This window comes from Cervus elaphus, chromosome 1 (assembly GCF_910594005.1).
Source record: "Cervus elaphus chromosome 1, mCerEla1.1, whole genome shotgun sequence".
Lineage (NCBI taxonomy): Eukaryota > Metazoa > Chordata > Mammalia > Artiodactyla > Cervidae > Cervus > Cervus elaphus.
In genome coordinates, this window is record NC_057815.1 from 87,748,960 (window position 1) to 87,820,519 (window position 71,560).

Below are 71,560 nucleotides of genomic sequence, written 5' to 3' on the forward strand. Positions count from 1 at the left end.
TTAAAGGCTGCCAAACTGTTGTTACAAAGTGGCTGGAATATTGTATATTTAGCCTGCAATGTGCTATCAACTGCTTTTTAAAGAAGCAAAGAGAAAAATATTCCTTTCTGTTTATTCACTTATTTAGCTTTTATGGTGCTCCTTATTTCTTCCTATAGGTTTGAGTTTCTATTTACTATCATTTCTCTTCATCTTCTTTAAGCATTTCTTATTGTGTGGGTTTGACGGCAATGAGTTCTCTCAGTTTCTTTTTATCTGAAAATATCTTTATCTTACTTTTATCTTTGAGGAATAATTTCATTGATCACTTTTACCAGCACTTCAAAGATGTGTTCCATTGTTTGCTAACTTGCACTATTTCCAGTAAAAAGTCAGCCATCAATCTTATTATCGTGTCTCTCCAAGTAATGCATCTTTTTTGTTTTTTTGGATGCTCTTGAAATATTTCTCCTTATCACTGGTTTCTATCAACATTGTAATATGTCTAGCTGTGGTTTTCTTTGTGTTTTTGCAGCATTCATCTTTCCATCTGGGATTCCAACTATACGTCTGCAAACGCGTTTGATATTATACTGTAGGTTACTGATGCTACATTCATTGTTTTTCAATATTTTTTCCCTCTATGCTTCAGTTTGAATTTATTTTGACCACTTTCCAAGTTTGCTGCTTCTTTCTTCTGCTGTGTCAAATCCACTGTCTCTGCAATGTTTTGCAGTTCTGATATTTTAACTTTTATTTCCAGAATGGCCATTTGGTTATTTTTTTAGAATTTCCATTGATATCCTGAAAAAATCCCATCTCATCATCCATTCTATTTCTTTCCCTATAAATTTCTTCATATGTTTATATATACTTTTAAGGTCTTTTTTTGTTAATTCTAATAACATGTCTGGTTCTATTCCTTCTGCTTTCCCTTAATTATGGGTCACAATTTCCTATTTATTCTCTTGTCTAGTGTTCATTTTTATTATATCTTGCAAGTGTGTATAAAAGAACAATCGAGATTGCAGTTTGATTTTATGTTTTGTTTTATTTATTTCCTAGAAGGTCTAAACCCTTTTTTTCTGTCTAATGGCTGGATTGAGAGGCTGCTCATCCAGATTTTTCTTAGAGTATAATTGAGCTGGGACTGAGAAACAGCTTCAATTATTCTTAGTTACCTGTAATTAGCCCAACCACCAACATCCTCTGCCTTTTTCTCTTGTCAGGATTTGAGCTAGGAGGGGGTTGGCTGCAGTTTCAGATATTTTTGGTTTACCTGCATTCCAGTCACTGTGAGAATGCACAAAACTATGTGATTTTTCTCTCCTTATGTACCTTTCCTCGACCACTGTCTTTCAGAAAAGTTTAGGTAGGACAGGCGGGGAGGATGAATTGCTGGACCAGACGATCTTTTCTTTCATTGAGAAGGTGCCTCGCCCACCTTGCTGGGATGAGTGATGTCTTCTTTCACTCAGGATACATCCAGACCCAAACCTGACCTGCCGTCCCATGCTCTGGTCCAAGTCTAGGACGGTTTTTCTTTGTCCCTGTAGAGTTTCTCCATCTATGGCTGATGTCCCTCTCTCCACCTAGTCACAGACCGGAACCTCCGCCAGGTATGGAAGCCGTCACCACTCCTGCTCTCCCATGAAGAGCTGCTTTCTTTCTGGAATTCAGTTCTTTGGTTCTATTGTTCTTCCCTAGAACCACAGAAAGCTTTAGTTTTTTTTCCCCCCTGGGTTTTTCTTGTTGCTACCAGAGGAACAAAGGTCTTTAGATCTCTCTATATCCTTATTGGAAATAGGAATCTCTGTGTTATTATTACTAGTGGACACAATCATGAATAAAATAAGCACACAAGAAAGTATATAATTGCAATGAAGATTAGTGCTATGATGCGGAAGTACGTGGTTCTGTGAGAGTATTTTCTAGCAAGATGCCCATTTACAGATGAGGTGAAGAGACACTGAGTGCTTTGTGCAAGGTCTCATCTCTGGCAGAGAATAGGGTCAGGATTTAAAGTCAGGTCATCCAATTCCAGAATCCACATTTTTACTCATTCTGCAGTAAAATAAGTATTTACATTTAATTTACCTTGAAGTAAATTAGTAAACACTCAATGACTGGCAGAATGTAAAATGCCTGACTATAACTGGATCAGGGGCTGGAGACACAGTGCAGAGAGTCCTCTCCACAAATATTTATTGAATGAGTAAATAAATCTCCACTATAGCACACATACGCATGTACACACACACACACACGCACACACACACACACACACCCTCTCTTGACCTAGAAGAGCCTCATGCCTCAAAGGATCTGAGAATGTTCTTTCATAAACACTGAGTCTATTTTCATGTCTCTTTTGAGCTGCCTCCTCCTTCTCTTCTGATAGCCAGAGACTCTGGGGAATTGAGCAAGGGGACAGAGAGGACAAATCTCAGTTTCTGAATGGTCTCATATTCTCAGATTTGTCCCTGGAGCTTACTAGGTTCCTGGCTCCAAAGTGACCCAGTGGCATCTTCACTAGGGACTAGAGACTGCAGGGCTCGGCACCTTACCCGAGGTCCATCCACCCTGGGGTTGCTACTAAATCCCGGGGAGCGATGGCCCCAGCCAAGTCATCCCTGGGTGGGAACAAGTGTGTGAGCGGCCACCACTGCTAGAACCCGTGCTCAACTTCTAGACTGAGTACAACTTTTAGAGTATAGTTGCAAAGGTTGCTGCATAGGAACACCCAGTTCAAATCCCAGCTTTACTCACTCCCAAGTGTGCAAACTTGAGCAACATAATTAACCTTCCTGAGTCTTAGTTTCCCATTAAACTATGGGAGTTAAAATAGTGATTGATTAAATGTAGATCAATCACTACATAGAGTGAATGATCAACTGGGCCAATGTATGGTCAGGTTTGCTTGGTTCGTGATAAACATTCAACAAATATTACCCACTCTTAGTTATATCAACTTGGAGAAGGCAATGGCACCCCACTCCAGTATTCTTGCCTGGAAAATCCCATGGACAGAGAAGCCTGGTAGGCTACAGTCTATGGGGTCGCTAAGAGTCGGACAGGACTGAGCGACTTCACTTTCACTTTTCACTTTCATGCATTGGAGAAGGAAATGGCAACCCACTCCAGTGTTCTTGCCTGGAGAATCCCAGGGGTGGAGGAGCCTGGTGGGCTGCCGTCTATGGGGTCGCACAGAGTCGGACACGACTGAAGCGACTTAGCAGCAGCAGCAGTTATATCAGCTATTTGGATTGCATATTAGCGAAAAGCAGGACCGGGATTTGAATCAAGGTCAATGTCTGTGTGTTTTACCCGCTGTACTAGTTTTCACCTGGAGAGCTGGTTAATGGGGCAGATTCCAGACCCTATCCTCAATATGCTGATTCAGAAGATAGAGCCCAGGAACTCGCATATTGACAAGCACCCGAGGTGATCTGTATACAGATCTGGGGTCCTACCTCAAAGATCACTCTTAGGCTACTTCACCTCCCTGCTTGGAGCCAGGCACTGTGCAGAGATAGGGGTCTGGAGGGGGACCCTTATGACATCTGCCCACCAGGACATCTTCTCTCCAGACTCTGCAGACAAAGAATACCTTAGCCTGCATCACGGGTGCCTTTAGCTGGTTCTGGGAGCCCTGGGGGATCAAATCCACAGCTGTCCGTATGAGACTTAACACAGCAGGACTGGGACCCTCAAGTCCAGCCCCTCCCTCTTTCTATTCTCAGGAAGTGGCAGGTGGGGGCTGCTCTCACCCTCAAATAGAAGGCTCTTAAGTTGGCTCACAGAATTGCCAAATTAAACTGTTAACCTACTAGGCTCTGAACCTATGTGAGGTGGCGGCTCTGCTGGTCAAACAGGTTTCATTCCATGGGCCGACTCAGGTTGGCAGTGTCTGCTTGGAGTGCTGTGTCCACAAGGATGCTGTGGCTGAGCCTGGGTAGCGGCTCTTGTTGTTCCGTCACTCAGATGTGTCTGACTCTTTGTGACCCCATGGACTGCAGGCTTCCCTGTCCTTCACCTTCTGGAGTTTGCTCAAACTCAAGTCCATTCCATCCAACCATCTCATCCTCCATCACCCCCTTCTCCTCCTGCCCTCAATTTTCCCAGCATCAGGGTTTTTCCAATGAGTCAGCTCTTCGCATCAGGTGGCCAAAATACTGGAGCTTCAGCATCAGTCCTTCCAATGAATATTCAGGGTTGGTTCTCAACCAGGGGCAATTTTGTCCCCTAAGGGATATCTGATCATTTCCAGAGACATGTTAAGTTGTCACATCTGGGGTGCATGGGATAATGACAGCGTGGGTAGAACCCAGGGTGCTGCTGAATCCCTACAATGCATTGGACAGCCCCCACAACCAAGAATTATTGAGCCCAAATGGCAGTAACACCGAGGGGAGAAATTTTTCTCTAGGCTCAGTGGGAAAGGGTGTCGTGAGTGGTTAACCATGTCTGACGTAGTGGTGAGAGGAGGGTAGTGAGAGCACATGGGGTCTCCACTTGTAGATTCTAATCTTTGAGCTTTGATTTCAATCTGGACTTTAAGATTCCCATTAAATGAGAGAGGAGACGTTGTAACTCCTGTTGGCCAAACGGGGAAACAGAAACTCCGGAAAGTAACATGAAGTCCTGGGCTTGATGACCTTGCAGTGCCTTGAGATTTGGGGACTCACGGATGGGGCTCAAGGAGCCCTGTCCCAATTGACGTTGGAGCTCCCTCTCTGGCCTGATTCATTCTAAAAAGCCACTTCTTTTCCCCTTGGGGACCCAACCCAGGCCAGGCCTGGGGACATAGAGGAAATGCTCACATCCTCTTGGGCTCCTGGGCGGGGTGGGGGGAGACCAGGAGCCGGGGGTGTCCTGGGAGAGGAAAGAGCCCTGAGGGAAGCTGCTGAAGAAGCAGGAGAACACTCCCAGATCCTCTCCCCAGTTCCCTGCTGCAGGGTGACCGCCCCTCCCCACCCGACAGAGGACTCCAAGTTTATTCTCTGATGATTACGAAGCAGGCGTCTGTCCTGGAGAGCTCCAGGCGCAAGGGAGTGGGGGGTACCATATAAAAAACAGGGGAGGGACTTCCCTGTGGGCCAGTGGTTAAGACTCTGCACTTCCACTGCAGGAGGCACAGGTTCAATTCCTGGTCAGGGAAGTTTTGCGTGCTATGTGGTGCGGCCAAAACAACAATAACAAAAAAAAACCCAGGAGGGTTAAGTGAATGTGTGATAAACAACACTGGCAGCCAGACCTCTAATATCTAGAAGAGAGAATGGAAGGGTCTTCTTTGGGGAACTGACAGATCAGGAGGAAAGATCTAAGGGCCCCGACATTCCCCACAGATGCTCAACACGCCCACTCTCTGTGGCGTTTGGCTCTTTATCAAGAGTAGACAATGAAGGCTCACTGGGCATGGCTGAAAGTCGTTAATGTGAACTGGAAGACCTAAACAGACACACAGACTAAAGGAACCAGAACAGGAAAGATAGTAGGCATGGAGAAAATCATAAACAATATAATCATAATAAAATAAAAAAATCTCTAGATCGAAAGCTAAACAACAATGAATCCACGACAAAAGAACATGATGCCATAAAAATGAACCACAGGGGAAAAGAAGAGCTCTTGGGAAAAAATATGACAGCAGAAACGTAAAGCTCAGTTAAAGCTTTGGGAGACAAAGTGGAGGAAATTTCTCAAGAACATGTAGCAAAATCAGTCATTGAAGACAGGAGATACATGATGAGACAATAAGAAGACTGGTATCAAGATTGTAATATTCAAATCATAGAAAGAGAAGGAAAATGATGGGAAAATCAGTAAAATCGTTTCTGGAACATTTTCCCCAAGTGGAGGGTGTGAACCCCAAGATTAGAAAGACCCAACAAGTGCTGAGCACAGTGCATAAGCCAGACTTCCTTCAAGGAAGGTCAAGAGGAAATCTCAGGGAAGAGTTGACTGACTTCCAGAGAGGTGAAAATGGAGTCAGCATAACTTAAACCTTCTCGTGAGAAACTCTGGAAGGGAGATGATAAAGAAATGGAACCTTTACATTCTGAAAGAAAAGTATCTGCAACCTAAAATTCTAGGTCACACCAAAAATGTAAAGACATCCTTAGACAAACAAGGAGAAAGGTGTCTCCCACCAACTCTCCCTCAGGAAGCTGAGAGAGGAAGCTCTCCACTGACAGCAGAAGTGAGGCAAGAAACAGGAAGACGCGGAATCCAGGAAGCAGGAAATCCAGCTCGGGAGAGGAGAGAGGGGAGGAGGAACCCTCAGGCTGATGGGAGGCTGGGCCGTGGAGATGGGGGTGGGGTGTGGCGGGTGGGGGAGGGGAGATCCCAGCATGCTAGCAGCAGAGGGCAACACATCCAGTTTGGAAATGCCAGAAAGTTCCGGGAGAGGCTTCTCTCATGATGATGAAATGGATAACAAGTTAGATGTGAATCAAGATACTAAGAAAGCTTCAGACAACTGGCAAAGAAGTTGAAGAAAATTAGTGACGGGGTGCAGAAAACTAAGCCAAGGAAGAAATCTTAACAGTTGTAGCATCGAATGCCAATGTCATCGAAACTGTGGCACAGCTCTTCAGGAGGGTAGGAGGCATGAAAGAGTAGGGTAGGGCAGTGGAGGGCAGAGGCTGGATGAGTATCGCGTGTCCCGGGGCAGGGAAGCAGTGGAGAGTGTCTGACACTGAAAAATACACATAGCGATACAAATTTGTCATGGGGCCGTCGGGAGCTAAACACAGAAAGCTCAGCTGGAGGAAGTGAAGTGGCCGTTTCTAGAGAAGAAGCAGGGGAGGGGAGAAGGGCTGGAAATGACCACCTTGTCTTAAGTAACTTCCTAAACCAGCTTCATTCTCTGAACTAGGAGCCTGGTAACTGACAAAAAATGGAAATTAAAAACAATGCCATTGGCGTGCATGCAAAATGGTGAAATCTGAGTAAAGCCGGTATCCGAGCTACTAATGTTGTGCCAACATCCGTTCCCGGACTTTGACGATGTACTTTGGTGGCCTGCGTGTGTGTGCTAAGTCGCTTCAGTTGTGTCCAACTCTCTGTGACCCCACGGACTGTAGCCCACCAGGCTCCTCTATCCATGGGATTCTCCAGGCAAGAATACTGGAGTGGGTTGCCATGCCCTCCTCCAGGGGATCTTCCTGACGCAGAGATCGAACCTGCATCTCTTGAGTCTCCTGCATTGGCAGGCGGGTTCTTTACCGCTAGCTCCACTAGTTACTTTAGATGTTATCATGAGGGGAAACCAGGTGAAGGGTATGTGGGAATGCTAAGACATCTTTGCAACTTCTGTGCGTCAAATGATTTCAAATTAAATAGTTACATAAACAACAACCAACCTCAGTTTCAGTAGGAGACTATGCTGTCTCCAAAGCCAATCTTTGCAGAGGAAGGAAAATGAGGATTCATTACGCGGCCAGGCAGCGTCTGCAAAGAGCGGCGGTCTGTTCAGTTGGCTCTCTCCCCAGGCTGTGGCCCTGTGGCTGCAGGCAGTGAGAGAGCTGGGGTACTCCAGGGTCAAGGAGCTGAGTGGTGTCTGCCTGCCAAATTCTCTTGTCCAATCCTCGTGGGACAGATGAACAAATAGGGTAAGGGAGGCAGGAAGAATTGAAATTGTAGTTAGACAGATCTGAGTTTACACATGAGGACAGTTGGATCCTATGTATCTATCTATAGCCTAAAATCCTTGGGCAAGAGCCTTGTACTTCCTGATCATTGTTTTCTTCACCTGACTATGAAAGTCCAGTGTGAAGGCTGGAAACCAATGTCCGCCAGTCCCCAGGCACAGGGCTCTGGCACTTTGCCTTTTTACATTTGACGAACTGTGGCCCAGAGATGTTAAGCTGTTTGCCCAAGATCACACAGCAGAGAAGGGGCCCAGCCAGGAAAGGCACCCTGTTGGTGTGGGTTAAAGTATGCCTCCACCAGAAAGCAAACCCTTTGCAGTCTTTGCCACGGTTCCATGGCATGCGATCAGGTGTCCCCAGATCCTCATAGAGCACCTCCTACATGCCAGGCAGCATTCTAAGAGCTGATGGTGCTGCTGTGAATGAAATCAGTCCATGCCCTAAGGAAGACGGGAGGTGTCAGACACGAGAAAAGCCAGCTAGCTGACTGGCATGCAGAGCCCTTCACAAGCCTGTGTTGCCGGAGGGAGGTGCCTTCACTCTCCAGTCAGGTACCCAAGCAAGTTTCTCTACAGGGGAGAGGATCCTGGGGTTGGGGGACAGCGGGGTTTAGATTCTAGCATCCTGCCCCCCAGAAGGACTGAGCAGCAAGGCCACAGCCTTGGGGATTAGCTCAAGGGTGAGTAAGCTGGAGGCTTTTGCTATAGCTTGGATGTCCGTGTCCCCCTAAACTTTGCAACACTGAAAACTTAAGGAGATGGTATTAGGAGGTGGGGCCTTGGGAGATCCTTAGGTCATGAGGTTGGTGCCCCTGTGAGTGGAATTAGTGCCTTCATTAAACGGGCCCCAGAGGGATCCCCTGCCCTTCCCCCATGTGAGGATACAGCAAGAAGTCAGCGGTCTACAATCCAGAAGGGGATTCTCACCAGAGTCTGACCATACCCACACGCCTGTCTTGGACTCCAGCCTCCAGAACTGTGAGGAATGAATTTCCATCACTTACAAGCCCCTCAGTCTGTGATAGTTTGTTCCAGCAGCCTGAATGGACTAAGACAGATACAGTGGTCATGAGACTAATGCCCCCTTCTCTCCAGACCCCCAAGCAGATTACAGGGCACAGCTCCTGACATGCCATGGATAGCTACCCCTCTCTCCACTCCTTGATTTGTGGCCTAGTGGGGGTCACTGGACTAGGAGTCTAGCCCCCATTCTGCTGCTCACTTGCAGTGTGACCTCAGATGAGTTCCTGGCCCTCTCTGTGACTTAATCTCCTCACCTGGACAGTTTGGAGATTGGACTTCATGAGGTTTGAGTTGCCACTCTTTAAACTCTCAATATGTGGGGAAAACATCCATTTGTTCAGCAATCAGGGGAAGCTTTGTGATGTCTCTGTGCTGAGATGTGGCTGAGCCACAGATATGGATCCTCCCTTCTCAGAACCTATGGAGGGGCACGGGTTAAGCCGACAATGACCGAATGACCAGTTGGATGTGGCTGTGAAGGAAGAGGGGACGGGCCGCAGCAAGGTGACTTTTCTTATTGGTGGAGTTTATGAGGCTGGGGGACGGTAGGTTATAGCAGATGAATAGTGAATAGACCCAAGGAGGATGGCCTAGGACGCGTGGTCCACAAGTACCTCTATGGGTCTGCAGACAACACGGTGCTTGCAACCCAGGTCTCCAAACCAGAAGCAGGGGCCTAAAGAGTCGCCCTCTCAGAATGTCTCCCAGCTCAGTGAAATTAAAGGTGCGTGTGTTGGGGGAGCAAGAGACTCCCCCAACTCTTTAGTGGTATCTCTCTAGTGTTTAGTCCATGGACACTAAGAAAAGAGCTGAGTGACTTTGTGCTGCTCACTCAACGTCTCTGAGCCCTGCTAAGTTTGTAAAGCAAGGCTGACGGCATCTCCTTCACAGGCTGGTTGGAACAATTCAATGAGATAATACATCAGAATCATCTGCGCACACATGTTCAGTAAGTAGAAGCCGCTCTCAGTCAGCCCGACTTCACTTCCTACCTTCTTCCAATGTATTCTTGACAATGCACGAAGCGTGAACACTGAAAAACACAGACCTATCCTACCTCTCCCACGTTTAAAAGCTTGCCACTGTCACTAGGATAAAATCCACCTTCTTCACCATGGCCTACACAGTCACACTGGCTGCTGGGCTGTGTCTTGACTATGTCAGGCCCATGCCACAACCTCAGGGCCTTTGTACTTGCTCCCCCCTCCCCCCCACCTCTACCTACAGTCTTTATCTCATAAATTATTCCCTGTCAAGTCCCAAGGGCTGTTCCAACAAGAGGGAACAGGATACGCCAAGGCCCTGAGGAGAGACAGAGGTAGGTGAGACCCAGGAATCCAGAGGGTTTGCGAGGAGGAGAGGGGGTTCTCAAAGTGCTGGGAGGAGCAAAGTGCGGGAGCCTGTGCTAATAATGGGAGAAGCAGCCAGGGCTGCTTTGTTATTGTTGTCGTTGGTATTGACGTCAGCCCGGGTTCAGGGCCGGACCCAGAGCGAAGGCTCAGTTCATGCTGGGCAAGTGGTCCAGGCATATGCTGGGTAGTATTTCCATGGAAACCCATCATGCTCCCGGCTGACGACTCCAGAGGCTCCCCAAGGTCTCATATCCCCTGGCCCCGGCTGGCCCTGAGCTGATAACACTTCCTGAGCTCTTGGGGAGAGGTGGGGGGTCACTTCCTCTTCCTCTGCATCTCTCTGAGCCCCAGCTGTTAAGGAGTCCGCAGACTGGGGGCGGGAAGGCTCTTCCTCGGGAAGGCGATCCCCACGCACAGACAGCATGTGGGGCCCCGGCGGCCCCAGGCCAGGCCCTGCCGCCATCCAAGCCCGTGTCAGAGGCCCGGCCCGGATGCAGCTGGGCCCCACCTGGGCCTCCAGCAGGAAATGCGCACGCCAACAAGGCCTGGGGAGTGGCCAGCCACTGCCCAGACAAAGGAGCTGGACTCAGACTCCTTCCTCGCAAGACTGGGCTCGGCCACCAGGGCGGACCATCAACACATGTGCTTGTGTGACCCCGGGGGATGGAGATGCCGGGGCCCGCTGGACAGCCGAGGAAACGGGGCACTGAGGTGGGACCAGCCTGCCCTGGGAGGGACGTACTTCCCGCGCCAGACTGCACCCTCCGACGAGGCACATGCGTCTAGACACGTGATCACACACAGAGACGCACACACAATTGCATGTGGTGAGGATAGATCCAGACATAACGGGCTCTGTTACAGGAAGACAGGAAACACAAAGACACGGCCACACTCAGCAGACACGAGAACCACACAGAGATGCACACGGTTCAGAGGGGCATTCTCCTGTGAGGGCCTGGAGCACAATCATGCAATGCTACACGACAAGGCAGGCACAGACGCACCTCCATACAGACTCTCCTCAGCACCCACGCAAAGTCGCAGACACATCCACTGATGCCTCTGACCTCACTCCCCAGATAATTGTGCCAGAAAATAGAAACACTTGCTCCCCACCGAGCCGTCCCCCAGCAGTGGCAGGAGTGGACTAATTAAGCCTTCACAGGAGGCTGGCATTTTCCTGGCAGCCCCGCGGCCCTTCGCTGCCAGAGCAGCCACCAGCCCAAGTGGCCTTTGTGATGGGCCCCAGGGGGTGTTTGGCCCAGCCTCTGTCCCCCTTCTCCCTCTCTGGGCACTGGAATAGCCCCCAACCTTCCTGTCCCCAAGGATCCTTCTGAGGCTGATGGCCTACTGATGAGGGTACCAGGACAGAATTGGCCCAGGGAGGTTGAGACCCAGGTCAACAGATTCCCAAGAACTTGAAGATACTCAAGGGACTTAAATCAGCTGTAGACATGACAGTTGGATGCCCTCAGCTGCTCTCTGCCTAGTTCAAATGCTAACCCCTGTCCCTCTAGCCAGAGGGGAACTCAGTTTCCCGTATTTGTCATCCTGGACTCAGATCCTCAGCTGTTGCCTCTCAGACATGGCCGTCTCTGCCACCCTGGCCTTCCTGCTCTTTTTCTAACACACCTGAGGTTCACACTTGCCTCAGGACCTTTGCACCTGCCCTGTTCGCTGTATGAAACCCACCCCCTCTCCCAGTCTTCGGTCTCCTTCTCACCCTTCAGATCTCAGGTTAAATGCCACCTCCTCCAAGAGGCCTGCCTTGCCCTAGTTAAAATATCTCCTCTAAGTGGGCCCCTCAATTATTTCCCAATTCAGTGGTTCCCAATCCTGGCTGCTTGTTAGAATCTCCTGGGTTTTTTTTTGTTGTTGTTTTTTTTTAATCATTTGAGGCCAGGCCCTGTGTAGGCTTAACTAAGTAAGAATCTCTGGGGTCTGGGTCTTGAGTGCTGGCATTAAAAAAAAAAAAAAAAAAATCCCCATGTAGGCAGGATGGAGAATTCTTGGCCTGGAGGCTTTCCAGTGAGTAAGAGGAAAGACGGAACGTTGCAGCCTCCTTACCTCCTGCTCATCGTTGCTGTTGTTTATTGAGCACCTGTTCTGTGGCTGGCCTGTGTTGCACTATGTACATTAGGATCTCACCACACACTCGGGTAGCACTTACTGTGCATCCAGCACAGTTCAAAGGACACTGCATGGGACAGTTCATGTCATCCCTCTAACAGCCCTACAGGGTGGGAACTAGTATCATCCCCATCTTACAGATGAGAAAACTGAGGCCCGAAGAGAGAAAGTCTTTCACCCAAAGTCCTGCAGCTGGAAAACGGCAGAACTGAGGATGTAACCTGAGCAGCTGGTTCTTAACCCTGAAGACACAACATTGTAAAGATGTAGAAACTCTGGCTCAGAGAGTCAAGAGACTTGAGGATTCAAACCATCCCAGTTTGACTCTCTAGAGTAGAGAGTGCAGACACCTTCAGGATCCCTCATGTCTTTATCTTCCCTCCTCCCAGAAACCAGCTTTAGTGGCAGCGGGGCAGAGGGGAGATTGGAACCAGCATGGGTCAGCCCACTTGAGTTCCATGAATCAACAATAGCAACAACTGACATATATATGGCAGCCACTATTCAAGATACATTGACTTATGTCACCATCAGAGAGACCCTCGTTTTACAGAGGAAGAAGCAGGTACACAGGGGTTAAATAACTTGCCCAAGGCCACACAGCGGGTCGGTGCTAAGCTGAGACTTGAACTCAGGCAGGCTGGTTCCAGGGTCTCTGCTCTTAACTCCTACACCATACTGTCTCTCAGCTCCTGTGGTTACTTAAGCTGCTTGAAATTCACTTTTCTCCTCTATGAAAGCTGCATGTTAGTGCCTACCTCTTTTGGAAATGTAGAAGATGAAACAAGAGCACAAATGTATGGACAGGCCCTCGCACAGGGCCCGTGCGTAGTAGGCCTTTGATAGGAGAGGTCACTGCACAGAGGCGACGGAGCCACAGAGGCATCCTTCAGCAACTCGCCTTGACTTTCACACACAGTAGGGGCTGAGCTAACGTGGGATGTGGACGCAGGTGGTGACATTTGGAGGTCTCCAGCCTGCTGGTCCCCCAGAGTGATGCATGGGCCCAGTAGGCCCCTGGGACCCTGAGCTCCCCATGGACACCTGCAAATGCCTGGAAGCCGACTGCATGCGTCACCACTGACCCTCCAATAATGTGTAATTGCTATTGCAGGCGAGTAGCTGTGTTCTCTGGGGTGAGATTTACAATCAGAGCAGGAAACAGCCGAGCAACAGGCATGATGGAGATGGGAAGAGAGAAAAAGCTGGGGAACCAGGGGAAGAGGAGCCTTCCAAGGAGGAAAGCTGGGTCCTTGGGTGAATTTGCAACCTGGATTTTTGAATCCAGACTTTGTTTTATACAGTCTGCCCTGCTGTTCCCACCAAGCATGTCATGGAAATACAGCATTTGTGCTTCTAAGCTCTATCTCCCATAAAGGTATGGAAACATACCCATGCAGTGGGCAGTACTGGGATTAAAGCTTTTTGAGTTGTCCATGCATGGTATCACTGAAGTCCGCAAGCGTCATCAAAGATGATGTGTCCTGTGGGGTGTGAAAGCAAGCCTTTTGATCTCAGGCTTCAGCTGCCCATCCCGGGAACGGATCCTCACATACCTTCCTAGGTGTCTTCAAATGCACGCACAGGCTGCTAAGCGTGTCCCGTCAGCTCCACCGTGCTCTCCGAAGATGCCTCGGGAGTTAGGGAAAAGGAGCGCTGTGCCTCAAATGTGCTGTATTTTCTCCTGCTGCCTTACCTCTGCACCTGCTCTTCCCTCTGCTGGGGATGCTCCTTGTCCAGCCAGCCTGGCAAATTTCTCCTGGCTCTTCAAGTTCCACTCAAGTATTACTTCTTTTGTGAAACCTTCCCCAATTCCTCTTCCACCCGAACCCCCTGCAAAGGCGCTTCTCCCCCAGGTCTGAGTTACCCCGTAAGAAGCTTCGCTAGAGCTCTTCCAGCTCTCTACTTTTGCGTTCGCCTTCCCAGATCAACTCTGGGTCTGTCACTAAGCCACTAGTGCAGTAGAACAGTGGTTCTCTAAGTGTGATCCCCACCCCAGCAGCATCAGCACCCTCTGGGACCTTGTTGGAAATGCCGACTCCTGGTTCCAGTACAGACCTACTGAGTCAGCAGCTCTGGGGGTGGGCCCCTTCTTCAGCAAGCCTTCTAGGTGACTCTGATGCATGCTCAAGTTTGAGAACCAGTGTGGTAGGAAGATAAGGCAAGTTTGGGAACACCTAATTCAGAACAGAGGACATACGTATACCTGTGGCTGATTCATGTTGATATACGGCAGAAAGAACACAATGCCATCAAGCAATTATCCTCCAATAAAAAAGCAATAATTCCGAGCAAATAATACAAAAACAGCCACAGCGAATACCACCCGGGGGAACATGTGCCAGGTGTGTGCCAGGCACTTTACCTGTGTTACTTCTCCTCAGCAACATGTGAGGAAGATAGTGATGTACCCATTTTACGGATAAAGAAACTGAGGAAGCAGGGGTCCCGGTGACCACTTTCCCATCCAGCCTCTTGAGGCTGTCCCGGGTCTGGCATTCTCTGATTTGCACCTGACACTGCATTTTGGCTCAGGCCCTGCTGACCTCTACCCTCCAGGCCTCTCTCCATGGGCCATGGGCTCAGGTTCCTTGCATTTTGTTTTCCAGTTAGAGATCAAAGGAATAGAAATGGTGGATGGCAGGCTCACGGGCAAAACAAAACCAAAAAAGCCCATCCGAGGGGAGGGACTTTTATTAACTTCACAGCTGGCGCCAGAGCTCCCCATAGGAAGATATGTAACATTGTTTGGAAAAAATATTTTGACAAGTGTTGGGGAGAGAGGTAAGAACTTTGGGCCTGGTGCCCAAGCCTCAGAGTGAGGGAGGAGGCTGCCCTGCGAGAAGGGAGACTTCGCAAGCTCCCAGGGCATCCAGGATGGCGGGGGCGAGGAACAATGCAAACAATCGCTAGTATTTATCCAAACCCGGATCTGCACCAAGGAATGTGTACACTCTGTGCTCTGTGCATTGCAGGAACCAAGGTGCTCAATTACAGAGAAAGAGCAGAACGGAAAGAAAGAGGAAGAAAGAAAAAGAAAAGCACAGAGCAGAAAAAAACAAAAAAGAAAAGATATAGGAACCACCTCTGGTAGCTGAAGCCATGGAGGAAATCTATTAGAAGGTGTATTACAGATGGTTGGATGGCATCACCAAGTCAATGGACATGAGTTTGAGTCAACTCCGGGAGGTGGCAATGATCGGGGAGGCCTGGCGTGCTGCGGTCCACGGGGTCGCAAAGAGTCGGACACGACTGATAGACTGATCTGAACTGAACTGAACTAGCTACCTATAAGCAGGGAGCTCCAGAGAAAGGAGGCCGGGAATAACATGGCTTAGATGAGAGAAGTTTCTTTCTTTTTCAGGAAGTAGCCGAAATGTAATGGTGGTTCTGCTCCATGAATTTTTCAGGCCCTCAGCATATGCTCCAGGAAGGTTCACTGCTCCGCTAGCAGGAAGGGGAATAAGGAGGGGAGGGGATGGTCTGTCCCTGCAAGGCCCCCCCCGGAAGGTGTCCCCTTACTGCTGCTCACCCCACCCCATCTGCGGAGTTGTTCAGCTGTCTGCTGGAGCCTGTTCGACAGCCACACCCGTGGCGAGGGAGGCTGGGGAGTCTAGGTGTGTGCCTAGCAGCCGCTAGCCCAGTTAAATGAGTGGGGGAGAGGCTCCTGAGGGGGAGGGCAGAAGTCTCTGCCACAGATAGAGCTTGGGGAGCTTACAGAACGGGGTGAATCAGGCTCAGAGAACTGGCAGGAACCACGGGAGGCCACGGGGTAGGACCCACAGCCACAGTCACGTCAATAGCCAGGCTGGCTGGGGCACGTAGCCAGTGCTGCCGCTGGGAAGGACGTACCATCTGTTCCTGCATCTTGGCATCAGGTTCCAGAGGGGAGGTGTTCAGACAACAGAGGCAAGGTCACAGGTCTCAGCTTCAGCTGCCAAGGGCTTTGGTGCAACGGGAGGGGCTCCAGGTCCACCCACACCTCAGGGACTGAGGATTCTTCCCCAGATAAGCTGGGAGTTGGATTCCTGGCAGCAACGGCCCCACCAAAGAGAAAAAAAAAAAAAAAAAAAAAACGAAGTCCACAATGCTTTTAATGTCATTTCTTCCTCATAACCACTATGGTAAGTTCCAGTTTTCAAGTGAAAGGGGTTAAATTTACTAGTTGCTTCTAGAGCACCTCCTGAGTTAGGCATTTCTCTAAGCAGTTTACAATTATTAACTCGCTAATTTGCCTGCTTCCCTGGTGGCTCAGACAATTAAAAAAAATCTGCCTGCAATGTGGGAGACCTGGGTTCGATCCCTGGGTTGGGAAGATCCCCTGGAGAAGGAAATGGCCACCCACTCCACTATTCTTGCCTGGAAAACCCCATGGACAGAGGAGCCTGGGGGGCTACAGTTCATAGGGTCACAAAGAGTCAGACATGACTGAGCAACTTCACTTTCAGAGAAAGATTTTAGAGAGGCACAGAGAGGTAGGGAAGATGTCCAGGCTGGCACAGCTAGTAAACAGCAGCAAGGCTGGGCTTTGAACCCAGACAGTCTGGCTCCAAACCCCTAGCTGGTAATCACTATACGACACAGCCAGCAAGAGAAGCAGCAGCTGAAGTTATGAGAATGTGCATTTTGTGATAAGGCCCACCCTCCCCCCACCCCAGGTTTTCCAGTAGAAGATATTGCATTCATGAATATTTTATGCAAATGCTTGCTGTTTCCCTTCTGGAAATGAAGCCAATTTCACATCAGGATCAGTGAGGCACCGTTCAGAGGCAGCATGGCAGTGAGTCCGGGGAGCACGGGACCAGAAGGAAGACCATCCAGGGGAAGTGAGCCCCTCCCCTTTCTGCTGTCTTTAATTCTTGCTGGGAATTAGCAAAAGTGGAGGAGAAGGCTTTGAACTTCACTAGGTCTTGGGACAAAGGGCATAAAGACTATCTCACGGAGACCTCAGAGGCAAGGCTGGGCCAATAGCTGTCGTCTGAGTCACCCGAACTCTAAAGCCAGCAATGCAAGGGGCTTGACTTCCTGCCCCTACCTGCCAACAGCCGCCTGGGTCTTCAGTCCCTGTGTGCTGCCTGGGAACTGAATTTTTAAATCTGAATTTTACCTGACCCGCACCCCATGTTCCCACAGGAGTGCTCCAAGCAGGCTGTGACCACAAGGAAAAAGGTCGAGAAAAGAAAAAAAAGGGGTCTGTAACATTCATCAACCTGTGTCAGAATCCACCCAGCGTGTCCCGGGACTTACCCCATGCTGTGGGGCCCTGGATCTTGCAGGGGCCTGACTGACCTCGAGAGGAAGTAGAAAGGCCCTGAGCGAGCCCAGCTTCAGAGACCCTGCTGTAACCTGCTGCAGAGAAGCTCGAACCCCTGGCCGTGCAGGTTTAAGAACCGGGAAGTTGGGAGATGTGGGTCGTCAGACGCCTACCGTCCACACACACACACACACACACACACACACACACACACACGCGCGCGCGCGCGCGCACCTACACATCCCACGTACGCGCGCACACACATCTGCCCCAGGCATCAAGGAGACCCAAGGTGTCACTTAACAGTCACACCACACCTGCTGATTATGTCCCCAGGGCCAAGGCGGTCCTACTCTTCTGCAAGCAGTGAGAGATTCATCCCCTTAAAACTCACATGCTGGGACTTCCCTGGTGGTCCAGTGGTTAGGAATCTGCCTGCCAATGCAGGGGACACTGGTTCGATCTCTGGCCCGGGAAGATCCCACATGCCATGGAGCAAATCAGCCCTGTGCCACGGCTTGTGATCTAGAGCCTGTGAGCTGCAACTACCGGGCCCGACCGCTGCAACTACTGATGCCCATACACCTAGATTCCGTGCTCCCCAACAGGAGAAGCCACCGCGACTGAAAAGGAGCCCTGCCGCGATGAAAAGCCTGCACACCACAACTAAACAGGGGCCCCCATGGCTGCAACTAGAGAAAACCTGTGTGCAGCAACGAAGACCCACCACAGCCAATAAATGAATAAATCTAAAAAAAGAAAAAAAATAACAGGCCAAGGGAGTTTATTTCTTAGTAAGGTATGTTCATCATTATCAGTACCATTATTGTTACTCAGCCATCACTTTTTAGTATCTCCAATACCATCCACTACAGATCTTCCTCATCTTACAACTGGATTATATCCCAATAAACCCAATGTAAATTGAGAATGTCATAAATCCGAGAGGCAGTTTTGCAGATAACCTATCAAAGATCGTGGCTTAGCCCAGTCTACCTTAGACATGCTCAGAGCACTTACGTCAGCCCACAGTTGGACAAAATCATCTAACACAAAGCCTGTTTTATAATGAAATGTTGCCTCTCTTTTGTAACTGATTGAATGCTATATTGAAAGTGAAAACCAGAATGGTTGTCCGGGTACAGAACGGCTGTAAGCGTATCGACTATTCGCCTTCCCGGCCATGTGGCTGATCGGGAGCTGTGGCTGCGGCTGCCTAGTATCACGAGACAATGTGCCACATGTTACCAGCCTGGGAAAAGGTCAAAATTAAAAATTTGAGGTATGGTTTCGACTGAATGCTATTGCTTTCATACCGTCATAAAGTCGAAAAACCGTAAGTAGAACCGCACTGCCTGAGATATAGGGACTGCTTATCTATTAGACACTTAACATTTGCTACCTTCAGCCTTCCCAAGTCGGGGTTAGGGACCCTCCACTTGTCCTGCAGATGGAGAAACGGAAGCTCGGGAAGATGGACCAATGGTTACACAATTCATACAGTGCAGGACCAGCAAGCCCGTGGTTCCTGCTGGGCCTCGGGCACCTCCACAGCACAAGCAGGTACTGACTCACCCTTCTGGGAGCAAAAGAGCAATCCCCGGGGGGCCTGGAAGACAAGGTCCTCATGGGGAGGGCTGCTGGGTCAACCAGCGAAGCTGCATTTTACTGTGGTCCTGGGAGACACATTGAGGGTTCTCCCTGGATCCCAGCACCCCAGGGAAGTCACAGTTAAATTCTGACAGCCTGCTGCCCTCAAGAACAGCACACACACAGCCCAGGGGCACGGCTGTACCTGGGAAGCCATTTTTGTGCCACGTCTTCCTTGATGTTTGCAGCTGATGAGCCGATGGGACGAGGACTAGAAAACATAATCCCAGGGTGCCAGCCCACTGCAGGGCCAGGGAACCCTTTTTCCATAAAAATATGAACTCGGAGACAAGAAGTCTCTAGTTAACTGGGGTTCTGGGTCTATAACGGACTGTGGAATTGGGGCCAGTCTGGACATCACAAACTTGCCAGCTGTCTTTTGCATTCCCTCCTCCACAGACCAGCAGACTCTTGCTTGCATATCTGAGACCAAAATGACAGGGAAGGAAAGAAACCACAAGGATGCAGGGTATGTAGACAGAAGAAGGAGAATTGTAGAAGCAAGATCACATAGATAAAGAAGAGAGAGGAAACAAAGTAATCGAGAAAAAGGTACTTTCTTGGTTCCTATCAGCTCCAGGGTCTGCCAGGTCCAAATCCATTTCATTTCCAGGATATCTGTACTCTTCCCAGCTTCCTTGAGCTATTTTGAGTCATTTCTATTCCTTGCAACTAAAGAATCTCTGACTCGCAGAAAAATTGGAACCAAGAGTGGATTTGCAATAATGTCTCAAAGGAAACATGAAGCTGTCTGTGAGATTAAAGCAAAGTGAGAGACAAGAAGAGCCTGGTAAGTGGTTTAAGGGCCGCACCTTCCTCCCATCCCAGTACACTGGCCCCTTTGCAACGTGAGGCCCCAAATGCCCCAGCCAGAGGTAAAGCCTGCTTCTCGATCCCTTTGAATACAGACTGGCCTTGTGACTGCAAAGTGAGGTTGTGTGAGTTTTGGAGCCTAGGTCTCAAGAGGTCTTTCAGCTTCTGCCTTTGCCTTCTTGGACCATCAGCCCAGCATCCGAGCTGCCCACCGTGGACCATGTGGGCTCAGATCAAGGTCTCACTGAGAGGAGGCCTGGGGGAACTTGTGGCAGCTGAAAGGAAGGATATTGGAGCACGCTGATCACTCCTTCTGGTCTCATGTAAAAGGGAGAGAGACAAACTCCAATTCTAAGTTTTCCAGCTGGAACCAGACATTTTCTTAAATGGCACAATTTTATAGCTTTGTGCTTATATCCAGCCCTCTGAGATGATTGAGACCAAATCCAGAAAATAATTGTGCACCTTGCCAAGTTGCAGCAGCTGAATTTTCTGCCATTCTGGGTTTCTCTTATCAAAATTAATTCATTTAACGAAAAAGTCTAGAAGAGAAGGGCAAATTGGGCATTCTAGGCAGGGAAAAGTCTTTGAGCAAAAACTCAGAGACATAGTGTCAGTGAGATTTACTCTCAGATATAAGTAAACAAGTACCAGATCAATGAGGTGCTTAGGTCAATGGTTCCTAAACTTCAGTATGCAACAGAATCATCCAGAGGGCTTGTAAAAATTCAGTTTGCTCAGAGTTTCTGCTTTAGCAGGTCCGAATCATGGAAGGAGGGCAAAATTTTGCTTTTCTAATAAGTTCTTATGTAATGCCCATGCTGCTGTTCAAGCAAGTATCACACCTTGAGAACTACGGGCCTCAAGTTTAGCCCCTAAACAAAAAGGGGTTTGTCCTTCTCACCTTTTAGTAGGTGACTGGAGTGGTAGTTCAAGTCTCAGCAATGCCATCAGGAACCCAGAATTATCATCCTTCTTCTTGAACATTCGTAGCTTATTGGTTTTCATTTTTATGTTTGAAGTCTCATGGTCACAAGCTGGCTGCTGCCACCCCAGAAGTCATGTCTGTATTTAAGACAGAAAGAGAGAAGTTAGCCTATGTACTAATGTAGCTTTAATTCTTTACCAGGATTTCAAAGCTTTTTGAAATTTTTACCAGGATTCCTTGAAAGATCAATCCACCTCCCACTAGCGCTGGCCCTAACTCCCCCTGCCAGATTGTCAGACACATATATGAGCCATCTTTAGCTGTAAAAGAGACTGGGAAATTGAATCTCAACTCTATAGTAGAGGCACGCAGGAAGAAGGGGGTAGGGAATGAAGCTACAGATATGAAGGTCTCTGGAGTGACCCAAAGTCTCGAGACCAATCCTTGCTGGATCTAATAGGCACCCAATAAATGTTTGTTTATGAATGAATGTCAGGAGAGGATGCAGAAAGAACATTGAAATTAGACTTCTTCAGCTTATCGGCTGGGTGATCTTGAGTAAGTCACTTTAACTTTCTGAATCTCAGTCTCCCTTTCAATGAAAAAAATCAAATTATTCCCACTGAGTTGCTGTGAGCATTCAGTGAGATGTGAGTTGTGAAAGTGTCCAGCCTGAGGCCTTTGGGCCTGGTGGGTGGGTTGGAATCAGAAGTGTGAAGCTGTACCAGTAGCCTCAACAAAAGCATGTGTGCCCTGGGCTCGGTGTGAAACCCTTTATGTCCTTCTGTCCTTTCCTTCCTACTTTCCCATTCTTCAGATGGCAAAACTGAGGATCAGATGAAGATTTTAAAGCCAAAGCTGGTAAGCAGAGAGCAAGGATTCAACCCAGGTCTGTTGGGCTCCAAGCAAGCAACCCTAGACATTATCCAGATGGCTTTAACGGAGGAATAAACTACGCAGAGCCTCCAACACCATGAGCTCAGCCAACAGTCTTCCCCGTCCTGTGTCCTGCTCTCACCGGGAGCGGTAACTCAGGGGAAACCATCCTCACCTTTGCTGTCCCTACCCCTCAGCTGGAAGCAGCCTGCAGGAGCCAGGCAGAGCCGGCCTCCCACCCGGACTGCCTCCCCTAGCAGGAATAGTCCTGCCAGGACAATGGAGCGGCTCCAATTAGATACCAGCTCCTGCCCAGGCAGGGCCCAGTGGGGAGCAGGCAGTTAGAGGGTAATTAGATGTGACTATGGAACAGCTCCCTTAATAAGGAGGGTGCTCTGGGCAAGAGACACTTGGGAGGATCATCACTCCAAGCACCAGCCACCCACCAGCATCTTGCACTGGGCACAATGGGGAAGGAAGAAGCCACTAACATTCTGTGGGGCCCAGGCCCTGTTCTGGCCACAGGTCTCCTTCACCTTGTAACACCTGGCGTGCAGATGAGAACACAGTCTCAGGGAGAGAGAACAACCTCCCCAGGGTACACAGCTAGGGATGGCGGAGAGAGAGGTTGAAAGATCTGAAATCCCGAGTCTGTGCTCTTTCTCCTCTAGTATACCATTGTTCCTATGTTCTTCATCTGCTCATGTCTTCTGACATTAGAGCATCTGGTAGGTACTAACAGTGGACACCAAGGATGATATTATAGTTATATTGACTGGTATGGACCCTGGTGCTGGGAAGGGTAGAAGGCAGGAGGAGAAAGGGATGACAGAGGATAAAATGGTTGGATGGCATCACCGAGTCAATGGACACAGGTTTGAGTAAGATCCAGGAGATAGTGAAGGACAGGGAAGCCTGGCGTGCTGTAGTCCATGGGGTTGCAAAGAGTAGGACACGACTAGCAACTGGACAAACAAATAGAACATAAACATGGCAGAGCTGTGACCAGCTGGAATAGACCCAGGCCTGCTGGAGGCTGGGAGGGTCCCAGGGGGCCCCAGGCTGCACCAAGCATTAACCCCTTGGCTGCCAGATCATGGGAAGGTGCAGAGGGTCCCACAAGAGAGGCTGTAGTGGCTGGAACAGAAGTGGGGGTGAGGGAACTCGAGGGCTCAGAGCAGCAGCTTTTAACTAATAGGTATGGAGGAATTTCCACTTTACTAACCAGCATAGCTGTAATAAACAAGGCAACATGGCAGAACCTTAGCCACCGTTGGGCCTGGCCTTGGAGGCGGCATGCATTTTCTAGGACACAGAGAGCCCTTGCCTTCCCGCTGAGCATGCCCTTCCTGCACCCCAGCACTGGCACCCAAAGCCCAAGACGGGCGATTCACACTTTCTCCCAAGAGTAGGGAACAGACTCCCCAGGCGGGAGCAGCCGGATCAGGGAAACCCCCATCTGGTTTCCGTAATCTGTCCTTCTGGAAGAGGGTAGAGTGTGCCAAACTCTACAGCAGCTGTGCCCAAAGCTAGTTCGGCAAATCTGAAAGGTCATCTTCAGGAAAGAGGGTTCCTCGGGTAACTCTTTGGGAAGCACGTAGGCTGCAGTCCCCTTTGGAGAGTCCCAGCCCACGCTGACATGTTAAAGGTCCTCAGACATCCTGGGTGGGAAAGGAGCCAGGAGGTCTTTTGACTTTATTTAACCCAAGATTTTCTAGATGTTTTAAACCCCAGAGCTGTTCTTGGTTTAACTCCACTGGGCCTCCGAAGGCGTAAGTTTTCCTTGGAAGGCAATCTTGGAAATACCGTTATGAACAAAATCCTTTCTCTGATCCCAGCAGCCCAGACATCACCACACAGTTACAGCTGATACTGGGGGACAAAGATTGAATCAGGAGAAAAGGGAACAAGGTTTCGAGGTGTGGGGGCTGGTTGGTACCCCCAGGGCCTCCGGAAACCCTTTATTCCTCCTGGATGGTCTCCCTCCATTAAATAATCAAAGCCCATCCAATGGCAGGGAGCAGTCCTCCCCTCAAGGTGGAAGAAAGGTTCAACGCTGCAGCTTAGCCCCAGAGCACCAGGAAAACAGCCTCTGGGTGCCAAGGACTCTGGACTGGGGCAGACGGAGTTCAAGTGCCAGCTCCACCTCTGAGCAGCTGCGTGACTGGGCACATTGGCATCACTTAACCTCTCTGAACTCCAGCTTTCCATCTGAACAGTTAGGTGATAATGTTTAGATCACAGGGCTGGGATGAGAATAAAGACTTAACAGTTATAATAACCACCCTTGCATAGCACTGTCGGGGTGTCTGTGTGGCTCTAAGCATGTATGTGCGTATTCATATATTAATGTTGCTTCCATAACAGTTCTATGGGGGAGATGCTCTGCTTTCCAAATAAGGATGCTGGATCACAGATTGCCCAAAGTTGCACAGGTGATACAGGTGGTGGAGCCAGGACGCAAACCCGAGGAGTCTTGTTCCCAAATCCACTCTGTCAACCATTATTCACAGAGGCTGGCTGAAGGAAAGGCTCGGTAGCTGGTAACAATCTGTGATGGGACACAGAGGTTCTGGGGGATCTATAGATAGCTGGGTTTGGGGGGAGTGGGACTGAGAGGTGCCCATCTAACGCAGGAAGAATGAACAAGTCTAAGAGAAGACGGACACAGGAGAGGAACTCTCCTTTCCCAGAAAGCATGGGTGTGATTTTGTATCACTGTCATTTCACGTCTAAGGCAAGGAAGGAGGCCTCCTGGAGGTGTCCTACCTCCCCAGTCCCATGATACACTGGTTATTAGGGCCCTTGGAGGGCAGGGGTTGTCCTGTTCAGGGTGTAACCTCCGTCCTAGAGTCTAGCCTTGTAGGATGTGAATATCTCCTGGCTGAATGTGGATAGATAAAGGGCACGTCTTAGTCTGGGGTCTCCAGAAAGCAGAGCCTACGACAAAGCCTTATTTAGTGTGATTACTTAGAAAGTATGATCCTGGGACTTGGCCAAGGTGCTGGGATCGGGGCTGCAAGCCGAGCTGCTGTGTCCCATGGGGCTTCCAGGAGCACCCAGCCCAGGAAGAATGTAGAACATATTTATTTTCAGGCTCTGGCCCCCATTGGCCAGGATCACTCCCACTTATGGGCTGGTTGGGGCCACAACGCCCAGGTCCCAGGAAGGATCAGAAGGGGACAGGCGGGATTGAGGAGAGGCAGATTACTCCTGCACAAAGTGGGTAAAAAACTGTATGAAAAACAAATAAACAAAATCCGCATGGAGCAGAGCATCACAGCTCTGTAGCTAGCTGGAGTGAGTGACGAGACCAAAAGGATTTGAAGGGATGCCCAAAGTTATCTGATTCCAGACGCTATTGAAGATCTGGGGCAGCAAAGTGTAGTGATTGTAGGTGGATTGTGTATTTTAGAACAATTCAGCTGATTTGGAGAGAAGAATGCGCAAAGAAGGCCAGCCCAGAGTTTCTGGATGTCAAACTTTGGCAGCCCCAGAATCATTTGGCGGGCGTGGTGGAGCACAGATTGCCGGGCCCCAGGCCCAGGGACCGCATTCCTGCCACGCTTGAGTGGTTCTGACGCTGCTGCCCTGGGGAAACTCACTCTGAGCTGCACCAGTGTCAGTTCTGAGACAGCGAAAGAGAAGAACGGCTGCCAGACCATGTGATTCAGAAGAGGCCTTATAGTCCAGACTCACCTTTCTGGCCTCAGTCTTCCCGTCCCCACGCGAGTGAGTGCGTGGTTCCGGCCTTGCCTGCTCTGAGGTCCTGTGAGTCTCCAGATTCAGAACAGGAAGAGGGAACAGAGAGGAAGGGAAAAAAGACTCCTGGGAAAGAGATGTCTCCTGGAACAACAGAGCTGACCTGGAATTGCAATGCTGCCCCGGCTCACTGGGCTTCCCAGGTGGCTCAGTGGATAAAGAATCCACCTGCAATGCAGGAGACGCAGGAGACTCAGGTTTGATCCCTGGGTTGGGAAGAGCCGCTGGAGGAGGGCATGGTAACCCACTCCAGTATTCTTGCTTGGAGAATTCCGTGGACAGAGGAGCCTGGCGGGCTACAGTCCATAGGGTTGCGCCCTGCTCACTGCTGGAGGAGCTGGCAGGTTCGTCTACCATAGCCGTGCTGGCCTCCCTTCCCCTCAGGGCCCCAACTGTGCCCCTATCTCAGGGCCTTTGCACTTGCTGTTTCCTCTACCATGAACAGTTGTCCTCCAGATTTCTACAGGAAGCATTCCCTCACAGCTCTCATATTTGCTCAAATATCTCCTTCTTTCTAAAAAAATGTATCACTTTGCCCCTGTCTCCCCTCTTCCTCTGCTTCACTTGCCATCACTCTCTCTGAGGTCATGTGGCCTATTAGTCTCTAGAAGTGTTGTCCAGTAACTTCCTGCTGGGTAGACATGTGCTGTAATCCACTCTGCTCATTACATAGCCACGGGCCTCCTATGGCGACTGAGCACTGGAAATGTGATCATGATGACAGAGGAATGGAATTGGCCATTTTCTTTGATTCTAATTACTCCGCACTTAAATAGCCACACACGCTCGTGGCTTCACAGTGGGCAGTGCAGGTCCATAATCTCTGTCTCCCCCTGAAGAATACAAGTCCTTGGGAGTTGGAGGGGGGAGGGCGGGAAAGCTTGTCCCTTTCATCTGTAGATAGATCCCAGGGCCTAAAACATTTTCTAGCCCATGTGGGATATGCACAAAAACACCTCATCAGTGAGTTCCTCTATTACCATAGGATTATGTGCTCTCTCTCCAGTTTACATGAATGAGGCTCAGAGACGGCAGGCGACACAAGTCACACACAGCAAGCCCCTGTCCACTGAAGCAGACTTCCTTCCCCTGCCCAACACCACTCTGCTCCCTGGTGGATTGTTGGCAACGGGGAACTGATTAAAAACTCATCAGCCTGATTAATCCCAGAGAATTCAAGAGGTTCAGCTCTAGGTGGCATTTAGCAGAGGCCAAGACAGCGTGTGAGCTAAGGCAGAGACCCCTAGGCTGCTGCCATGGGCTGGGGAGGGCGGGCTGAGTTCTCCCCGCACCCCACTCGGCATGCCGGGCGTGTGAGTCACAGGCTAAGCATCATGAAATCGCTCTCTATGACAACAGAAGAAAGACGAAGGCTAGGGAGATGGCCGACTTGCTATTTTGTTCAGTCAGGAATTCTTCATGGATTCCTGCTCGTCCAGCTTCAGGAATCAGGGGTCAAAGAAAAATCTAGCTGGGTTTTAAAAAGGAAACAGGAAACCTGGCTTCCTGCTGGTTTGAGCAGGAAGCGGGTTTATAACTGGAAAGAGAAAGGTGGGGAGGGCAACCAGGGGTCTCTGTGGCCAGCAAATGCTGCTGTCCTAAACAGCCCCTGCTACTGAAGTTCGTGGTGTCCTGGTTCCCTGGGAGTTGGGGGGGCGGTCCCCAGACCTCACAGCCCAGGTTTGTCTCTTGTTATCTCACTTCTCTGAGCCTCAGTTTTCACGTCTGTGTAGTAAAGGGGGAAGGAGCCTGCCCGCCAGGAGACACGAGAATAACACGTGAAGGTCCAGCATGGTCAGTACTGGGCAAGTGGTAATTGACCTTACCATTGTCATCAGAGCCTCCTGTGCTGGGACAGACAGGGAGTTCAGAAAAGATCCTTCTGAGCTGGTGACAGACTGGACCTCGGGCAGCAGGGGAGGCGAGGATGGCGTGCCAGGCAGAGGGAACGGCAGGTGCAAAGGCTCAGAGGTGAGACCGGCCTGCAGGGCACAAACCGGCAGGTCCTAGCTCTTCCCTGCTCCTGACTCTGACCTCAGGAGACCGTCTGCCTGTCCTGCCTCCTCCTCCCCAGGGTACCCCTAGAGGGAGCCCCTGGAAGCAGGATGAAGGTGGGGGAGACCGAGCCAAAGGTGCAGGTGAGGGCAGGCAGGCTGAGGTCTAGCTCACCCATCTGAGAGGCGACAGTGTGGCTCCGAAGGGGAGCAGACATCTTCTCCATCTTCCCACTGGGGGCTGTTAGGTTTAGCAAAGAAGCAAAACACCCAACGGGATACCCAGTTAAATTGAAATTTCAGATAAACTGCAAATAATTTTTTTATAGTAAGTATGGAGAAGCCAGGACTTACTTATCCTAAAAAATTACTCTTTGTTTACTTAACACCCAAGTATAATTGGGTCTCCTGAGTGCAGGCGGGGAGCTGGGTTGGCAGGGCAGCCCCAGATCCCCTGCCCAGGAATTGCCCCTTTGAAGGGGTTCTCGTTGCTCCCCAGTGAAGTCCAAGGGCCAAGGGCCAGACACACCAACCTCCCAGCTTCATTCAATCTCACTGGCCCTTCTTCCTCGAACCCCACTCTCAGGCCTCCAGACCTCACCCTTGCAGAGCCCTGGCCAGGAGGGAGGTCATTCCCATGCCTGCTCCCCCTCTCTCCCCAACGAAATTCAAACTCTCCTGCAAGCGCTCGCTTCGGTCCTCACCCTGGCCTCCCACAGGAGTCAGTTTGCTCTGTCTCCACTTCTCATAGCCCTTGAACTTTTCCTTCAACGTGGGCGGGGATCGTCTGACATTCAGCGAGACACCCTGGAGGTTCTCTCTGCCCGGTCACTCTGGCTCACCGCTGTCCCCAGCGTCTGGCCTTGTCCTGTGTGAGCAGGTGCTGCTGCCATTTTCGTCGTGTGACGGAATAGCAGCTATTCCAGGAAGTGGGGAGGAGGCAGATAAGGCAGGTCTGAGGCGCTCATGTATCCACATCTCCCCTGGGAGAAAAACCCATTTCCAAAGCTAGCTTTCTGGACATGACAGGGACCCATAGCCATGGTCAAGTGGCCAGAGCTCTTGGGGGAGGCTGAGGGCTGGAGCCCCAGCCCTGCACGTCCAGATGTTCGCGTCGGGAAACCCACTACTTCTGCCCAAGTCTCTACTGCTTCCCTAATAACGACAGCAACCTTCTCAGCTCTGCTTCACCCTGAGGCTTGTCACTGAAGACCCCATACCCTCCCAGGGGACAGATGCTGAAGCTGAAGCTCCAATACTTAGGCCACCTGATGCAAACAGCCAACTGATTGGAAAAGCCCCTCACACTGGGAAAGATTGAGGGCAGAAAGAGAAGAGGGTGACAGAGGATGAGATGGTTGGATGGCATCCCTGATGCAATGGACATGAATTTGGGAGCACTCCAGGAGATGGTGAGGGACAGGGAGGCCTGGCGTGCTGCAGTCCACGAGGTCACAAAGAGTCAGACACGGCTTAGCAACTGAACAACAGCAACAAAATAATGATAGCATCTTTCTCAGCTCCGCTTCACTGCGAGGCTTGTCACTGAAGACCCCAAATCCTCCCAAGAGGGGGGCACCGCCTCCCCTCCCTTACCGGGCTGTGATCTCTGGGCCCCCGGGGCCTGTCTGTGACAACATCCTGGCTGTCCCCAGGGCCTCACTGTGTCTGCACACGCTGTGTACGGGCCCAGGAATCGTCTGAAGGGCGGATGAGTACCTAAACGTCCCGTTTCCTCCAGACTGAATGAGAGTCCCAGGGACTTGGAGGGAGGAGAGAGAGGCTGCACAGTAGACAGCTTTCAGGACCGGGAATCAGGGGCTAAAAAGGGAAGATGATGTAGGGAAGGCGGCCGAAACCACGGGCGTGTTTCTCTACATTGCATCCTCTTGGACCAAACCCAGGGGGCGGGGCTCAGTTATCACAAATTAAATCTCCCCAGGCTGGCGTTATCTTCTGATTTCGAGCAAATTACAGAATTAAGGGGTGGGGTGGCTGGGCCTGTTCTATATTTGGCGCTGGCATAGCAGCAGAGCCAGCGAGAGACTTCTGGGATTGTGCTCAAAAATCTGATTCGGGTTGGCTTGGGCCAGACAATCGCATGTGCCCCGGATGGTCAAGGATCTCACAGGAGGTGGGGATCAGCCTGAGACCCTCGCGCCCCCAGCCCCTATTAACTCAAATCAAGTTGCCACAGCTGGGGTGGGGATGGGGCTGACAGCTGGCAGATGCTATGTTGCCAGAAGGTGTTGCCGGCACCTCTGAAGGGGACCAGATTACGCCCAGCATCCAAGGAGGCTGGGAGAGAGAAACCAAGGAGGTGCGAATGAGTACATCTTGGCGGAACAGGATGGGGAGACTGGGGGGGGGGGGCTGAGAAAGTTGGGGGAGGGCATGGTGGTGTGAATTAAAGGAGAGCTTCTCTTCGCAACCTTAGCTCTTGCTACCTGTAGAGGCCATCTGGTATTTTTACTTGCTTAACATTCATTTTTTCTCCTCCTGGAAGCATCACTCTGGTTTTCCTTTGAGGAACAGCCTAGCCTTGCCTCTTAGGGGTTCAGATTTAGGTTCCACCTCCTACTGGTTTGACTCCTGGATCGGGAAGATCCGCTGGAGAAGGGATAGGCTAACCACTGCACTATTCTTGGGCTTCCCTTGTGGCTCAGCTGGTAAAGAATCCGCCTGCAATGCAGGAGAGCTGGGTTTGATCCCTGGGTTGGGAAGATCCCCTGGAGGAGGAAACAGCTACCCACTCTAGTATTCTAGCCTTCAAAGAGTCAGACACAACTGATTGACTTTCACTTTCACTTTCCTAGTGGCTGAGTTACCTTGGGCAAATCACTCTGCTGGATTTCAATTTATCTTTTTTCATTATTATAGTAAAAATATACCTATTAGGAAATGTACCAATTAACCATTTTCAAATGTACAGTTCACTGGTATTTTAATACACTCATATTGTTGGGCAACCATCACCACTATCTCTCTCCAGAACTCTTTTCATCTTATAAAATTTTAAGTACCTTTTAAACAGTAATTCTCCATTCTCTCCTGCCCCTCAGCTCATGGCAATTACCATCCTGTTTTCTGTGCCTGTAAACTTAACAACTCTAGGTACTTCATATAAGTGGAATTGTAGAGTATTTGTCCTTTTGTGATTGGCTTATTTCACTTAACACAGTGACCTCAAAGTCCATCCTATTGTACCATATGTCAGAATTTCCTTTCTTTTTTTTTTTTAATGTTGACTAATATTCCATTCTATGGAGTCTGCTACTGCTGCTGCTGCTAAGTCGCTTCAGTCGTGTCCGACTCTGTGTGACCCCATAGACGGCAGCCCACCAGGCTCTCCTGTCCCTGGGATTCTCCAGGCAAGAACAGCGGAGTGGGTTGCCATTTCCTTCTCCAATGCATGAAAATGAAAAGTGAAAGTGAAGTCGCTCAGTCGTGTCTGACTCTTAGCGACCCCATGGACTGCAGCCTACCAGACTCCTCTGTCCATGGGATTTTCCAGGCAAGAGTACTGGAGTGGGGTGCCATTGCCTTCTCCGTCTATGGAGTCTACCTTATCCTTAAACCAAGGCTAGAATCTACCACCACCAAGAGCATCAGCCATTCGTATAGGCATCTTGGCTGCCATCACCCTCAAGGCCCAGGCTGGGGAGGGAAAGTGGGGGATGTTTCAGGAGGGTGGGGGGGACTCCCACGGACAAGGAGAGAGGTCCACGCTTAGGGCCTATCTGGCACTGTTGCCCCTCTGAAATAAGTATCCACCATGGAGGAAAAGAGAGGGAAGACTTGGTGTGTCTGCAGGGAGAGAGGGTTTTGACTCCAATTCCTCTCCTGTCTGGGGGACACCCACTGCAAACCAGGAGCTGTGCCACCGCTCCCGCTTGCCAGCCCTCATCCCAGCTGCCAAGGAAATGTCCATCAGGGGGATGGCAGAGCAGGAAAGCGGGAGAGAAAAGTGCCAATCCAGAAACTCTTGGCCAAGCCCCCAATGCAAAGGTGATGCTGCCACTTCCCTAGGGCAAGGCTCAGGACTGTGGAGAAAGGAAATGAAACACTTGGTGTCAGTTCAGGGGAGCTGCCTGCAGAAACCCTGGGGAGGAAGGGGCATCGCCAGCACCCCAAAGGGTGCTTTGGGCCCAAAGATGGGCTTCCCAGAAGGATTCCTTTGGGACAGTGCGGCCTCTCTGGCTTCCAGACCCTCCAGGACAGGTGCATGGGCTGAGCCAGGAGCAGGGACTGGGCCCGTGGAGGGCAGGGCAGGGAGGGGAGGGGACACCCTGCAAATCACCCTCAGCCTGTTGGCAGTGCTCGGGTTTACCAGGAGTTGCACACTGGACACTGTGAGATTCTGCCACACCCGGGATCATCCAGAACACTCCTGCCTTCAAAAACTCTAAAAATTAGAATTTATCCCCTTCCAAGGCTTCCCGGGTGATGCAGTGGTAAAGAATCTGCCTGCCACTGCAGAAGATGCAGGAGACGAGGATTCGATCCCTGGGTCAAGGAAGGTACTCTGGAGAAGGAAATGACAACCCACTCCAGTATTCTTGTCTGGAAAATGCCATGGACAGAGAAGCCTGGTGGGCTACAATCCATGGGGTCACAAAAGAGTCAGACATGACTTAGCATCTGAGCACGCACACACACACACACACACAGGCCCAGTTAGGAGATGGAGCTAGTGTAGGGCTAGTGGCTCCGGGGGCTCTCTGAGGTTAGAAGATGAGCCCCTCTTGCTGTAAGTGAGGACAATGACTGGGTTATAAAGCTGCTGACAAATGCTCTCCACCCTCCTCATATAAATGAACATCCCACCCCTGTAATCTAAACCCACGCACTTTGCCATGTGCCTCAACAGGACCCTTCCTATGGGGAAATAGACTTCTCAGTGCCCTCCAAGTAGAACCTGGCCACGTGACCCTCTTGGGCCAATGGAATGTGAGTGGACCTTCTGTGAGGTTTTCAGTGTCTTATGTCATTTGGCCCCGTCTCTTTGTACTTTGACCAAACCCAGCAAAGATCAGCTGAACCCCAGCCGACTCCAGACCCAGAAGGGAAAAAAGCAAATACTAGTTCCTGCAGGCCATTGAGATGCTGCTGTTTGTTCTCAGGCATTATCATAGCCTTGGCTGACAAATGCAGTGATACACACACATGTATCCAAATGCAACAAAGGCAAGCTCACCCACCCACCTGTGTATTGTGCATTGTATTACATGTCACAAGTACACAAACTGAAATTCACGTACAAATTCTCCCTCGTGGCTGGAGACTGGGAAGTCCAGGGCGGTATGTCATCAGACTGTGTTTGCAGCCCTCGCTGGACCTTAATTATCACCTGAGTCTGGGAGCCTGTGCCCACCTTTCTTCCAGCAGGAACCTGGGGGAAAGTGAAGATGGTATGTCCTCCCCTCTCAGTCACAACATAATCAGCTCAGAGCAAAACACACCGACTCAATCAAATGTCCAGTTGGAGTGCATCACATCGACAATCCAACATGCCATTGGGTGCTTTTTCTCTGGGCAATGGGGATTATTGGGGTCCCACCAGCCCTGGAATTCTGGGATTCTCTTAGCCCACACTGATGTCAGCAGGCTATTAGCAGGTGGATTGAGCCTGCTCAGTAGAAAGGATGGCCACAACCAGGTGTGGGAGACCCGGGCCCCAGTGTAGCTGCCACAGCCATTTGTGGCCCTGCCTCTGAGCCACACCCCACCATGGGCACGGGGACCCCCACGGGCCTTCACTGACATCCCTGAACTAGGGAGAGAAGGTTTTATTCTCTGCACACGGTGGTAACGGGATGGGACTCTGGTGTCAGACTGCTTAGGTTCAATCCTCCTCTGCCCCTGTCTAGCCGTGTGTCCTTGGACTAGTCACTCTACCTTTCTGGGCTTCAGCTTCTGTCTTTGTAGCCTGTTTAAGACCGACCCTCCACCTACGCCTTAGACACCAGCCCCTTTCAGCCGACTTCAAGGTGATGTTCCGTCACTTCCTCCTGTCGTTCTCCTGCACCATCAGCTTTCTCCTTCCCTGGGTCATTCTCAAGGGCAGACAAAAGCTCAGATTTCTCCCATCTTCAAACAAACCAGCAACCATAGAACCTCTTTCCACGTCCTATCCCCTGCATGTCCTCTGTTGCCCCTGAAGGAGCTGGCCAGGCCCCCTCTGTGAGAGAGACTCTCTCTATTTCCTCTTCTATTCTCTCTTGGACCTACTTCTGTCAAGCTTGTGTTCCCACTATTCCACCAAAACCAGCTTTGCCAGGGTCACCAAAGGCCTGCCTGTCCCTAAATCCAAGGTCATTTCTTGGGCCTCCTCTTACTGACCTCTCGTAAGGTCAGTGATGGCTTCCTCTTCCTGGGGACTCAGGGCTCCTGGCTCAGTTTCCACCTCTTGGCTGCCTGTGTCCTTTTTCTCCACTAACACCCAGGCCGGGGACTTGATGGGCTTCTCTTCCGTCTACACCCACTTCCTTGGGGATCACAGATCCAAATGCCATTTATACAGCGACAACTTCCAGCCCAGACTGGAGCCCTGACCCATCTGCTTGGTGGACGCCCCCAGTCCCAAGGCCAATAGGCATCTAACATCTGCCGTGTTCTCAACCGGAATCTCCCTGTTTCCCCATCTCAGTACGTGGAATCTCCCCCTTCCAGTCACTCATCCAGACACCTGGACAGCATTTTCGCTCCGATCTCTCTCCCGTCCATCAGCACTTCCTGTCCATTGTACACTCGGGATGCACATCTGATCTGGCCACGTCTCTCTTCCTCCCCTCCTTGCAGCGAGGTCCCTGCATGTCACTTCTCCACCCCAAATACTACCCCTCCAAGGTGCTCCGTCTCACTCAAGGTAAAAGCCCAGGACCTTACACAGGCCTTAAGTGTGCCGGTCCCAGAGGTCCACGTGTGTCTACCAAGGACAGTGTGAAAATCCCAGACAGAGATTCCTCCCCTCCGTCCTCCCTCTTCACTCAGCTGTAGTCACACAGACCCTCAGTTGCTCCCCAAACACTCCTTAAGGGGCATCCCTCCTTTAAAGCCTTCACGATGGCTGTTCCGTCTGTCTGGAGCACTCTATTCTGACACTTGCATGGCTCCTTCAGCTCTGTGATCAAATCCCACCTTCTCCAGAGGCCTTTCCTGATTGGAAATGGAAGAGTTAGTTGCTCACTCGTGTCCAGCTCTTTGCAACCCCATGGACTGTAGCTGCCAGGCTCCTCTGTCCGTGGGATTCTCCAGGCAAGAATACTGGAGTGGGTTGCCATTCCTTTCTCCAGGGCATCTTCCCAACCAAGGATTGAACCCAGGTCTCCTGCATTGCAGGTAGGTCCTGTCTGAGCCACCTGGGACCTGATTTTAAATTACAACCTCCCGCCCAACCCACCACCCCACCCCCTGTCTCAGCTTGATCTTCTGTTTTACTTATTCATGATTTTGTTGTTGGTCTCCACCTTAGAATGTAAGCGTCATGACAGTAGGGATTGTGGTGTTTTTTTCATGTCACCTAGACTGTAGCTGGTGCTCAATAAACACGTATTAATGAGCCAGTGAGTGAATGAGGGCTGTTGGCACCTGCCTCACTGGGGTTTGGGTTCAGTGAGAGATTGCAGGTGGGTGCTCAACCTGTGGGCGCATGGGTTCACATAGGTTAGTAGTCTTGTCACTGCTCTTGTCATCATCACCATTATTTTATTTCTCTCAAGTGCAGAAAGCAGGGCTCAGAGAGGTCAGGCCAGTTCAAGGTCTCAGATCAGACTGCTTGGACCAAACCTCCTTGATGACGGATGTGCAAATCCTATGCTTTAAGACTCCCAAACCTCAAGGAGGTATTTGGAAAGCTCTAGAGCTGGAGTGGGTGCTTCCTTGGTGGCTCAGTGGTAAAGAATCTGCCTGTCAATACAGGAGACCCAGGCTCGGTTCCTGGGTAGTGAAGATCCCTGGAGGAGGGCATGGCAACCCACTCCAGTATCCTTGCCTGGAGAATCCCATGGATAGAGGCACCTGGCGTGCTATAGTCCATGGGGTCGCAGAGAGTTGGACACGACTGAAGCGATTTAGCACGCACGCACACACACAGAGCTGGGATAGCCTCTAAAAACCCTCTGTCTAGTGGTTTCAGGTCCTTTCTTCCTTTCTCCCTCCCTCCATCTTTCTCTCTCCCTTTCTTCCCTCTCTCTCGCTCTTGTTCTTTCTTTCGAGAGGTCTTTTGCTCAAACTAAAATGGATGGAAATAGCCTAGTATATGAAACAGGCACAGCGGGAAGGCGCTGTCCTGACTGAATTCCAGAGTCTTGCCCACCCCCAGACCTCTGTGGACCCTCCCAGGCCTTTGCCAAGTGCAATTTAAATCCCTCCCCGCTCAGCCAGAGGTGCTCTCTTCCTCTCTCCCCTCTACAGAGTCCTTCCCCTGGCTCCCCTCCACTTTCTCCCTGGCCGGGGCTCAGAGCCCCCTCTTCCCAGCTGCCCCTGACCCCAGACCTCCATTTTCAAACATTTCACGTTCTCGCTCCTTCAAGTGCCTCACTCCATCCAGCCCACTTAATTGAAGCCAATTTTTTTTATACAAAAGAACAGAGAGCACATCAATTCCGGCCTTTGTCTCCACAACAGGGCCCTGAACAAGGAGCTCCAGCTGCCTTTGTCCCCAGAGACGTTCATTAGTGAGCAGCTGAGCCCAGGCTCCAAGGGCAAGACCGGGCCATCTGGGGTGCGTGGTATGGCCAGAGCAATCCGCGAAGGGCTTCTGGGGCGGGGTCCTGGCTGTGTGAACAGAGGTCTTGAGACGGGACCGAGAGCTTACACTTCATGGCAAGCCATGGAAGTATAGGAGGCAGCGTGGCTGGGAATCTTAGGAAGTCACTTTCCCTGGAAGTCTTGATGTCCCGACTTGTATGCTGGTGACAACCAAGGAACTTGTAAGGCTTACGGTGTAAGTTATCTTTGCAGAGAGCTGAGCACAGTGCCTGGAACGCGGTGTGGTCTGAGGTTAGCTGTTTTTATCCATTCGTGATGGCTACCAAGTTGTTATCATCAAAACAGCATCGTTAGCTTTGTAACCAGCAGACCTGGGTTTGAACCTGGGCTCACAAAGAGTTGGACGTGACTGAGCGACAAACACTTTAACTTTACTTCCCTGTGCTCATAGCAGCATTGTTCACAGTAGCCAAAACATGGAAACAGACTAAATTTCCATTGACAAATAAATGGATAAAGATATGGTGCATACACATATATACAATGGAACCGCACTGAGCCATGAAAACAGAAAGAATGCTATCTGCAGCCACGTGGATGAACCTAGAGATTATCATACTAAGCAAAGTCATATCATACTAAGCAAAGAGAAACACAAATACCATATGATATCACTCATATGTGGGATCTAAAATATGACACAATTGAACATATCTATGACAAAGAAACAGGCTCACAGACATAGAGAACAGATTTGTGATTGTCTAGGGGGAGGGGCATTGGGGGAGGGAAGGATCGGGAGTTTGGGATTAGCAGATGCAAGCTATTATATATATAATGGATAAACAACAAGATCCCACTGTATAACACAGAGAAAGAATGACATTCAATACCCTGTGATAAATCATAATGGGAAAGAATATGAAAAAGATTTGAAAGAATATGAAAAAGAAAAAAAATACATCTGTGTATAACTGAATCACTTTACTGTACAGCAGAAATTAACACAACACTGTAAATCAACTATACTTCAATAAAAATTTAAAAAACAACAGCTAGGAGATGCCAATAAGACTTGGCCTCTGAAGATTTAAATTGAACCAGCTTAGAAGATGCCTTTCCGGGGTCTCTATGCTCTGAGTCAGCAGGCGCTGACAGCACCTCTGTTCGTGCCAGGCCTGCTTCCTTATCAGGACCTTGATGATGCCCGAGGCCCCTGTCCCATTGAGACAAGGCCCTCCCCTACTTCAGGGCAGGGTTTCCCAACCTCAGCACTACTGACGTTCGGGCAGGATAATCCTTGGCCATGGAAGGACTGTCCTGAGCACTTAGGATGTTTAGCAGCATCCCTGGTCTCTGCGCCCTTGATGCCAGTAGCATCCTTCCCCAGTTAGGACAACCAAAGTGTCTCTGTTGAATCCATTGCTCAGCCACTCAGTCACGCCCGACTCTTTGCGACTCTCTGCCTGTAGCCCGCCAGGCTCCTCTGGCCATGGGGATTCTCCAGGCAAGCATACTGGAGTGGGTTGCCATTTCCTCCTCCAGGGCATCTTCCCCACCCAGGGATTAAACCTGAGGCTCCTGGAAGGTGGATTCTTTGGTACCACTGTACCACTTACCACCTGGGAAGCCCAACGCGTCTCTAGCCATAACTAAATATTTCCTGGTGGGGGCAAAATTACCCCCAGTTGAGGAGCCCTGCTCTGGGGCCTTCCTCCCTCGGGGCCCAGATGCAGACCTCCCGGGTCCTCTACCCCCGATCTGCACGCTCATCCACCCCCAGGGAGCAGCCCTCCTCCCCACTTCCAGTCACTGCAGGGGTGATGGGCTTTCCCCAGAGAACAGGCTGAGCCCTCATCCAGGAGGAGCTGGTCCCCGCTAGGAAGTGGACCGTAATTGTCTGGTTGTGACGTGCCCTGGTAAGATAGATGCACCACCTCACCCGGACACCCTCATCCTTTTACCATGCAGAAAAAACATGTGCCACATACCGACCCACGGCATCAATTTTGGTAATAATGATAAATCTTAGTGATTTTCCCAAAGGTCAGGAGGCCTGGGGGCAGCAGGTTTAACTCAGCTGTTAAACCCTGATAAATTATCTTCATCACCCCATTGGGAGGACAAAGCATTTCCTCTTTTGGTCTTCTTCATCATAAAAGCAGCAGTATTGCTGAAAATTTAGGAAGGAGAGAATGAAACATCCCCTGTCCTGCCACTGAGATAGTTTTCGTTTCTGCATATTTGGCCAAGCACAGGCTGAGTCTTTCTGTAATTAATGGCACAGGGCATACGCCATGGGGATATTCTATTTTCTTTTGTGTTTTTATTTCAAATTGTGCATAACGCCAAAAACATCTCTTTATGCTGCCCCACAGGGTCCATCCATCCTGTGGTGTTTACCCAAAGGGCGGCTTCAGGAAAACAAGGAGGCCGGCTTCCCGGGCGGGGCCGTTGAGGGTCTGTGGCCTCAGAAACAGGAGGATCTTGTGTTTACTCAAATCTGGGTCTTAGAAGTGTGGTCAGACCCTTGGGTGGACCATGAGGTCCTGCTGCGTCATAATTATAAAAATATGGTGCTTGCCCAAAAGCGGGTTTGGAAAGACAAGAGCATGATGGGTTTCTTGGGTGGAGGCCGTGAGATGCTGAGATTTGTGAAACTCTAAAGGATCACAAAACCCTGTGGTTTCCAAATTTAGGAATGTGTGTTTTCCCTCAGGGAGAGGTCGGCTTCTCAGGCGAGGCCACGAGAGCCCACAGCTGCAAAGGCCTTGGATATCAGATGTCAAGTGTTCCTGATCAGAAACTTGCCTCCCAGGGCCTGGAGGAGACACAGACAGCCAGCCACGTGCGCAGGGTGAACTCTGGCCCTCTACCTGCACCATTCACCCAGAGTTTTCTTTCCAATGAGTCGGAGGAGTTAAGTCTAGCAGGCCACTCAGCCATGGGGCTCACACGCTTACTCGGCGAGCGAGTACCATGTGTCACTGTCCCAGAACTCACGGTCCATGATGAACAAAACCATTCTGGCTTTGCCTTGGAAGAGGCCACAGTGGATGCACCAAAGGCAGCATCCACCAAGTAATGCAATAAGTCAATGTTGCCTTGCAAGCCTTTCACTAGGAAGGATACTCACAGGCCCTGCTGGAGGAATGATCGGGGGGTGGTATCCTTATAACAGCAGGGTGGTCAGGGGTGGCCTCTCCCAGGAGGCAGACTTTTAAACGGGGGCCTGAAGAAGAAGAAGATGCAAGGGCAGTGACCTTCTGGGGAAAGGTCGGGGAGTTGGAGGAACTAGGGGACCAATATGGATGGAGAGGGGCTACACCTGAGGACCCCTCGCTGTACAGGCCACAGTGAGGAGTTCAAACTCAGTCCTGAGTGAACTGGAAATGAAGGAGGAAACAGACAGAAGAGGCTCCACCTTGAAAGCGGGACTCCATCTTGGGCCGGACTGTGGACTTTGAGCTCTATGCCCAGTGTCTATGGAAACGACGTACCAACTGGAAAACCAGACCCTGGAAGGAAGAGCCCCAGGGCTCATACCTAGACTCTCCATCGCCTGAAGAATACACTGATTATCTGTGTAACTGGATAGAATCATACATTCTATTATGCTTGTTGGGGTATGACCACAGGCCTGTTGATAACTGTTCACTGTGAACTACCTAGGCTTAAGGTTAACTTTGTATCTTTCTTTTCCTTTGTTCAGACTGCTGCTGCTGCTGCTAAGTCACTTCAGTCGTGTCCGACTCTGTGTGACCCCATAGACGGCAGCCCACCAGGCTCCCCCGTCCCTGGGGATTCTCCAGACAGGAATACTGGTTTCGGGGAATTTGGGGAGGCGGGTTTGGGCACGTACACTTAGGGTATATAAGGTTTTTACAAAAACTGGTCGGAGTCCTTGACTAAGAGGAGACTCTGCCTTGGGCCCGCTGGTGTAATAAAGTGCACTCGACTCTCTGCATTTGTCCTTCTGAGTGAGTTTGTTTCCAGGAACGCGTGGCTTCAACAGAGAGAGAGCACAAGGACATCTTCAGAAAGATGACTCTGGCAGCTAAGTGGAAAACGTGGAATGGAGGTGGTAGGTTAATCGTAGACACAGGGAGACAGGCCAGGAGGCTCCGGCTTCCTCCGGGAGAGAGACGCAGTTGCGTAGGCAGGGTGAGGATGAATGGCCAGTCCTCACTGTTCCTGGGTTCTGTACTTGCGAATTCACCTTCTTGCTACAATTTTATTTATAACTTCAAATCACTACTCGTGACGCTTTCATGGTCACTCTCAGACACGCGCAGAGCAGCAGAACGTTTGAGTTGCCCACATGCGTGTTCCCCGCTGAGGTCGACCAGAACAATGGTCTGCCTCTTCGTTTCAGCTCTTACTATAAGCAACCGTCTTTTATGCAGGCTATTTAGCACTGCATTTTTTTTCACGTTTGTGCTTTTTTGGGTGATTTTGCTCTTTAAAGCCATCTCCAATTATAGTGCGGAAATGCTGTCTACTGTTCCTAAGCACAAGAAGGCTGTGATGTGCTTTCTGGAGAAAATATTTGTGTTAGATAAGCTTTGTTCAGGCATAGTGCTGTTGGCCTTGAGTTCAGTGTTAATGAAGCAGTATATATTAAACGGGATGTCTTTCAAGGGAAACACACATAGAACAAGGTTATGTTTGAGAAGTTGGTGAAAATGTTGCAGTCAGAGACTCACAAGAACCTAACCCTGTATTTCTCCTAGGAGCAATGATCCCATATTCCCTAATCCATCGTTTGCCCAACTTTATAGAACACAACCCAGCTGGGCTTTCCTGGTGGCTCAGCTGGTAAAGAATCCGCCTGCAATGTGGGAGACCTGAGTTTGATCCTTGGGTTGGGAAGATCCCCTGGAGAAGGGAACAGCTACCCCAGTATTCTGGCCAGGAGAAATCCATACAGTCCATGGTGTTACGAAGGGTCGGACACAACTGAGCGACTTTCACTTCACTTCACAGGACACAGTTATTGTGACTAGTGAGAATCAATTGTATTTGAGGGTGGAATCAACAAGACTGCCCACTGAATTAGGTGTGGAGGGAGAAGGAAGAAGCAGAGGGGACTCCTGCCTTCCTGTCCCTCCCTCCAGGCAGTGACTGCCCGCCGACATCTGGGGGCCTGCATCAAGGCCTCCCAGCCCCTTCTCTTCCCACCTCCGCCTCCATCCCCCACAGCAAGGGGTTCATACAGAGAAATGTCCAAGCAACGTCCAAGAGACCCCTCCAGCCACAGTCATCCTGCAGCCCCCCGAGCAAAAGGGTAAGCACCAGAACATCGATCTGGAGGGCGCACCTGAGGAACAAGCCCTAGAAGCAGCAGCTTAGGGCTGATGTTCAGGATGTTCGGGGGTCCCGTGTACCTGGAGTCTGGTCCAGAAACGGGGGGTAGGAGCTCCAAGCGGGCATGTCCTTTTGGTGCCCTGGACTCCTCACTCCAAGAGAGGGACACAGCTGGAGCAGAGCCAGAGCAGGACCCTCGAACACTGCACTGTCCAATTCGGTAGCCACATGCCTCATGTGGCCGTTGAGCACTTCAGATGTGACTGGTCCAAATCAAGACGGGCTGCAAGGGCAAGAAATATACCAGACTTTGAAGCCTTAGCAGGTAAAAAAAGATATCTCATAATCACTTTTATATTGATGACTGGCTTAAATAGTAATATTTTAGGTATAAGTTAAATAAAATCTATCTTAAAAATGAATTTCACCTGTCTCCTTTTACTTTTTTTTTTTTAACACGACCACTAAAAAATTTAAAACAACATACATGGTTCATACGTGCAGAAGCTGAAGCTCCAATATGTTGGCCACCTGATGCCAACAAGCCAACTCACTGGAAAAGAGCCTGATGCTGAGAAAGATTGAAGGCAAAAGGAGAAGAGGGTGGCAGAGGATGAGATGGTTGGATGGCATCACCGACTCAATGGACACACACTGGGCCAACTTCAGGAGATGGTGAAGGATGGGGGGCCTCCCGTGCTGCAGTCCGTGGGGTCGCAAAGAGTCAGACGTGACTGAGCAACTGAAGAACAGCATGGTTCATGCTTGATTTCCATCGCATGGTGTTGACCTAAAGTGTGGGACGGGGGGCAGGAGCCTCGCCTGTGCAGGAGCTGGAGGAGACTCAAGTGGTGGGGTGAAGACAAGGGGTCCAGAGACTCCTACGATAACGCTGGACTCCATGCTCACCAGCGTGTTGACTGCTGCCTTCCCTGGTTCAGCCATTATCAAGAGTCTGCCACGTTTGTCTCATCTGGGGATCCATTTATGCAGTGATGGTTGAGGTTTTCCCAAATAACCCTTAGGATGGCGACAACGATCACCGATTCTTTCTCTCCCATGGAGAGGTGGAGTTTATTTCTACACCCCATGATCTGGTTGGCAATGCACCTTGCTTTGGCCAATGGAACTTTAACAAGCATGACTCAGGCAGAGGCGCGCTCATTTTTGCTGCCTTTGGAGCAGTGCTGCCCTGGGAAGAAGCATTGATGACCCCGACTAGTAGCCTCCCTGTATCTACATCCCATGCATGTGATTTTGAAGCTCCTCTCATCAAGAGATGGAGTCGATTTCTCCAGCCCTTGAATCTGAGTTATCTCTATGACTTGCTTTAATCAGTGAAATGCAATAGAAGTGAAATTGTGTATAGTCTAAAACTAGTCCTCAAGGGGCTTTGCAAGCTTCTGCTTTTTCCCTTGAGGTCTGCCGGCTGCCTTGTCAGTAAGCCCCAGCTAGCAAAGAGACGGACACGACTGAGCGACTGAACTGAACTGAACTGAACTGAGCCTGCTGGAGGCTGATAGACCATGAAGGGTAGAAGCCATTTAAGAACAGCAATACCTCTGCTGAACCACTGATGGCAGGTTCATGAGCAAGCCCATCAAAAATCAGCCAAGCTGAGTCCAGAACAGTATCACTTCCCAAGCAATCTACAGACTTGTGAACTAACTAAATGCTTGTTGCTTTAAGTTATTAAATGTCTGCTTGTTTGTTATGCAGCAAGAGCTAACTGATACAGTGTTACAGAAACACATGAGATTTGAATTCTGTCAGACCTGATTCCAAAGCCCAAGATCTTTTAACTACCACACTCTACTGATTATATTTAAATTCTGCTGACACCCAAAGCTCTGAGGTGAAGTGGAAAAAATCCCAGCCTAATGATGTGGTTTCCCCACAAGCAATAAGAATGGCTACCCCACGCTGTGCCACTTTCAAAAGGTACACCATCTGAACTTTTGGTCCCAGTAGGAAACATTAGCAAGGAGGCTCTGTTGTCCTTAGGGATAACAATTACTCTTTGAGACACCAACGTCAGCTGTCTTCCTCATTAAGGGTTATTAACCTCATTCTTCTTTGTCTGCTGTTAGACCCAGGAAGGGCTGCTTTGCAGATCCTGTTCTGCCTCCATAATTACCCATCATAAGAACTGAGCAACTCTAATGGAAACCTTCCTAATTTCTAGCATTTACCATTTACTTTATTTTTGCAAACCTCCCCCAAATCGCTAGTCATACACTTCATTAGACTTGCTCTTTGGATGAATTTAAAAGGCTCTTTGATGATATAATCACTATCTTCTGTATTAGTGCCTTTCTGAGGGATATTAGAACAGTTTACAGCTGTTTCTCCAAATCACCTCACTGTGTCCTGTGAGACCAGTGGGCAGGTGTCATGAAAGAAGGAATCCAAGTTTCTTACTCTACCCACTTCACCAAAAGTGGAACTTACACAGACAGACAGTATGTTCTATTGCTTCATGACAAGTTACCACCAACAGAGAGACTCAACACACACACTTCTTATCTCAGTTTCTATAACTCAGAAGTCTAGACATAGCTTAGCTGCAATCCAGGCGTTGACCAGTGCTGCAGTCTCATCAGAGGGGAAAGACCTGCTTCAAGCTCACTCAGTTTGCTGGCAGAGTTTGTCTCTTTGGAGCTCAAAAGCTGAGATCATCATTTCCTCACTGGCTACCCACCAGGTGCCACTTTCAGCTTCTAGAGCCCACTCAGTGTTTCCTCCATGTTGCCCTTTCCTTAAGCCCTCTCGCTACATGGTAGATTACTTCTGAAGAGCCAACAAGAGCCTCTTCTTGTCTGTCTTCAACCAGCTAAGAGAGTTTCATATAGTAAGATATAATCACAGGAGTAACATCCAAACGAGCTTCCGGATGGCTCAGTGATAAAGAATCCACCTGCCAATGCAGGAGACAGAGGAGACTCGGATTCGATCCCTGGGTCAGGAAGAGTCCCTGAAAGGGGAAATGGTAACCCAGGCCAGTATTCTTACCTGGGAAATCCCATGGACAGAGGAGCCTGGTGGGCTACAGTCCATGGGGTCGCAAAGAGTTGGACACAACTGAGTGACTGAGCACACACCCCCACACATACACACAACATCCAATCACCTTTGCATATGTTCTATTGGTGAGAAGCAAGTCATGAGTCCTGCCCACACCCAGGGAGAGGGGAATCACATGAAGCTATGGATACCAGGAGACAGGATAACAGCAGAGGTCACCTTAGGGTCTGACCATCACATTAGACAGAGGACCCAAGGTCACTTAGCAATTGATGATCCAGTGCTCTGGTCAGAGAGCCTGGAACTGTGATAAACATCTTTGCTGTCAGGGTGGTGGCCTCTGTGTTGGTGCCCACGGGCTGGCACACCCTCATTGCTGCTCATGCAGCCGTATCCCTGGCACCTGGCAAACCCACCAGCATTCCCTATGACCCTTGGGGGGTTCGGGTCCAGATGAGGGGGTAGCCAGGGGTCCAGCTTGGAGAGTGAAAGCTCCCCCATCACATAGACCTCACTTTCAGCAATGGCTGATGAGTTCGTACAAATGGGACACTTAAAACAGCATCTGGCACACCACCAGAGTTTAATCCACGCTCGCTATTTCTGTTATTCCTGAAAAGGAGCTTGTAAGTTAAATTTAGAACGACCTGACTTCAAATGCATGAGAGGAATATATACCAAAAAGGGACCGCAAGAGTGGGAGTGGCGTTTCTTAAATACATACTTGTATAAAGTGCTTTCATCACTACTTCATTTTTGTTTCCTTCGTATTTTCTTGTTTCAGCACTGAGCTAAAGGCTTTCATAGATAGTTTTACTTCAACCCTCGCAGCGATTTTTTTCAGAGAATAATAAGCTTTATTTTCCACATTTTGCAAAGCAGGCCTCCAGGTGACCCAGGAGGCTAAGTGACTTGCCAAGGCCACACGGCCTGCTGGTGGCAGAGCATGAACCCCAAATCTATGCTGGGAAACACTCGACCAACCTGCTTCTTCCTTTTATCACCTGTGATTTTCAGATTTGGCCTCCAGCCCACCATACCGGATCCTACATTTGCTCAGTCAGCTTCTGCCACAGTCCTGTTCCATGACCCATGTGGTGGGGTGGGGGCAGGGGGTGCCGAAGGGAGGGAACGGCTACACCTCCCTCGGGGAGAATTAGGGTCCGGGCTCTCTGTCTCTCACACATGCAGACAAACTCATATATGTTTACATGTGGCCTCTTTTAAAGAAGACAGACCAACAGAAGTCAAACACTGTTTCCTCGATGGAACTGTCCGAACTGAGTTCGTAAAGTCAGGACCCCGTTTCATTTTTCTCCCATTACTGCTCCAGCCATGCTCTTTCTACTCTCCATCTGATGCTTTCATGGCATCCAGGCAGGTCTCGTAGTCTCCCAGGCACTTTGTGAAGATATGAGACATAATCCAGGAACCCTGCTCAATGTTTTATGGCAGCCTGGGTGGGAGGGGAGTTTGGGGGGAAGTGGATACATGTGTATGTATGGCTGAGTCCGTTTGTTGTCCACCTGAAACTACCACAGCATTATTAATCAGCTCCTCCAATATAAAATAAAAAAAGAAATTTCAGAGAAAGACCCAATCTAGAGTGATACCGGTTTGAACTTCAATGTCTTCCTAAAGAACAGTCCAGCTTGGGCTTGGACCAAGAACAGTTCTCCTTGGCCTGCCCCAGGAGGAGGTGTGTAGGGAGACAGAAAAGTCAGCTCCTCCCTCTTCCCATTTTCCTGAGGGTTTGGGGGGAAGCAAGATGCCCCATTCACCTCTCCCTTGGGGTACTCTTACTTCAGGGACCCTTTCACCAGGGACCAGCCCTTCTGCAGACAGTTCAGCAGGATGGCTCAAGTCAAGAGCTCACCCCAAAGTCTGCATCTTTGCCACACCAAGTTATGGGCAAGAATGCAGTCCTCGCCCACCATCCCCTGCCGACACCTCTCTATCTCTGTTATTTCTCCAGCTCTTGGCTCCTGGCCTTTCCCAGAGTAGAATAGGCACCACAGACACCCAGAGCGGGTCAAGATGCTAAGGGCCTTTTCCAGGCACCCCTGTTTTCTGTGATGTCCACCTGGACCCATCTCACTAGATTTCCTGGAAGGACCACACTTGGGAAGAGATGGGAACAGCATATCATGTCCCCCATTGGCTGGTGATTCATTTCTCAGAATCCCCCTGAATCCCCAGGCTTGGTGGGGTCCATATATATGTGCGGGCACATTAGGGGGGCTAACTAGCTTGCTGTCAGTCAGTCCAGAGATCGCTCTTCTGAACGTGAGACCACACAGCACCCATTGTTTTCAGCTTCATCCCTTGAGTGGCAATTCCAAAGTGACAGAAAAGCCTCACCCAGCAGCCTGCTACCCATCACTGTATCCTCAGCTCCCAAGCCCCCCAAGGAGCAGACTGAGCTCTTCTCTTCTCACAATGCGGGTGCTAAACACAGCTGATGATTACATCTTTCCTGGGAAGAGGCTTGATCTTGCTGTGCAAGAGGCCACTTGCTGTATGGAAGATTGCAGTGCCCTGCTGCTAGCCTGAAATCAGCCACTTCCAAAATAAATCCACTCATGGCCCTGGTGAGGGTGGGCCTGGGAAGTCAAGCAGAGTGGCAGAGGGTAGAGCCAGGCTGGCTGCTTCAGTCCCCCAGGCTGGTGGGTAGGAGGAGTCTGGTGCCGCTCCTGGGTATCCCCCAGCCCTGCCATGGACCCCTGGACAGTATCGGTTTTTTTAGGCCACCATTTATTTCCCTCTTACAAAGTCCTGGGCTGTGCCAGCAGCTCTGGTTTGTTCTGTCTTTTTGAGTCTGGTTGACAGCTCTGTGAAGCTCACTTCTGAGCTTCAGAAGTGAGTTCACACTAACTTTCCCAAAGTCAGACAGAACAGGTGGGAATGATGAAGCAAGGCTCTGAAGCAAGGTCAGTTCAATAGTCTGTACCCATGAACACTCTGCTATGTGACTCCTTGCAGTGAGAGCACATCAGTGAAGACCTTGACTCTGGAGTTGAAGGTTTTAATCCCAACCTGGTCAGTACCTCACTGTTTCGACATTGGACTCATCACACATTTCTGACCTGCCTCCATTTCCTCATGGGATAGAGGAATGGGATAGAATCCTAATAACACTGCCCTCATTAGGGCTATTGTGAGGAATAAAGAAGACAACGTGGGCAAAATGCTTCTAGGACCACCATGTATGGGCGTTCAAGTTGGACACTGCACAAACTCAAGGGAGTTGAGCAGTGCACAACTTCTACAGCTGTGCTTGACAGCCTTGCTTAGCACAGTGTCTGAGAAAAGAAAACTGCTCCGTAAAAGTGAGCTCTCAATTCCTGGGAAGCACCCACCACAGGCAGGGAAGAGGATGATAGAAAATTCTCTCTGGTCCTTCTTTTCCCTGGGGACCCAGACCGCCCTGAGGCTGACTCCTCAGTAGCGCTCACTCCTGCAGCTTCCTGAGAGAGCACTGTCCTGGAGTCTCCAGGAAAGCTGTGCGGAGAGGAAGCAGAAGGGGACGATGAGGTAGCAGATGATGCTCACAGTGGACACAGGTTGCCCGGGTCAGCTACAGAGGCAGTGTGTTCAAAGGTCGCCAAGCTCTAGCCAGTGGTCCTCAGCCCTCTCAGAGGAGTTGGGGAGAGAGGCTCAGAACAGGGGCTGATGGGCACCCCGAGATCTCAGAAGAGGGGATGGCAGTCAGATGTTTCCTCTGGAGTCAGGAGCTCTCCTCGACACAGTGGCCAGAAGCAGAGCTGAAGTCACCTGCTAGTGGGTTCCATGGTGGGAGCCTGAGGCCAAGCAGGTGCGAGCACTCTGCATCTCTGAAAGGCTGGGAAGGCTTAGACCGTTCTCTGTGTGAGTCAGGGGGAGGCAAAATTCAACTCACTATAAGAAAGACTAAGAGACAGTGTTTCCAGGGGATGCACTGCCCTGAAAGGTGGTGAGTTCTCCATCTCTGCAGGTATGCTAGCAGAGATGCTGAAGAGGGGATGAAGCATCAGGTGAGTGGTTGGCCTAGGTCGTTTTCCAGAGCTGAGGTTGGAGTATCATTCTAACCTCTCCAACCTCCACGCTACTCAGCCAGCAAATCAGCAGATGCTCTGAACAAAGCCTGGGCAGCCCAGGTCAAGGGCAAGTATCAGGTATCTTGCTTTCAGAAGCTGCAGGTGGGAGGCCACGGAAGATGGCTTAGCAGGTGGGAGGAAGGGCAGGGAGGCAGCGGCGGCACTGGCATTGGGCCCAGCTGCACTTGGACCTGGGCAGTGCCAGCTCCCTCCCCGGGCACCCGAAGCCTTCCAGGCTTCAGAGCTTTACAAGCCTCGGCTCTGGCAGAGGAAGCACCAGCTTTGGCCAGAGGAGCAAGGTTTAAAGGACCTGTTCCCACCCCCCAACTCCAGCACACAGGCCAGGGCTCTCAGCGGCACTGTCTCCTTCAAGGATGCTGGCAGCCCTACAGTGGCTCCCAGCATTAAAAGTAACTCCAAACCCTTTGTTGGCTTGCCAGACCCCCCATGACTCTCTGTCATGCACTGTCTCCTCTCTTTCTTCACAGCATGCACATTCCCACCTCAGGGTCTTCACCATGCTGTTCCCTCTGCCTGGAACATACTTTCCCAAGACCGCCACAGGCTGGTCTCCCTCGTTTTATTCAGGTCTTTGCTCAAGTGTCAGCCACTTGGAGAGGCCTTTCCTGTCCATAGAGCCCCTCCGTGGCTCTCTTGCAATTTCACCAGCTATACTTTCCCTCCGAGGATCTTTCCCCACAAGACATGACACATTAATTTGTTTATTGTCTGGCCTCTACTAGGACATACCCTTCAAGATAACAGGAAACTGCATTCCTTCCCTGATATTTCCCCAGCACCTGAAACAGGGCCTCTACTCTATCCAGTGGGTCTCATGAGTACTTGTTGGAGGAAGGTAGGAAAGAAGGAAGGAAGGAATAGAGGCAGAGATGTAGGGATGGAGGGAGGAAGGAAAGAAATTGCTTCCTCTTTTGGACAAATGCCTACTCATTCCTCAAAGTCTAGGTTAAATGCCACCTCCTTCAAGAAGTCTTCTTTGACTGCACTGGTAGACTGCTCTCCCCTGTGTTCCCCAAAATTCAGTGGAAGAAACCCTGTTAAATCACTGGTTGCTGACAACGATAAGAACAGCTGTAATTTCTGGAGCAGCTGCTACACACCAGCATGTCCTCTGCACTTCACCTTTGTCAGCTTGACCTCCTCCTCCACCTTCCATGGTCCCACCTCACCTGGTCCTCCACTCACTCTCCTCCTGCTCCTTCTCAGCCTTCTCTGCTGTGTAGTGTCCCCATCCCCACCTGAAGGCGGGCTGTGGGAAGTCCCAGAGCCCTGGGTCCAGCCCTCTGCACTCACTGCTGTGATGATCTCGACCTGTCCGTATCTTTCCACGCTTCCCACCTGCAGACAACTCAGCACATGCCTCTCTGTCCCTGACTTCTCATTTGATGCCTCAAGCTGTGGATGCAGCATCTCTGCTTCGACGTCTAATGGGGATCTCACTCTTGGTTCTCTCAAAACCCTCCACCGGCCCCCAGGCCTCTCCCATCTTCGTGGAAGATGGCACCCCCATCCAGTTCTCAAGTTGAAACAGAAACTCTCTCTTTCCTCCATGTCAACATCCAATCGCAAGGCTAGTCCTGCTGGCTGAATAAATCTCAAAGCCCACCTTTCCTTGCCGGTTGCACTGGACACCACGGCTCAAGCTCCCACCCTCTCGGGCCCGTATTGCTGCAGCAGCCTCCCAGCTGGTCTCCCTGCCTCCACCCAGCGATCCTGGAATTCATCCCCCAAACACCACCACAGTACTACTTATAAAGCTGAACACTGATCTGACACGCCTGCAGAAAGCCCTCTAGACCAACCACACACCCCCACTCCCACACTGTGATCTGAATGAAATCCACATGCGCCACGGGGGCCAACAAGGTCCCATTCGATGTCCCCTGCCCCCTCTGCCAGGACACAGCGAGTCCAGGGGCCCCCTGACCTCAGGTGAGCAAAGCTGGTTCACCTCTCAGGACTTTGTCTGGGCCGCCCCTCCATTGCCTGGCTGGACTCTGCTCGTGCCTTAGGTCCCATCAAAGGCTGCCGCCTCTAAGAACACTTCCCTACCTCCGCTGCTAGGGCAGCACCTCCCACTCACGTCTGCTGCGACACCTGCTGGGCCCGGAGGTTACCACTGGAACCTGAAACTGACTCATTAACGTGCCCGTCTGTTCTGCCTGCCCAGGATGTGAGTGTTCTGAGCCTGAGGCCTTTGTCACACTCACCCGTACCTGCAGGGGCATGCCCTGCACATTAGAGGTGCTCGGTGAGGACGCTGTGCCTAGCTGACCAGCTGAATAACTGACCTGTTAGTCTACACAATCCTCGCTGCAGCCTCAGGAGGCAGGCACCCCCCCTGAACAGGTGAGAAAAGTCCCAGAGGGCTTCCTAACTGGCCGGAAGAGCTCATATGTGCGAGAACAGATGTGGGATCCTGGGTTCATCTAGCTTCACTCTGCACCCTACACCATCAGGCCACAGTGCCCTGGGCTGGATTTTATTTTTTTATAAGCCTGCGTCCCCCACTAGCTGAAGAGGAAGGAAGCTAGCACCCGCTGCTCAGAAACAGAGCAATTGAGTAGAGCCTACTTCCTGGTGTCAGACTGGCACGGGCGCAGCAAAGTGCAGCAAGGAGCTAGCCGTGCGCAGGTCTCTCTGAGCAAGAAGCTCTTGTCTGATTGTTTCTGGCAAAGCCCTCTGGAAGGGCTGGGGAGGCAGAGGAGCGGATAGTGCAGAATCAGTATTCCGAGGCACGAAGAGGCTAATCACAGATAATCACGGTCCCAAAGGGTGGGTTCAGCCCAATTATGGGCCAGAACAGCAATGACGGCTGGTTCAGGAGGGTGGCAGGCTCAACGGCAACGCTCGCCCCTACCCCCGCTTCCACCCCGAGGCTCCCTGGGGTGGGCTGCTCCCCACCGCGGGGTGGAGACTTGGAGACCTCTTTGCACTCTGGTACTGGGGCCTCTCCAGCTGTAGAAATACAGCCTGAAGTGTGGCTGGCAGAGTCCACCCTCAGCTGTGCTCCCCCCTGCGGCCCGTGCCTCAGAGCTAGCCAGCCGGGCTGACCCACCGTGAGCCCTGGGGCCTCTACCCCTCTACACCCAGGCAGCCAGAGGAAGAGACCAGAAATTGACCAAGAAATTGAGGCTAAGGCCGGGCACAGTTCTACAAATCTCCGTGTTTCAGATGAGGAAGTGGAAGCTCAGAGAGGTTACACGACTTGACCAAAGTTGCCCAGATAGTGATTTCAAGGGGTCAGATTCAGACCCAGATCTTTCTAAGCTGAGGCTGCCACCCTTCTGAGCCAGCCGTCATTAGTTGTCCTGGCCATATTCTTTTCAAGATCCAGGATTCTGAAAAAAAAAAAAAAAAGGGATTGGGTTAAGGAGTGCTTATAGTGCCCGACGTGAGCAGAGATGTCAAAGTGCAGAACCCTGAGCCCCATCTGGGTGGGTTAACACGGCCCAACTCCTAGTCAGACTCCAGACGGTGAGGATGTTGTGGGCAAAGCGACTTCTGTAGGGAACAGCTGCCAGGATGGGCCGTCACTGCCCCAAGCTGCACGCACAAGAGACCGAAGGCAGGGGCCGCCCATCGTCACCTCCCAGAGGCAGAGCCAGGGGCCCCGACAGAGGAGAGGACGGCTGGGAGAGGAGACGGGAGACAGACGACAGAAGGGGTGAGGGGGGAGCCTGCTTTTTCTGCTGGAAGGGCATTGAGTACAAAATAAACTGTCTTTTAACCCCCTCCCTGTCTGGTTCAGGTAGAGTTGTTGACAGAGCCATTTGACACCAGGGCCATCTGACACCATTCCCTTCTGTGTTTTCCCACATGGATCCTAACAACGGGCATATTTACCTATTACCCAAAATATCACCCACTCCAGGTTCTCTTTCTCCCTTCTCACCCTTCCCCATATCCTGTGAGCTGTGGGTGGGAGCGTGGGTGGGAGAAGACAATGGGAGATAGATGACAGACGGGGTGAGGGGGGAGCCAGCTTATTTTCCTCCAGGTAGCCACCGCTAGGACCGTGACCTTGATTGGCCAGCTGGGAGGACAAGGGGAGCAGTGGACGGATGTGAAGACAATATACTGCCTCCCTGTCATCTGGGGACCAGGGCTTAGCTGGGGGAAGGAAGCCATTAGGACACTGTGGTGTCAGAGTGGAGGCAGTCCTGGGGGGCAGGTGGGGAGGGCTACCCCGGGAAAGGCTGGAGTGTTCTGGAAGCTGCTTGGGCCCTGTGTGCCTGGTTTTGGTAGGAGTCGGAGGGGTGGGGGGTGGGGGGTGTTTACTGTTGGAGTGGTCAGAGGATTGCCTGGAGTGACCTTAAGAGTTTAAACAATCAGGGCCCCAGTCTGAGCTTCTCTGCTGTTGGGAGAAGCTGAGAAGGAAACAGGAAGTGGGGGGGAAAAGTCATCCGTGTCTTTTAAGGCTGAGTATGGGTCCCAGAGATCTGAGTTACGAAATGCATGCTCGAATGACTTGTACTGAACTTGGGCTTAGAGAGTGCCACACTCAGGATGAAAGAAAGACAGGGAGGGAGGGAGAAGGAAGGAAGAAAGAAAGTGGAATGGGGCAGGGAGGCATCTGCTAAGCACCTTCGGTCTCCTTTTCCAGAGAACCATTTCCAGACGACCTCCAAGGGGCACTTCCAAGAGAGGTCACAGACCCTGCAAGGCTGTACGATGCTGTCAGAGGAGGCACTTAGCCGTCAAGTGTCAGAGCATGCCAGCAGAACCCCAGGCTCCACTCTGAGTAAACCACCCCACCCCCAAACTTCCATGTCCTGGCGTGGGATTGGTAAGAGGGGAGGCCAAGACTTGCTGGGCAGGCTTTCACAGAGTCTGAGGGAGGTGAGCCCCAGATACCCCTACCCAGAGCTGGAATGAGCCAGGAACAGCCTCACCCAAAGACAATCTCCCAACCTGCTCCATGGGGTCCCACCCCCGACCCTTCCACCCAAGCCCCACCGCCAGGCTTCTCTACTAAACCAGATGGGTCATCCACAAATATTGGACTCCCTGCAGTAAACATCATTAGTTTTTGACAGGTGGAGGGAGGGGAGGGCTCACGTTATTCTGCTCCACAACCTGGTTACCAGGCAGTCAGTTACAATGAAAGCAGCCCTCACACCAAATCTGGCCACACACGCACTCATTTATTAGCAAGCATACATTATATATTACCAAGTGGGCCCCAAAACTCCTGCTTTAGGACTCTGTAAAGTCCTAGGTCTCGTCCTGCTAGAAGTTTTTTGAATGAAAGATTTACCCAAGGCAGAAGCAATAGTGTTAGTGCTGAATTCAGCTGAGATTCTAGAGGCAGGTCATGCACAAGAGCAGATGGAAATTCTGAACCTAGAGCACACCCCTGATGGCTCAGATGGTAAAAGCGTCTGCCTGCAATGTGGGAGACCTGGGTTTGACCCCTGGGTTGGGAAGATTAGGAAATGGCAACCCACTCCAGTACTCTTGCCTGGAAAAACACATGGATGGAGGAGCCTGGTAGGCTACAGTTCATGGGGTTGCAAAGAGTCAGACATGACTGAGTGACTTCACTTTGACTTTCAGACCACATCCTGTAGACTATAAGACCCACTGGATCCTAAGACCTTGTTCTACAAGAGTGACAGTGCCTGGATCGTATCCCCAGCCAATCAACACACTGCTTACACACTGCATTCACCAATGAAAAGTCATTCTACACCCATTATGCAAACGAACAAGCCCCCCCCCGCCCCCGCCCCCAGTGCTAACTGGCAATAAAGACAACTGACATGCTTGTGTAATAGTCGCCCCTCTGAATCCTGGACTTCTGGTCTTTCAAATACTAACCGCTCATCCTGGGAGTATGTACTCTTCTTTGCTTCAGCTGACTATCCTTGAGTGTAGGTTAAAAGTAGCCTAAAAGATATGTCACAATGTCTATCTGAAGCATTTTGAAGTAAATTATAGGCAATTAAATGCCATTTAAAGGAAAGTGAGAGCTACAAAGACAAAGATGTGGCTTTGGAAGCAAGCCTTGGGAATAGGGGATGTGCCCTTCCCCGAAGGAAGGCACAGAGGCACAGGGTGCAATTTAAAGAAGATTCCTGTGAGACTTCGGACCATGACTCTGAACCAGACTTGATGAATGTTCATTTAATTTTTGTGGCGATTTCACAAGTTGCTGTTGTGCCCAAAAAAAGACTGCTGAGAAGTTTACTTTGAGTTTAAATAACTATGGCTCAATTTATTAAACTGACAAGTTCTTGACCCCAGCTCTCTCTTAAGCTTTTAAATCTGCTTACAAACCTTTCTTTGTTTATACTGAGCAAATTTTAGCGACCGCTTCTAAGAAGTCTTTGAATGATATTTGGTCCTGTTTATAAATGGAAGTAATTAATTAGACATGTCTCAAACAATTCATATTGTATTTATAAATGGGGTATTTGGTGTGAGTAGTTTCCCTTGGAGGGGGTAGTGACTGAGGAAGACGTGGGCTGGGGAGAAGGGGGCCTTCTGGGGTTCTAGCAAAGCCAGATTTCTTGACTTGATTCAACCTCACTTTATAATCTGGGGACTTTTCTGAGTGTATGGTTTATCTCAAAAGAGTTATTACAGTCATCTGTTAGATTTCTTCTTAAATTCATTTGCCTGTTTTTAGCAAAATCTCCCTAGGTACTCAACTAATTCTTTTACAGCTAGTCAATTAAATATGTATGTGTGGTGAACCTACAATTCTCTTAAATACTCTATTTCTGAGCTTAAGCTTAGTAAGATTTCAACTTAAATTCACACATCAAAGTTAATTATTCAATTACATTTTTAAATTAGAATCATTAGACTCTCACTTTAATGGGCCAAATTGTTTTCTTTTAAAGGTTTTATTCGTGTGGACTTTTTCTTAAGTCTTTACTGAATTTGTTACAATATTGCCTCTGTTTTTTATGTTTGGGTTTTCTTGCCTTTTTTTTTTTTGGTATTTTGGCCATGAGGCATGTGGGAAGCTTAGCTCCCCGAACAGGGACTAAACCCACACCTTCTGCATTGGAAGACAGTCTCAGCCACTGGACCACCAGGAAGTCCTGGGCCAAATTATCTTAGCATTACAAGTAGTAAGCAAATAATAGAAAAATAAAATACTATGGTTTTGATTCTCATCAGCTCAGTTCAGTTCACTCGCTCAGTCATGTCCGACTCTTTGCAACCCCATGAATCGCAGCCCCATAAGCTTGTCTAAATGTAACCCTAATTCTTCTGGAGTTCAAAGATGTCCAGCCATGGGAAAAAAAAAACAAACAAACCACTATCCCAGTTAACTGGGGCTGCCTACTCCAAAGGGGGCAGTTATGGGCTAGCTAATTGAGGTTGCTTCAGTTCAGTTCAGTCGCTCAGTCATGTACAACTCTTTGTGACCCCAAGAATCACAGCACGCCAGGCCTCCCTGTCCATCACCAACACCTGGAGTCTACCCAAACCCATGTCCATCGAGTCAGTGATGCCATCCAGCCATCTCATCCTCTGTCGTCCCCTTCTCCTCCTGCCCCCAATCCTTCCCAGCATCAGGGTCTTTTCCAATGAGTCAACTCTTTGCATGAGATGGCCAAAGTATTGGAGTTTCAGCTTCAACATCAGTCCTTCCAATGAACACCCAGGACTGCTCTCCTTTAGGATGGACTGGTTGGATCTCTTTGCAGTCCAAGGGACTCTCAAGAGTCTTCTCCAACACCACAGTTCAAAAGCATCAATTCTTTGGCACTCAGCTTTCTTCACCGTCCAACTCTCACATCCCTAAAAAGCAGAGACATTGCTTTGCCCACAAAGGTCCGCCTAGTCAAGGCTATGGTTTTTCCAGTAGTCATGTATGGATGTGAGACTGCTTAGGGTAGGGCATTTCTCCTGAGATGTTGGTTAGGTTCTTGTTGTTGCCCCCAGCAGCCTCTTCAAACCCTGTCTCCAGGTTCTCTGTCATGGATTTCAAAAATACAAAAAACTAAGGGCTTATCTCTGCAGGTCTCTGGTCAAACCTCTGGATTCTGGTAACATACACACTCCTTAATTCATCTGTCTGTGCCTGCAGGAGGTTGATGGCTTGCATACATTTGATTCTATCTTCATGTATTTATATGGGCTTCCCTTGTGGCTCAGCTGGTAAAGAATCCACCTGCAATGTGGGAGACCTGGGTTCAATCCCTGGGTTGGGAAGATGCCCCGGACAAGGGAAAGGCTACCCACTCCAATATTCTGGCTTGGAGAATTCCATGGACTGTATAGTCCATGGGATCAGAAAGACTTGGACACGACTGAGCAAACTTCATTCATTCATTCATGAATTTACACTTTTAAATCAAGATTTTTGAAGTGGATAGAATCCTCTTTCTTAGGCATCCCTGGTGGCTCAGACAGTAATGAACCCACTTGTGATGCAGGAGACCTGAGTTTGATCCCTGGGTCAGGAGATCCACTGGAGGAGGAAATGGCAACCCACTCTAGTATTCTTGCCTGGGAAATCCCATAGACAGAGGAGCCTGGTGGGCTATCGTCCATGGGGTTGCAAAGAGTCAGACAAGAACACTTTCCTTCTTTCTGCTTTTTCCTAGGATGCCACAACTGTTAAAGATATTTACATAAAATGCTATTGGATTGAATTTTCTCTTCTGCTTGGTCATGACAAAATCACTTTTCTGAGGGCGGTGGAGAGAGGCGAGGGAAGTAGGGGCGGGGGAAGGATCCTAACGCCCCACAGCTCAGATCAGTCTGCTCCAGTCATCACACAGCTTCTGCTCCTCCTCTCTGCTGGCTAGAATCCATCTTGAGCTGCTCTTCCTTGCTCTAGCCCTGTTCAGAGGAAACTTCCCTCTGGAACCCAGCTCCTGGCAGGCTCACTGGACAGCCCCCAGAGGCCCCAGATCCGTATACACTGCAAACTTCTCAGCAAGCGGCAGCGAGCAGCTCATTCCATGAGACCCTGCAGCTCCACGACAGCTGAAGACATCCAGGCAGGCTCTCCCTGGACGCCTCCCCTCTTGCCTTTCCAGGGAAACTTCTACTTGACCACAAGCTCACAAGGCTCCTTCTCCTTATTCACTCCTCCAGTTGCCAGCAAGACAGGCAGAGAGACAGCTCTGTTAAAGTTAAGGAAATCCATAGCCTGTGTGGCTTTAGTCTGAAGAACAGCCAACATGCTGATCAAGTATTTAGTAAACACTATACTACATGCACTTGCTCATTCTCTCTCTCTCTCTTTTTATTTTTTTAAATTTTGTATTGGAGCATAGCTGATTAACAAACAATGTTGAGACAGTTTCAGGTGAATAGGGAAGGGACCCAGCCATGCATACACATAGATCCATTCTCCCCCAAACTCCTCTCCCATCCAGGCCACCATACGATGTTGAGCAGAGTCCCCTGTGCTATAGAGCAGGCTCCTGTCGGCTATCCATTTTAAACACAGTAGTGTGCACACGTCCATCCCAAACTCCCCAGCTATCCTTACAAGAGCCCTGTGGTGTCAGTTCGTTAGTCCTTTTTATGGAGGAGGAAGCTAAAGAAGAACAGACAGGCTAAGTACTTTGTCCCAGATCACACAGCCGGCAAATAGAAAACCAGAGTTGGAACATGGGCCTCCACTTTCAAACACTGCACACATAACCACATAACCCCTAAACTGTATGCTTCCCGATTAGGGGAGGGACCAGGCTTAGACCAGGACCCAGTTGCTCGGGGGGAGAAGCCCAGCTAGCTACTGAACAAAATGGAGTACCCCAACTGTCTTCAGGGAGTAGGTATGGCCGAGAAGGAGAAGGGTGAGAAGAGAATGAGTGTGACACGTGAAGGAGAGGAGCTGGGGAAGAGCCGCATCTTCTGAAGGCCCCAGGAGCACCCCACGTTCTGGGCACTGCGTCCTGGGATCCCTCGACCTCATGCGTGCAGTCTTTGATAGAAGCAAGGCTCTCTCTGCTTTTGTACTCTATGGAATCCCTCAGAAAGCAAATATTGCGATTAACAATGAATAAAAGCAAAGGAGAAAACCAGGGCTCCATTCATGAACCGCACATCGCCCACCCCGTCCTTGAGTGCCCACCCAGACATCCCCTGCCCTGAGCCAGGAATATCTCATCCCATCCTCCTCCCAATGATGCCTGAGATCAGCCCATTCTGCAGATGGGGACATTGACGTGGAAGGGATGCAGCTGGTTTTCCATGGAAGTCCGAGACCCAAATCACAGGGTTTCTAACCATTATCCTATATTGCCTGCTGGGATGATGTCAGACCTCCAGCTGAGTGTCCATTCAGATGACCAAGAAGCCAGAGTCTTTGCCCAGTGTCAGGCAAACTTGGTTTGACTCTGCCATTTTCCAGATCTATGGGGGAGAGCATCAGTTGGGGGCGGGGAGGAAGACTGACTCAGAGAGGGGGATCGACTTACCCAAGGCCACACAGCAAGTCCGCGGTGGCCTCGGGTCTAGAACTCAAGTCCTGTGTGAATTCCTGCCTCTCTCCTGCCTCCCTCCACCCCGGCGCCCACGCCACACTCTGAGACAGTTTCGCCCGGGGCCGCTGAGCCAAGCGTGTGCCGCCTGGATTTAGACGAGCGCGTCTCACTCTGCCGGGCGTGCTGCTTAGTGATTGTTCTAAAGCCATGTGTGGGCTTCTCCACTCCCCCGGTCTTCTATTTCTTTCTACGCCCCCAAATGGTCTCCCATCCCCCACCCCAGCACCCAGCACAGTGAGCTACACTCAGCAGGTGTTCCACGAATGCTTGCCGAGTGAATGAGACATCGGACCATCTGCAGGGGCCAGAGTGGGTGTCAGGCTCCCCGCCCCCACCCAGCACCAGCTCCAGCACCCAGCCTGGGCGTCCCTCCGCAGGTGAGCCTCTTGGGTCCCAAGCTGCCAAGGGGATGGATGGGAAAGACTGGGACTTCTAGAGGGAGGGGGCGGTGGGTGGGTGGGTGGGGCTTCAGTGTGTCCAGAAAATCAGAGGATGCTCTGGGTCAGGAAACCCCCGCACCCTCCAGCCTCCCCCGCCCCCCTCCACCCAGCTCTGACCTTCAGCAGGACCCTCGGTGCCATCCACGTCCCTTGCCTGCAAGCCCCAGAAGAAGAGGCACACAGACCCCTCCCCAGCGGGCGGCTCCTGAGGCAGGCTGCCCAGGGGAGGGGAGTTGATACACAGCTAAAACTGCCCCACTTTGAATTTAGAAACTGCGGGGAACGTGTGAGCAGTGTGGGCAGCTGGGGAAAAAGGAGAGAAGGCTCAGCCTTGCTCATCGGGACCAGTGGAGCCCCTGGCATCCCCCCGGGGGAGGGAGGTGATGGGGCACGGACGGTACTAAGGATCCCGGGTACCGAGGCTCCCCCACCTCTGCTGTCCCTGGAGCCCGAGGCTCTCCGGCCTGCGTGTGCGGGATCACGTGCAGAATGGGCTCACAGGCAGTTTCCTGGGCTCCAGCCCTCAGACTCTGGTGGAGAAGGTCGTGCGGGAGGTCCAGGGATTTGCGTTTTCAGTGAACCTCCTTTATTCCTGCCATCCTGGTGACTCTGGTGCACTGCTCTTTGAACTCCACCTGGGAAGCACTTCTTTGGGTTTCTCCCTAAAACCTGGAAGCCCCTGTGCTAATCTGGAAGAGGTTCTGACTGTAAAGTGAGAGGCATAATTCACTTGCCCCAGGCCCTTCTCACCCACGTCACCTGGTTCCAGAGTGTCGCTGAAGGCTGGTGCCGGCCGCTGGAGTGGGCCCCCCTGGGTCCTGGGATGGGGCCCTGGCCCCTCTCCTCAAGGGCCAGCTGAGGGGACACACATTCTTCCCTGAGAAGTCCCAGACCCCTGGCTGGAGCTGGAGCTGCTGAGAAGGATCAAAAAAATGGGGCCAGGAGAGTGCGTTAAGATGCGAGCTGAGAGTGTGTGCCTGGTACTGTCTTCAGCATTTTGCACCCATTAGCTCACTCATTCCCCTACAATACCGCTACAAAGTAGGTTTCCTTCCTGTCCCCACTTTACAGATGAGGACACTGAGGCACAGAAAGGTTAGGAGGCTTGCCCCAGGACTCACTGAGCTTGTGGGAGCTGGGATTTGACCCTCTGTCATCTGATCCTAGAGCCTCTGCTCTTTTGTGCTTCCTCAAACACAACACACAGAAGTGGTGTCTGCCCTGGGCACGGCAGGGACGCGAGAACCAGCACACGGGTTTGCAGCCACGTTTCCTGTCTGTGGTCTGTCATCCATCAAAGCACAGAAAGACAGGAAGCAAATGAAACAACGCCACACAGCAGGTCATGGAGAACTGGCGCCCAGGGTTGGCTCTAGGTCCTCACGTTTGAGTTCACTGCACCTCTTCATGCCTCCCTGGATTGACCAGCATTTGGGTTCAAAGTCAAAGTGTGAAAGTTTTAGTTGCTCACTCAACTCCTTGCGACCCCATGGACTATATGGCCTGCCAGGCTCCTCTGTCCATGAGATTTCCCAGGCAAGAATACTGGGGTGGGTAGCCATGCCCTTTTCCAGGGGATCTTCCTGACCCAAGGATCAAAGCCATGTCTCCTGCATTGCAGGAAAATTCTTTACCATCTGAGCCACCAGGGAAGTCTAAGTCAAAGGGTGCTGCTATCTTTTGAAAAAATACTCGCCATTCCCACCTCTGGGCCTTTGCACAGGCTGAAAACATGTGCTGTCCCTCGAAAACACCTTTCCTTCTTTGGAGCACGTCTCAAATATCATCTCCTCCCCTGAAACTCTTTGAGATTCACCTCCAAGCAAAAAGAAGCTGCCCTTGGTCTGCAGACCCAGGTGGGGGCCCGAGTCATACCCCAGTCTCCTCACTCACCCTGGGCCGTTGCTTCCAGACTCTGCTCTGGCAGCATGATCTCTGCTGCGTAATAGGTACTCAACAAGAGACAGAGACACTAAATGGAACTGTAGCCTTCAGAATTCTGGCATGCTTGCCATCTCATTCTTTCAAGCTCTTTTCCTAAATAGAAAAGAAAAAAAAAAAAAAGAATTCTAGGCCTGTCCATGAATAAGGATTTATAGTCACATTAATCACGAGAGCTCGATCCTTTCTCTCCCAGAGTCTGGTCTGCAGACCAGCTTCCTTTGTGAGCCAGTTTGGGTTTTTTGGTCCACATTCAGCCGTAAAGCTGGCAGGTCAGTGCAGCCACATGGGTCTGAACTTCCAGCCACCCTGGCCCTGGGCGTGGGGTGAGGAAGAGACTATGGAAGATGTTCCTCTGCCCTCCAGGAACTGCAAGGCTAAACAGTCAGGCTGGGCACATAAAATCCATGTCCATCAATACTAGGGTGGAGGGGCACGTGGCCAGGGCCCCCGCGGAAGGAAGTGCCAGGAGCCTTCCCCCTTTTCTCATGGCTGATTTTCCTCGCATTCTTCCCTGGTTAAAATAGTCCTCTTCTCCGCAGGGCCTTGCTGGGAGGGTGGGCAGAGGGAGGGGGCAGGAGACAGCAAAGGTGGGGATTCCAGCCAACCAGGCTGCGCCGGCACCTGGAGGAGAGGAGGGGCCCGTCAGGCAGGAAGCCCCAGGCAGAGCCCACAGCAGACCTTGGCTGCCCGGGGTAGTCACTCCATGAAAGACGCTTGTTGCCAGGCTCAGCCGGGATAGCACCTCCTCTGGGAAGCCTGCTCTGATCCTCAACTGCATCAGGGCCGCCCCACCACCACCACCACCTCGGTGCTCCCACATCCCCTGGGTCCCTCTCTCGTGGTGTTGATTGCACACTTCCTGGACTGTTTATTGCAGAGCTTCCCTGAGAAAGCTGGGCACTCCTGGAGGGAGGAGACTTGTCAGATCCTGAGCAACCAAAAGGGCCCAGCAGAGTCAGCATCCGTGAGTCAAAGAATGAATGACCCTGGGGATGGACCTCACAGGGCGTGTGGGTCTCTGCTAGGAACACCCCTGTGTTCCTGCTGTTTGCACTTGACGTCTGACATTCACAAGTTCTGTCTTTCCCTCTCCCTCCTACTTCCCCTTTCAAACTCTGATGCAATGGTGTCTCTACACACACACACAGGCACACACCTCCACAGCAACCACAGATACATACATGTTATACACACATGGACTCACCCATAGACTCTAGTCAAAGAACACTTGTACACCGTAACACGATAATACCCATACATCACCCACAATAATGATACACACACGTACACACAGCAAACAACACCGACATTCTTACATGTCCGCACACACACCCTACAAATAACACCCATCTCACAAATGCAGATGTATTCATGGACAGGCTGACACACGCTCTGAATTATGTGCTCACCTTCTCCTCCATCTAAGGATTTCTTTGCCTTTCCTCTCCCACGGATCTTGCTTTACAATGAACAAAGCACTTTCCTGCCAACTTTTCAGCCACCTGCCAACCTTTATTGAAAACCTGTTCTGCGCCAGGTACCATATATAAAGAGAAGAGGGCTCAGACCCGCCTTCAGGAGGCTCCCAGTCTAGTGGAGGAAACAGACACAGAGGCAAGCACAAGCTGATGTGATCATTTGATTCAGGAACTATTGCTCGAGTACTCGCTGTGAACTAGACTTGTCTGGGTTTTGGGAATACAGAGATGGGTAAGGTCTAGTCTCCCTGGCCTCAAGGAAGTTCCAGGGACTTCCTTGGCAGCCAAGTGGTTAAGATTCTGCACTTTCATCCCTTGTTGGGAGACTAAAATCCCACATACCATTTGGTGTGGTCAAAAATAAAATTTAAAAAAAAAAAGGAAGTTGCAGACCGGAGGGGAAAGAGATGGTCAAATATCGGTATAATATCTCACTATAGTGTACACACAACAGTGGCAGCCCAGAAGGAAGTGATTAACTCGTCTGTTGAAAGAGAATCAGGGAGGGCTTCACAGAGAAGGTGGCACTAGGCTTTGTAGGATAAAGAAGAATTCACTGTAATGACTTGATCCTGGAGCAGGTTGGCATTCGATGCAGAACAAAGCAGAGACCTCAGAGGAGTCGATCAGCGGTTCTGTGGGTCTGGATGGTAATGAGGAGTGTGTGTGTTTGAGAAGGGGGTGAGAGGGATTGGGGAGGTCTATGGTAAAAGATGAGACTGAAAAGATAAGCAGAGACAAAGACCAACATCTCCGTTTTACAGCTGAGGAAGCTCAGGCTCAAGGAGGTAAAACTGGCCGACTCTGACCCCTGTTGGACTCTTTTCCTGCCCTTAGGGCCTGCTGCCAACCCCACTGCTCATTCTCTCCAGATGAGACAGGCTGCTTGCTCTTGCTGGTAGCTGCACAAGTTAAAAGCTCAGAGCAGGTGGGAGGCTTTATTATTGGTTGTGATGATTATTCTCTAAAGTCCAGCTTGGCAGGGTTCCCACCTCAAATAATTAGCAGCCCAGCAGGCCCCGGCCTGAGGCTATTTGGGCCTTTGAGGCTAAGCTGCCCTCAGCTCGGGGCCCGGCCCCCTGCCCGGCAGCTGGTTGGTGGCTGTGGGCCTCCTTGGTCCACGGTCAGCTGCGTCCAGGAGTCGGAACCCCCCCACCCACGGCTCAGGGATCCTCATTCTCCCCCCACACCCAGTCGGTTTGTACTGTGATGTGTCCACCCCAGCCACCATCTCATTAAGCCAACCTCCCCTCTCCCACCACCAGTTCTTTCTCATGGAGTGATTAGCAGTTCCCTGCTTCCCTGAGGTTTCTCCTTCCCCCAGTCCGCACTGGTGGAAGGGGCTGAGTCGTTTTCTGATATGAATGTTGCCTGAGGATGTGGTCCACCCCCTACCCCGCCCCCACCCTGCCGCCCCAGAGCTGGGTGATCTCAGCTAAGCCACCTGACCTCTCTGAGACTCAGTCTCCTCCTCTGTAAATGGGGGTGTCCATCCAACTGGGTGACGAGTTACAATGGGCTCACGCTTGGACAAGTCTCTCGTCTACTCCATGCCTCAGTATCCCCCCACTTGTGAAATGTGGGGGAGGGGTGAAGTCAGAGATGCAAAATTAGGGGTGCCGCAGGGACCAAGTCGACCAGCCGTTTCTTTTCACCGACATCTCATTTCCGAAAGTTGCACTCAAGGGCGTACCCCAGGGTGGCCCCGCCGTCCCTTCCTGTCTCTCTCCCAGGTACCTTCCATGGCCCCTGAAGTCACCTGAGTTGGCGTGCCGGGGCTAGCCTGTCTCAGAGCTGTCATGAAGCCCCTCTCTGGGTTTCTGTGGCTGTGGGTTCATGGGACAGGCCAGGGAAAGACACCTGGGCTGGTGAGGGGGCCCAGCATTCCCAGCCAGCCACCCAGGGCAGGATGCTCACCCATGGGCCCTGCTTCCCCATCCAGACCCTCCTCCTCTCCCCTGGACCTCTGCCATAGCCTTCTCACACTCTGCTCTCCCAGCCCGAGACTGCCCTGCTTCTATCTTGGCTTGTGTCAGCGGCATTGCTTGGGAAAAAAACTTAGACTTGCCCATCTGGTTGGTTTTTTTTTTTTTTGCTGTACAGCACCATTAATTCACCCCAACTCTTTGCCTGGCATTCCAGGCCCCCACAGACCAGCCCCACCTACCTTCCCAGCCTCATCACTCTGCCCTCCGCCCTCACTCCCCCGCAGCCTAGGCGCCCTCCTCCATGTACATCCAGATCCCTTACTTTGCATAGTCTGAGCTTTCTACCTGGAACTCCTTCCCTGCCTTCGTCACTTGGTGTCAGGCGGGAAAGCCTTCTCCCATGTTGCCTCCTCTGGGAAGCTGTTCCTGACTGTACTCAGGGGGAGGTAGGGACTGTTCCCTCCAGACACCCTCTCATTCACAGCAAAGGCCAGGGGACAGTGGCGCCATCAGTATCAGCCCCTACTTATTGCAATGTGTTCAATAAATTGTAAATATCTACTCATCAACTAATGCAGCCCCACCTTCAGCAGGAGGACAGCAGCCCTGCCCGTCACCTTGTACCTCTGGGGCTCAGAAAGGAGGCTGGAAGCGGGGCAGAAGGTGATCAGCTAGTGTTTGTTTCAGGAACAATCAACACATCAGTGTGGTCAGCTCTGCCCTCCTCGACCCTAACTTGTATAAAAGGCAAGAGGCGCGAGGATAAACACTAGCATAGCCCCCATCTCAGAATAAAGAACCCCTCCCGCCCCTCATTTGTAAAGACCTCTTCCCTCATAGCTCAGTTGGTAAAGAATCTGCCTGCAATGCAGGAGACCCCGGTTTGGGAAGATCCACTGGAGAAGGCATAGGCTACCCACTCCAGTATTCTTGGGCTTCCTTTGTGGCTCAGCTGTAAAGAATTCGCCTGCAATGAGGGAGAACAGGTTCGATCCCTGGGTTGGGAAAACCCCCTGGAGAAGGGAACAGCTACCCACTCCAGAGTTACCCATTCTGGCCTGGCAAACTCCATGGACTACCGTCCATGGGGTCACAAAGAGTCGGACACGACTGAGCGACTTTCACTTCACTTCACTTCACCATTTGTTACTGTTGTAGCCACATGTTCCGAGAAACAAACTCACTCGGAAGGACAATGCAATAGTGGAGTGCAGTTTATTACACCGGCGGGCCCAAGACAGAGTCTCCTCTTAGCCAAGGACCCCGACCGACTTCTGTGAAAACCTTATATACCTTAAGTGCACTGCTCAAGCCCACATCCCCAAATTCCTTAAACCTAGCCTGGAAAGTGTTAAAGGGAGATACAATCAGGTTACAGCCATGGTTCATAATCAGAAGGGTCAGCTGGTTATACACTGTAGCTTACACCGATGGGGGCCATACAGATTACAAAGGTGATTGACCTCATAGGGGATTATTACTTTCTTCTTGGCCACGGGAAATCTTGCTACGGAATCTGGTGCTTATCAGTCCAGGAAGCCAGTTCGGCTATAGGTATGTTATCCCCCCCGGGCACATGGTCCAAAGCTCACTGAAGGTGCAAGATGGACTTTCCTTCTTTCTCAAGATGAAGTCAGCTCAGCCTGTTCCTTTCCTTCCTCATTACAAAACACTTCGACATCCTTGCCGGCCACCCCTGCAGATAGCCCGAATCTGTCATCTGTATTCCTTGTGTCACCATTAGGCCCAGGACACTGGCTGGAGAGCCCCCACCCCCTCCAACCTCCCTGGACCCACCGCTCTCCCCATCCCCCTCCTCGGAGTGGCTGGCCATTTCTGCGTTTTGTTCATTGTGAACATAAGCCCATCCGAGCCTGTGTCTCTCTTTGCCTGTCTGTGTTTCTTTCTCTCTTACCCCAGCGACTTAGGTCCGTCTTTTATTTCTCCAGGCGCTCACCCTTCTGTGTTGCTCCCCTCCCCCCACCCTGTCTCTATCTCCTCTCTGTCTCGGGGTCTCTCCCTTTTCCTTTCTCCTGAGCTGTCTGTCTCGTCTGCCTTTCTCTCCATAATTAGCCTCGCTCCCAGCTTTTACTCACAAGCCCCATGGGGGGAGGGGGGGGGCAGCAAGACCAGGAGGAAGCTGTCTTCCCAGCGAGCAGAAAATGGGCCAATTAAAGCCACAAGGCTGCTCAGGCAGCCGAACCAGGAGGAAGCAAAAATAGCCCCAGGCGGGCCTAGCTGGAAAGATAAACAGAGAAAGAGGGAGAAAGGGCAGGATGAAGGCAGAGTCCCGAGTCCCCGGGTTTCTTGGCCAGAGAGAGAAGCCGGGGGTGGGGGGCGGTGGCCCGGGGGGGGGGGTGGTGGCCCCTTCCCACCCAAACCTGGGATGCGGGTTGGGCTTAGGCTACCACCTGCCTGGCATCCAGGCCTCCTTCTCCAGCGCTGCTGGAACATTCCTCCTGCGGGGAGGCAGCCTCCCAGGGCCTCCTCCCAAGTGCGACTGTCCCACTTCACACCTCCGGGTGGTGGCAGCCGCGGCCAGCCAGCGGGGACGCCGGGAGGCCGAGACGGAGGCCTGGCTAAGGCCTTCTGTCTCCTGCCCTCCATCCCCAGGACAAGCAGGGCCTGCTCCGCCGGGGGCTGCCGAGCTGGGATCGGAGCGGGTGTAGAATGAAGACCGCAGTCTGTCTTCTCAGGGGCTCACAGGTCCATGGCGGAGCCAGATAAACAGGCAACAACGACACATGCAGTCATAGGCGTGGGTCTGTGTGTGTGTGTGTCCTTTATAAACTCAGTCAAGGAAGTGCAGCGAGGTCCCCAAGGTATCCAGATCTGTGCCCAGCCCAGAGTGGGCCACAGGAGCTGGGGATCGTCTCAGACAGATGACACCCCGGGACCATCCAAGGAAATGTAGGCAACCCCATGAGGCCTAAGAAGAGTGGGGGGCGGAAGGCTGTCTGCGGGGCGTGGGGTGTGGGGCTGCTTGGGGTCCAGGAAGAGGAGCTTCAAACTTGTGCTCAGGACACTAGGGAGCCATGACCGACTCCAGGCAGGGGAAGGCCACCGTGGTGTGTGCCTGCCGGCGGGGGGGTGGGTAGGGTGGATGAGGCTGGAGCCAGTGCAGCCGGCCGGGTGCTCCTGCAGACCCCCAGGGGAGAGGCAGCAGGCCCTAAAGTGCCAGTGCAGATGCTAAAGCAAACTTGTCGGGTGAGTGAGTTCCTCGAATTGCTCGTTCCTTGGCCGACCTCCAAGGCTGAGGCTGTGGTCTGGCCCCAAGACCCCTCACTAACTGTCTCCTCGCTTCTCCTCTTCTTCCCGGTGCCCCCACACACACACACACACACACACACACACACCCCACCTATCGGATTCCCTAGACATGGCTGGGTTTATTCCAGCTCTGTACCTCTGCTCATGTGATTACTTCCTTCTGGAATGGTCTTCCGTCATCCTCACAAATCAAATCCTGTCCATCCATCAAGATTCAGTGCAAATGACTCCTACTCCAAGCAGCCTTCCCTCCTCAGGAAACATCATCTGGGCCTCTCTTAGAGCACAGACCACTTTGTAATCGTGTATCGTGTGTGTGTGTGTGTGTGTGTGTGGTGTATGTGTGTGTGTGTGGTGTGTGTGTGTATGTGTGTGTGTGTGTGTGTGTGTGAGCATGCGTGCACCTATTCTGTGAACTCAGAGCATCCACAGAACTGAAATCCAGGTCTGATTCAATAGTTCTCAGAACCGGCCCTGGCCCAAAGAGAGGTCTTCATGAAAGTTTAATGAAGAAAGGAAGGAGGAAGGGAGGGGAGGAGGGAGGGGAGGGGAGAGTCAGCATTTATTGGGTCACCATATGTGTGAGGCTTGAATTGCTTTAGCTTCTGGTGGGTGATCCATTTCTCTGCTGTGTCTTGCATTCCCAGCCTAGGTTCTAACGTGCTGACTCTGACCTATATTCTGATGTTAACATCAGAGATCCTGATTTTCTTTTTTTTCCTAAGACTTACTACAACTCCAACCTCCTTGTTTCTGCCTAGTCACAGAAATATATGGCTGGATGGATGTACAGATGATTGAGTGGATGGAGTGAATAACCAAATTAATGACCAAGGAGAAATCATTTAAGAATGATAACTACAAGTGATGTGATACCAGCATTTGGTGGATACCAATCAAATTCTGGCCATTTAGACCTTCATTCAGCTGGCACTAACTAGACACCTACGATGATCATGGGAGACCCTAGAGATCAAATAAACATGGTGCCTAACCCCACAGAGCTGATAGGCTAGCAAAGGAGACAGAGAAATTGCCAAGAGGACATAGCAGGATAAGATATGTGATAATCATAAGATTATGATAGAGAATGTGTGGGAGGCAAGCAAGGAGAAGAGGCATGCATCACTCACTCATTCAGGAGTATCAGGGAAGGCTTCCTGGAAGAAGTGACATCTAAGCTGTGCAAGGAAGCTGATGAATAGCGGGTAAGGAGGGTCAGTGAGCCTGGCAGAGGGAACAGTATTTATAAAGAGCCAGAAGGAAAGAGTCCAGGGCAGACTTCATTTGGGAAACTAGAGCATGTCAATCAGACTGAAGCATAGACACTGGGGTAGCAGAGGAGCAAAGAAGGGCTGTGAATTCCGAAGGAGTTCAGTATCTGTCTTAAGAGTGGAGGATCCTCTGAAAAGTTCCACACAGGGAAAGATTTGACCAGGGATACAGGAAGACTATGAATTGAATAATGTCTCTTGAAATTCCTTCTGTTGATACAGAAAGATTATGTTCTTCTGATGTCTTCCCGTAAATAACATTGCACTAAATCGATAAATCATCTGGGAAATTAAAAAACAGGAAATCTTGTACTGCTTTTCTTGGCAAGGAGAAAACCAAGAAAACAAAAACAGAATTCACCTCCTACCCCCAAATTTGAAGTTTCTCATTGACCAAGCTTAAATTGCTCTGTTTAAGTTCTATCTAAAAATGACTTCACTTCATATTTCTAAACCAAAAGGTTAAAAGTTCAGAAATTAAAGCTGATGTCTGTTAAAATAACATCAAGCTTCATTGAAGAAAAATAACCGGAATGCCAAAGTGCATTCTTTTGGCTAAGTAATACATTTTCTGGCTTGGATTCATTTCAGGAACCATTTGTTCTCAAGTGTTCACAATAGCCGTGATTAACCTGTTGAGAGGTGTGTGTATAGTTCACAACTAAATAAATGACTGCTTCAAATAGCTTAGGTAAATACAATGGTAAAAGTAGCAGTTGATTTTCAGATGCAGCGGCAAAGGTAAACAGAAAAGAAATCGCTGTGTAAAAATATAGTAGGTGGCTGTCCATAGGAAACTTCACACCCATCTAACCTGCAGTCAGCACACTCCACTCACTCAGAACAGCGTGGTCACCCAGGACCAGGTGCGTAGGATGGTGCCTCCTTTAGACACCATGGGTAAGGGAAGCTCTGTTCAGAAGGTCATTTTTAGACCTGAAGAAGGAAAAGGGGCTTGTCATTAGAAGCGCCACAGAAAGGATGGTCCAGGCAGAAGGAATAGTAGGTGCCAAGGCCCCGGGGCAGGAAAAGATTTAATGGAGACCTGATGCGAAGAGTTGACTCACTGGAGAAGACCCCAATACTGGGAAAGATTGAAGGCAAAAGGAGAAGAAGGTGGCAGAGGATGAGATGGTTGGATGGTATCACCGACTCAATGGACACGAACTTGGGTGAACTCCGGGAGATGGTGAGGGACAGGGAGTCCAGGCATGCTGCAGTCCACGGGGTCGCAAAGAGTCACACACAACTTAGCGACTAAACAACACCAACAACAAAGAAGATGAACTGTCTGGAATCTCCAGGTTGTCACTGACCTGCGGGGGGTGGGGGGACGCCTTCCCTTCCTGTGCTCCCCAAGCTCTCCCCCCATCTCTCTGGGCAGTGTCTCTCCCTTCCTAAGTCGGGGAATGGGGGTCCCAAGTCTGTCCAGGAGCTGCGTCCTCCTGTTCGGGCTCTGCCATCCTTCCCACCACCCCCACCTCCTCTCCAGCCTGCCCTCTGGCTGCTGATGCCCTGGCTTTGGGGAGATGAAATTAGCTGCAGGCACATAGATTTAAAAAACAAAACAAAATAAAATAAAAACAAACCCAGCCATTTAAGGACATCAGGTCTCTAAACAGACATTCAAAGGTTTCTTCTCCCCAAGGGAGGTAGCACCATGGCCCAGGTCAGGGACAGTGAGTGGGTGGGGAAAGTCCTGAATGGGGGGAGAGGGGGCGGGCAGTTCACTTGTCCAGACTCCCTCCTGCCAGGGGATCTTGCCCTCAGGCCCTGAGAACCAGCTTTGAGAATGTTCTGCTGGTCTCAGGCCAAGTGGTGCCTTGAATAAGTCTGTTTATTCTCTGGGCCTTCAGCAGGGACATGGCTTCTGTTTTCCTTTTATACTAACTTTATTTGTACTTTTTATTGACTGTAAAACATTATATACATATAATTTATATAACATACAGATATGTATTTTTTTTAATTGTACGTTCCTGCTGCTTCTGCGGCACCACTCCCCACCCCCAGCTCATCTTGGCGGGGGCAGCGGGGGGGTCCCTGCACTTGGTACCAAATCACTCTCAGCTCCAGAAAGAGGAAAGGGAGCCTGGGGTGTACTCCTGGGCAGTGATCGCATGTGCGAGGGCGAACACATTGCATGTTTTAAAGAATAATATATTTACTTATAAAATAATAAACAAATGGAGACCTGATATT

General features: G+C 50.6%; 1 long non-coding RNA gene across 2 annotated transcripts; it reads right to left on the minus strand.

Moving 5' to 3' along the window:
- Nucleotides 1–1,044: 1,044 nt before the first annotated feature.
- Nucleotides 1,045–28,237, minus strand: LOC122706821. Of its 2 annotated transcripts, none has more exons than XR_006344483.1 (3): nt 28,123–28,237; nt 20,763–20,923; nt 1,045–1,682 (listed from the first exon to the last, which is right to left on the minus strand). It is a non-coding gene; the product is annotated as an uncharacterized LOC122706821 (long non-coding RNA). The 2 variants fall into 2 exon arrangements; XR_006344476.1 differs by lacking the exon at nt 1,045–1,682 and adding an exon at nt 19,592–19,796.
- Nucleotides 28,238–71,560: the final 43,323 nt, after the last annotated feature.